This window comes from Equus quagga, chromosome 4 (assembly GCF_021613505.1).
Source record: "Equus quagga isolate Etosha38 chromosome 4, UCLA_HA_Equagga_1.0, whole genome shotgun sequence".
Lineage (NCBI taxonomy): Eukaryota > Metazoa > Chordata > Mammalia > Perissodactyla > Equidae > Equus > Equus quagga.
The window spans coordinates 80,384,474-80,456,562 of NC_060270.1; positions in this window are offsets into that span (position 1 = coordinate 80,384,474).

Sequence of the window (72,089 nt, forward strand, 5' to 3'; positions counted from 1 at the left end):
TCATTTAGTCTGTTACAGATCATAGCCTCTCATAAACGAGCCTGACTTCTCTGCACACACATTACCGATTTTGTGATAATGAGTGAGAACTGAGGCCATCACTCATCCCTATTGCCAGACCATGATTGATGCTCTTGCACACTTAGATTTACACTTGGCATGTAACAGGGGAAGGCCCGTTATAAAAGGCTGAAAAGTGGCATCAGAGTAGGAACAACACACCTCCAGAGTGGGAAGCTGGGGAACGGAGTGCAAAGGTGAGTGGGACAGATGAGCCCATGAGTTGGTGGGCACGGTCTCAGGCTGGAAGGATGCTCCCCTCCCCACTTCTGTACAATTGCATTACATACCAGCCTTGCTCACGCAGGTAGGAGCCCTGTTTGGGAGTCTGTAGGTGTGGTCCTGGGCCTGGGAGGGGACTAGAAAGGGGCTTGCCCAAAGGAGCTTGACTTCTCAGGGTTGCATCCCAGAAAGCCCCAGACCCAGGCTGAAGGAGGGTAATAGGAAGAAATCTGTAAATTCAAGAGTCTCACTCCTGGGGCCTCCCAACCCAGGAGGGGAAGTCAGGCCTTTTCTTGCCAGTAACTGTGGCAGCCAGAGCTTTCCCCCAACATGGTTTCCCTTCCCCACTTCATTTAACAACCAAAACTTGTTTTTTAGAGGGAACCTATTCCGTGTAGTTTGGGAAGAAAAGTGACCTCCCTCTCCCTTCTAGAAATAGGGCATATAACCAGCCCCCTCTAATCAGAGCCCCTGTTCTCCGGGCTTCAGTGATTAGGTCAGGGATGGACTTGTGACTCCAGCTGGTATAGTCTGGGCTCTTCCTGAGACTTGCGCTAAACTAAACAGAAAGCACCGTTCTCCTCTGTGAGTATTAGCTGTAAGAATGGTATAACCCAGAGCATCTTGCCACCATAAGGAAGAGTCTGTGAATGGAAAATTGAACTGATAGGTGCATTTAAATGGTCTTGAAGATCTTGATTGAGCCCCTGTATACAGTCCTACCTGAAGGTGTGCTTCATACCTGAACTGGTTCATATCCTGCTTCTTCCAGATACTGACTAAAAGACTTTGGGCAAATTACTTAATTTCTTTGAGTCTCAGTTTACTCATCTGTAAAATGTAAAATGGAATAATAATACCTTCCTTGAGAAGGCACAGAGCAGGCATTTTATTATCATTATTATCCATCCACAGGAATATGATGATAACATTGCTTGAGAAAAATCATCTCAGAGGAATTAGTGGTAACTGTTAATATTTTTATAAATAGCATTCAGAATCACCACCTAATCCAGTTCTCATACTTTTCACCAAAATACTTCTGGGAACAGAAGAGGGAAAATTATCCTGAGGGTGGGAGTCTGGAGGAGGGTAATGACCCAAAGTGGCCTCTTGCAAATGAGAAATCAATATGTCTAAACTTATAAAGTTTTTTGCATTCTAGTCTGTGGTAAATTCAGGACTATTTTAACGTGAAGATGTTTTGAATTACCTACAAGTTAAATTGCTTGCAGCCCTCTTCTCCTTACCCGACACACAACAGGCAACGGCTGGTTTATCGAGTGGCTTCATGTGCCCTGCTGCCACCCCATCATAGGCACCCCTCACTGTTGCCCCGTGGGAATATGTGCCCCCAGTTGGGCAAGCACAGCCTGAGGGCATTCTGAGTGGCAGTGGGCTTGGAAATGATGTCTTACTCAATGCTGTGTCACAAAGTGGGGGGGGTCCCAGGTTCCCCACAGCACAGGAGTGGGAATGGGGGTGATGTCACCGATGCATTCCCTAGGCAGCTAGAAGGAAGTTTAAAGGTGCTTAACACTCCCTTGAGGCTGTTTTTCAGAGCTGTGTCGGAAAGAGATGCCGGTATCAACCGGCCTGAATCAGATCGAGCCCCACTGCAAGGCAGTGCCTGTGCAGGTGACTGAAGATGACCAGAAAACGCCCTTTTCCTCATCTTAATGCTATACTCTCCATCCGAGGAGAAGGCTAGGCCTATTATGTGAGAGCGTGTTTTCAGATTGTGCCTGCGCCAGCTAATACCCCCTCTACATGTGATGGCAGAACTTCCCTTTTAAATATTCCTTCCCCATCCAAAATAAAAGACGCCTGCTTCCCTTTGTGCAGGGACAGCCATGACTTTAGAAATGATTCTGCGTGGTCTCCTATTTGCTGCAAATCTACTTTACTCTGTGTGACAACTGCTTCTGGTGGAGAGTCTGATTTTAACTAGCCAGGAAGCAAATTCACTTTGGTTCAGTACAGTGAGCGGACCCGGGGCAGCCTCCCCCTGCCTAACTTGGCAAACATGCGCTAGAGGCAACGTTTCTTACGTAATTCTGTCACCAAGATGAAGAAAAGGCAGGACAAAGATGTGGAGAAGTACATCAGTCAGGGTATGAAATCCCAAAAGAATGTTCTTCCCAATAGGCTGTCCCGGAACGATGCTGGCAGGGGGAGAACCAGATACAGTAGACCAAGCACAAGAGTCAACAGGCTGAGAAATGGGGACAACAGAGCAGGGAAGGAAGGTCCTTGGTCACTGAGAGTGAATTGCATGCATTTGGGGAGTAGGGCTGATGAAAAGCTTTAGAACTGGGCACCCTGTAGTCTTTGAATGCGACCAGGGTGAGATATATGAGCATCGAATCTGCTGGAGTTGACCTGGAGCCTGCTGCCTGGGCCATATGGTTTCCCTGACCCATAAAAGTCACTAAGTGAGGAAGTAATTTACTGCTAGAGATCACTGTCCACCCCAGAATATCCTGGCGTGTTCGCTTCATTGTTTCCTTAATAAGGGAATGGGAGAGGAGCGGGGCTGCGAGGGGGGAGGCAGGGCAGCGAACGGCTTGGGCTTATTTGTTCTCACAGACACGGAAGACTGGGAAGTGGCTGCTTCTGCTGCTTGTTCACAGGGCTTTTCCCTGCTCCGTAAATTGTGGGAGAGGGCGAGCTGGGAACATAAAGAGGAAAAAGAGGTCATGAACCTCAAATGGGTAACGTGGGATTTGCACATTTTGAAGAGAGGACATTTCATAAATGGCAAGTCATTCCGGAACCTGGGGAAGGAGGCCAACAAGTTCTAATGAATTGACGCCATGAAGGAGAGGACCATTTCCTCCGCTAAACATCGCAAGAAACGTGAAAACATCACCTGCTGCTGACCTTGCCATGGAAGCTGGAATTCCGACAGGGATTCCTCGGCTGGGGGAGCTGCCCTGTGGAACAATGAGCCCCAGACAAAGGCCCTGAGGCTGAGCTGGAAGACCAGGCAGCCCGGGGCCTTGAAAATTTGCTGGTGCAAGGGAGCATCTCTTCTTCTTTTGTAAATAGCCCCAGCCTTCACTTCAGCAATTATTTTAGTGATTGCATCCTGGGTTTCTTACCTCAGCCTTATCTGAAGATGTTATCTGTGTGAACTTGAAATGGGAACATTGCTCCAACATCTTGTCTGATCTGCTTCTGCTTTTAGAATAAAACCACATGTACCGACACTAAGAACATTTTTGACTTTCTGTTTTCCAGGCTGTGTGAAAACAGATTCTGCTGGATTGCTACCCAGACATTAAAAAAACTCCCTCAGAGTGTTCCTGACTAGCCCCGGCCATTTTAACCAGCCCATGGGCTAAATGAACCCTGGGGTCATTTGTCAGCCCTCTGGCAGGCAGTGCTTTAAGAAGTTAGGCCCACCTTCAAGTGCGTCCAAATACTTCCTCAGAACAAACATTTCACATGGGCCCACACAGCCCGCACAACCCGTAAGGCCTCTGTCTTCTCTCAGATTGAATTGCACTAGCCATGTCCTCTTAGGCCCCTGCCCATGGATCTTTCCAGCTTCGGGTAATTAAAGACCTGGGTACCACCTAGAGGGTTTGTATCTGGGAAGGAGGAGATAAAAATCTGGACGAGGATACAAGCTCCAGCCATTCCCTTAAATAGCGGTCATTTGACTTCTAGGGCGGTCTGGGGAGGAGGCAGGGCTAGGAGTCACATGTAGAACTCAGAGGAGACGGGTGTGGGTCTTAGTGCTCTATCTCGTGTGTCAGTTTTAGCACTTGCAATTGTGCATCCTTGACCTTTCCAATGAAACTGTTTCGCTTTATGAAAAGATCTGGGGCTGTGGAGCCAGGTGACCCAGGTTTAAATTCCAGCTATATCCTTACCTAGCTGTGTGACTTTGGGCAAGTTTCTTAACCTCTCTGTGTCTTAGTATCCTAAGCTGAAAAGCTAGGCTCATAGTGCTTACCTCAAATGGATTGTTAGGAGGATCAAAATCTGGGGCACGGCTGGGAAGAACCTGGGATGAATCCTTTGTGTGTGGTCCAGCAGGGCCTCCCTCTCTCTCTCCATAATACCAGAGGTGCCAAGGCCCCACTCACTTAGTCTATCATGTGTGGCCTTTAGCTCCATAAGAAGGGACCGCTCATCCTCTGAGACATGTGGGAAGGGAGAGAGCACTGCGGGGGTGAGAGAGAGAATCCAGGGAGAAGAGACGGAGACTGGCAGAACCAGTTCAGCAGGTTATAGGGTGAAAGGTGAGGCTTTGGAGCCATATGTTGCTTGTCTGGGACACTAGCCATCTGATCTTGGGTTATCTATGTATTTCCAATGATACGTCAGTTACCACATCTATAAATGGGGATGATATCTAATTGGAAGAGCTGACTCAATGAGATACTGCAAAGTGCCCAGAACGTGCAGGCTCTCAGTGGACTCACTGCATATCATTGTCATCTTCATCCTCATTTTATGCTCACGGGGGGCCTCTGGGTAGCCCAGGGACTTGAAGAGAGGGACCACTGTTTGGAGGAGCCACGTATAATGTAGTAGTAAGAGGCAGCAAGGGCTCAGTGGAAGTGAGACAGACAGGGTTCACAGTGGACCAAGTCCATGATGCTCAGTGATGTCCAGCAACATCGCTGCTTAGGATCAGAACTAGAGACCACAGAGCCAGGTGAGGGGATCCAGGACTGGGGCCTGGCCTTCAGACTTAGCGGAGGGCTAGAGGAGGACAGGGAACAGGTTGCTGCTGTGGTCTGCACTGCTGACAGCTGCATAAGGGGAAGGCAGAGAGGTTGAGTCCAAAGAGGTCTTGGTGACGGTGAATAGCTGACACCAAGGTGGAGTGGAAGGATGCTGTCAGGAGGGAGAGGCCCCAGGTGGGTGCTCAGCAGGGAAGCAGCCCAGAGATCCTAATTGGAAATGAGGCCATGATGCAGGGACTATGGGGTCAACAGGTCTGATGTGTTGTCAATAGGGATGTTGAAGTCTTGAGAATTCCTGGGTAGCCAGAAATAATATGGACTACAGTTAGCCAAGAATGAAGAACTGGGTCATGGTGGGTGGGGCGGTCAGCAGTTAAGAAAAGCCGTGATGTGAAGAGATGGCCTTGCTTGACCTAGCAAGTCCTCTAGGGAGAGGGCTATGCTGTGGTGGGGGCATGATGGGCAAGATCTTGAGCAGAGATGTGCATATTGTGTTTGGCTTACACATTACTTAAAAAAAAAACTGAGCCAACATTTACATATTTTTATGAAAAAAATAATCTTGAGTTCCATAAAAGCAGGATTAGCTGGCAATCCTGTATCTGTATTCCCATACATCAACACTCCACTGTCCCCATTAGAAGGGGATGTGATTTTTAGTTTGCCACACTCCTCACCATTCCATGTTGTCCCCAACACTGAGTTTAAGTGTCATTTGTTATTTATTTTTGAACTGTCCTTTGGTTTCTCTATGGTAGGGAAATATATGTGCATGTAGAAACATGCACCTGAAGGCATTTGAGTTTGTGACCTTGATTTGGAGCAAGGGCTGTATCAATGAAGCTAGGCCTTGATCCAGTGGCAGAAGAGAGGACCACAGTTGTCCCCAGGAGCACCTTGTGACCATAGTGCCAGGTAGAGGAGGGGCACAGGGAGACAGAGGTAGTGAGTCAAAAGGGACTGAAAGAGGGTTCAGGAAAGTTACAAAAATAAGGAAACCACTGTTTCTAGGGTTTCTTGCTTGCATCCCTTGAGAATCTTGTTTATTCAAAGTGGTTGTAATGAGCTCCCTTCTCTGTCATGAGCCTTGAGCCAATGGGACTTAGGGGCTTTGCGGCAGATCCTTCTGGTTGCCTGCCCAGTGCGGGGCTATGAGACCTCCCACTCCATCTACTTCTTTCTTGCTGGCAGAACCTACCCTCTACTATAGAAGCTGAAAAAGTCAGATTTTCCATTTTCCAGTCTTCCTTACAACTAAGACTTGGGCACTATTTTGGTTTCCTTACGCTGCTATAACAGAATAGACTGGGTGGTTTGTAAACAACAGACGTTTATTTCTCACAGTTCTGGAGGCTGGGAAGTCCAAGATCATGGCGCTGGCAGATCCAATGTCTTGGGAAGGCCAGCTTCCTCATGGACAGCGCCTTCTCATGGTGGAAGGGGCCAGGAGATTTCTTGGGCTTCTTTTATAAGAGCAATAATCCTGTTTATGAGGGCTCTGCTTGCATGATTTAGCTCCTGAAGGCCCCCTCTCCTAGTACTGTCACTTTGGGGGTTAGAATTTCAACGCATGAATTTTGAGGCGATACAAACATTCAATCTATAGCAGGCGTATAGTTCAATGATGGCCAGTAGGGCTTGAGGGAAAGTTTCCTGGGGGGATTTGGGGAAAGGTTTTCTTCCCTAATAAAGCATGGCTCATGAGAGAAGGCATCCGTTTTCTTCAGCCAGATGTGATTGTGTTCACATAGAATGACTTAACCATGACACTGGTCTTGTACCCGTGAGAGGACAAACTGAAGGATCTAGCCAGCACACTGAGACTGGCAGAATGGAAAGCTGCCAAGAGCCTGGGTCCTTGATGACATTTTTTTTCTGGTGAGGAAGATCGTCCCTGAGCTAACATCTGTGCCAATCTTCCTCTATCTTCTATGTGGGATGCCACTCAGCACGGCTTGATGAGTGGTGTTGTAGGTCCATGCCTGGGATCCAAATCTGTGATCCCTGGGCCACTGAAGTGGCGTGCATGAACTTAACCACCATACCACTGGGCTGGGCCCTGATGACATTTTTGAGTCACTGAAGAACCTTGTGCCATCCACCTCTGAAATTTTTTATGTGCAGTAATACATTTTTGTCATTGCTTAGGCTACTTTAAGTTGGATATACTGTTACTCGCAGCCAAAAGCATCCTAATGGATAAGGACTTCATCCAGAGTTGGGCTTATTAATGGAGCGTGTAAGCCAGTGAGCTTGGAACACTCTCAGCAACCGGATGAACACAGTGTGTTCTCTAGTGGATCCATCTAACTTGACGATAGCTTAAACAGTGCTTTCAAATGAAAACAAACGTGGATAATATTGGTGTAGCGTATAAAATTCACAAAATAAAACGGGAGTCTTGAGACTTCTTCCAGGCGAGGATCCCGGAAGCTTGGGATATTACACAATGTAAGGACATAGTATTTCTCTATCTATTGAGCACAAGACATAAGACAATTCAAATTTGTTAGACATTAGAGATTGTCGGACATAAGGAAGGATTGTGTCTATTGTGGTTATTAAAGGGAGTCTAAATTGGAAACACATAGGACAATGGAATGTGAGAGCTTTGGAAGCTTTAAAGAGAAGGGGATTGTGGTTTCACATGCGGTTTGCCTGGCCTTGTTTCCCCAGCTTTCTAGGTCCTTATCAATGTCTTGCCATTGTTTTGTATTTGTGAAGAATAATGATTTTTTTTTCTTAGATGTTGATTGCATTCCAGACTCTCCAATATTTCTTTGGTTATTTATCCTTTGTTTTAATTCAATGTGCTACTCAAAATGCCGCCCTGGAGCTTTCCTTTAAGCGGTTCATGTGAATGAAAGCAGAAAATTGCCAGGAGTCAGCCAAATGTTGAGACAGATTGTAAATACCTGTAGGGAGAGTGTTTAAGCATTTCCGATAGGAAGGATACTGTAAATTTTACGTGCAAGGGCTCCGCATCAAAGGCCAAACCCCAGCTTTTCTTCCCACTTTAAGACTTCTTAGACAAGGTCAGCACAAAGGATCTACTGTTTCTGCAGGCATTTACGTTACCACTCTATCTTGTTATTCCTGACTTCTTGCCAATCATATTGAGAATTTCTCAAGGGGAGTCAAAAAAGAATAACCAAACCAGCTTTGCCTCCTTGACAGCAAAGAATAGAAAGGAAAGGCCCTCTCCCAGAGACAGGCTTTTCTTTTCTTTTTCTTCTTTATTTTAGCTGCATGTTTTAACTTGACATGCTGCCTTTGACAACCCCAGGAGTCCAAGCTGATGAAAAGCTGAGTTAATTTTCTCTTCCACAGCTCAACCTCACATTAACTTTTTCTTTTTAAATAGGAATTTTGGAGAGGCATTGGTTTAGGAAATAGACCCATCAGACTTCTTTTCTGGGTTACAAACCCATACTCCAGGCCCCTAGACTGAGGACGTGGTTGCTACCTTTGTTCTGTCAGCAATGGCGGGTGTGATGGGTGACAAAGGAGGGTGGAAGGAGGAAGGGAATGTCTCTAACAAGCTGTGTTTCAGGGACATTTGTTCCCCCTTTTGAAGAAAGTTGATCTTGTGCTAGCTGGTTCTTCCAGGCGAGACCTGGTCTGCTCTGTTGTAGCAGTCTTCTGCTTTAGGCTTCAGCCTCTCAGCAAGCCGGAGTGAGTCCTTTTTCCCGCATGCACTCATTCAGTCAACAAATTCGTTAAGCACCTAATCATTGCTGCAATAGCTAGCAGTCTGGGAGGACTTTCTACGCCATTTCTCAGGAGGAGGAGCAGAGTGGAGTGGTTAAGAGCTTGGAGTCTGAAGCCTGATTGCTCGGGCTTGGATCCTGACTAGCTGAATGACCTTGGCCAAGTCACTAAACCTCTTTCGGCTCTGGATAGTAGCATCCCACCAGCTTCCTGTGAGGCCGGAATGAGGCATGGCATCCTCAGAGTCCAGCCCAGCACCCGGGAGGACAATACAAGCTGGTAGATGGTCATTGTTGGAACCCTTGTCGTCAATGTTCAGGAACTCACAAACATGGCGGCCCTTCTGGTGGAGTTCTTCTCCTCTGCTGAGCATTTTCTTACCTTTTCTCCATCTTGTGTCCTCTTCTGCCCACCTCAGTGACTCACCAAGTGAACATTCAATGTCTCCCAGGAGCTCTGCATTGTGCTCAGTGCTGTGGGGTGACAAAAATACGGGGTGAAGCTGAGCCTTCAAGGGGGTCTGCTGTCTGAATGGAACTGTATGCTGACACACACAGCACGAGGCAGGCCCTAATGTATGCTGATTTGTGTGCTAACCAGTGGGAGAGAGCCAGGGGGAGTTGGCATGTTAGGAAGGGGGTAGAGCAGGGCTGGATCCCATGCCTGGTCTCCACAGGACCCTGGGGAAGTCATTGTCCCTCTTGGGGCCTCACTTTCCCCATCTGTAAAACCAGAGGGTTGGCTAATAGTTTTCAAACTTTTTTAGATCAGGACTCATAGTAAGAAGTGTCCACAATTTTATACTGTGACCCTCAGAGCTACGTACATAAGTGAAACCAAAGTTTTATAAAACAATAATTACCCTTACTATGTGGAATTCTCTATGTTTTCTACTTTAAAAAAAATGCTGGTCATAACCCTTTATATTGACTTCCTGACCCCCTAATGCTTCAGTTGGAAAAACACTAGCTTGTCCCTTTGGGGCCTTTCAGCCTGAACTTCCTATAATTTTAGAGCTACATGGGCTGTATGGATTTAAGAGAAGAAGGAGCAATTAATCTCCTATGGTAATGACTGACTAAAGTCCAGTTAGATTAATTTCTTAAAAATTATATACATGGTTGGCTCTCATACCAGCATTCTGGAATTCGAGAACGTGGTCCAATGGAAAAGAAGAGGCTATTGTTGGGCCTCTGCTGGAGCACCATGAGGCTGTGAACGGTTACGGTGCGCACTGCTCATCTGAATTGGGTTTTCGTATGCGGAAAGAGAAGAAAGAATCCTGTCATCAAAGTTTGTTCGTGCTCTGTAGAGTATGAGAATTCTGGAAAACAGCCACTCTCCTCAGAAGGAAAAAAAAAAAAAAAGCCAGTTTATTTTAGTCCCTAAATGGATCCAGTCCTGTGAATTAGGGGCCTTGGGAGAACTCACTTCCCTGACTATGTAAATGTTTGTTTTTGCCCTAATGTGTTTGTCCATTTGCTTGACTGCTCAGGAGATAGTCATCTAGAAACACAAGCTTCAGGAGAAACTTAAAAAACAACCAGAACAAACAAAACCCACCATTTCATGGCCCCCCCCCCAACAGAAAACCCAACCTCCGACCTCCCCTTCCAACGTCTTTAAGCCGCACTTTAGTTCACTTTTCATAGAGAAAATTCACATCCCAATGGGCCCTTTGGGACTCTGCTCTGTGCTAGGGCTTCCCAACACCCAGGCGTTTCAGTGAAGCACCTTCATGTTATCCTGAATCAAATTGATTAGAAGACTTCTCTACTTCTTTTTTTTACAGATGGCTCTCTCTTGCTCTTTGAACCCTAAGGAAACTTCTGGAATTTTCAGTGACTTTCTGAGATCAAATGGCCTTTTAAACATCTTGAGCCTTTCAAAGTGCTCCCCTCAACCTGAAGCGAAGCCTGATCAACATCTGTAGAGACAGGCCCTTTGGGAAAATGTCAGCCAGAAGCTTCATGGAGGCAGACTTTGGCTTAAAGAAGTCAAGGCTGCTTTTCTGCCCTTCCTATCTGTTGTCTGTCTTAGATTTTGGTTCAGAACACAGGATTCTGAGTCAGTGGGTTGGGCAACTTTCTGAACTTCCCATGCCTCTGTAAAATGGATGAACAATGGTATTGAATTTATAGGATTAAATTATATAATGCACACACAGTGTTTAGAACCACATGGTAAGTTACTCAGTAAAGAGCCGCCACTAGTTTTACTGTTAACCTCCACAAAATTCCAGGAAGAAGGTGGAAAATTGAAAGATGGAGATGGAGAGAATGACGCTAAAGGAGGTACCACTTGCCTAAGACCATGTCGAAAATCCAGGTGGCTGGAACCAAGATGGCGTTTTGGCTCCTCTGATGCAGCCCATTCATTTAACCAGGGCACGGGAGGGAGGCGGCCAGGCAGTCTCTGTGGAAAGTGAGCAAGAGTGGGGTCTTTGGGAAATGGTGATAGAAACACCAACCCTGCAGGTTGCTAAAAAAGATGAGCAAACCATTGGATAAAGCATTTGATTGAAACGGCACACAGTAGGGGCTTGATCAATGATGACTATAATCATAGCCTTCTCTTACCACAGCTGGGCCCCTTGTCAGAGCCTCTCTGAATTTCTGAATTCAGAGCCTTCCTCAAGGTAAGGAAATGGCAGTTTGCTTGAATACAATGGTCTTTTTAAGGCAGTTCAGATGTTTATCTTATTCTAATATTTACCCTATTGAATAGGATTTGGGTGGCTTATTTTTCTATTCCTCTGGGGAGTGAGGTTTCACTGTGTTAAGTTGACTATCAACTTTTAAATGAAAAATGGATAAAACTGAGAGAAAACCCTCTTCTGATCCAGGGGAGAAAAAGGCTCTGATAAAATCTGGCCTGGATTCTTCTCCACCCACAACCTTGGGAGCAGGGAGCCCAGGGGGAAAAGCTGGGAGGAGTTCGGATTGGCTGAGACAACTGGAGAGGTTTAGCAGGAACGGTCCAGGCCTGTGGCCAGGAGTACCTGGGAGGTTCTAGTACCCGATTGCACATCAGCGGATGGCAACTTGTCCTGAGCTCGGAGGCCCACTGTTGACTGAGCTAGAACTCCCATCCCCGACCCCAGGTGTCCCAGGTCCCGCCAGCCTTCTTGTTTTAGCTGAGGTTAAGTCCTATACCATTTGTTTTTTTCCCAGTTTGGCTGAAATCAGCTCCAGGAAATGGGATCTATAACAGCTCCTTGAAGTAAGGAAGACAATGGCCGAATGAGCCTGTGGGTGTAGGTATGTGTTCAGCTATCAGTACCCCTTAGAGTGGAAGACTTTAACCTGCGGTATCCTTCAGAACCACCACCGAAAGTTTTCCCTTCAGATAAGACTCAACACAAGTGTGTATTCAGAATATCCCAAAGTTTTGAGTGTTTCTTCTTTGCCAGGACTGTCAAGAACTAGATAACAGTATTACTTAGTTAATCCTCTCAATAACTCTATAAAGTAGGGTTTTGCTAATGAAGAAACTGAGGCACAGTGAACTTAGGTCACTTTGGGATCAAACAGTGAGTGACAGAGCCAGGGTTGGAAAGCACGTCTGCACAGCTCTCAGCACGATACTCCTCTGGGAGCAGTTCTCCGAATCTGAACATGCGGTGGGTGTGTAGAGGTGGTGGGTTTTATTTCCCTCAGTAAGCTTTCATCAGGTTAAAGGGATAGGACTGGCCAGATAAAGTGAGAGGAGAACAATATTGCTTGTAAGATTAGGATTTAGGTCCCGGCATGTGTTGTCTGTGTGGTTCAAACTAAAATTCTTTCAATTTCCAAGATACTGGGAGGCAGAGAGGGCCCTTGGCCACTTTCACTCAACCTGAGCAATTTCATTTGTCTTTTTAGTTGACGTGGAAGCTGTGGGCAAGTGGTCCAGAGAGAAAAGACTGGAATTTTACCAGACAGCGGGCATCTTTCTAGTCTGCACCTTTCCTGGTGGCTGAGGCTTTCTGAAAAGAGAAAATAGACAGTTGCTGCCCTTGAGCTCATGAGAAAAAGTCTCAGAGCAATGCTTAGGTGTTATACTATCAAGGCCCCTCTTCCTCCAAACTTCTACCTCCAAACATGAGAATTTCTCAAGTGAAGTTTAGAAGTCTCCCCTTAGCACAGATTTGCTTACTCATTTTGGTCAATCCATAGGTGTCTACTGAGAACTATCTATGTGACAGGCACTGTTCTGGAAGCTGGATACAAGAATGAAAAGATGGACAGATTTGATGGCATTAACAACAACAACAACAAAAACTCTGATATAGTGAAAGATGATACAAACAACATTAAAATTAATCAAGAGTAGGAGACAATAGTACAATGTATGTCAATTAACAGGTCAATATCCGTAATATGTAAAGATAACCTATTAGTAAGAAAAAGACACACCCAATAGAAAAATGGGCCAAGAATAAGAACAGGTTATTCCCAGGAAAAAAAGTGGCCATTGCCTTGGATTCAGAATTTAGCAAGGGGGGGAAAATCATTCACAAGTGATAAGTGCTGTAAACAGAAACAGGTTCAGAGGAGCCACATCACCTGTGTGTCGGTTTCTGAAATTCGGTAACAAAAGTCAACTGAGTAAAAATTACCCTTAACAGATCCCTTAGATCCTCTGTGTACAGTATACATGATTTTGTGTATACAAGCCTTTACCTCTCGGTATTTGAGAAGCACTGGGACAGACTAAATGAAGGAACAGAGGGAATTCAGAGATCTGGAGATTCAATCAGTACTGCCCTTAAAGATGATGGAGGGATGTAGGCTGCTTTGAGGCCTGTTGGGTTTGAGGTGCCCTGGGGACCTCCAGTTGGAGCTGTCCAACACAGAGTTGTAAACAGGGACCTAGGCTTAGCTCAGCGGTGGAGAGAGAGAGGCTGGACCTTGCAGTAAGCATCAGCTGCTCCTGTGAGTAGAAGGGCCTAGACCGGGAGTAATGAGGCATGACTTGTTTTCTCAGTTATGTGGTGAGGTCTTCCTGTGAACTCACCTCTAAGGTGTGAATGAGCTTATCAACATCCTTCTGCCCCTGAAGGCAGAGCTGCTGGAGACCCCTAGGTGTCTGGCCCAAAGCAGGAGGCCCTGAAAGGGGCTGAGAGGGGACCCTGGAAGATACCGCTTGACTACTTTTCACTGAAGTGACCCTATCTCTACACAGGAATTGGTGGGAGGTGGGAGCGAAGGTAAGGACGGGGGAGACACACCATGGCTCGCTCTGGCTGCCCGTGTAGTGTGGCCTTCTTCAGGGTCCCCAGGAACCAAGGCGGAGGACTCAACTGTCCATAAAAATCATCTGGGGCGTTTATTAAACTGCGTAATCATGGACTTTATCCTCAAAGACTTTGAAGCTGCATTAGTTTAGCATAATATCTTGAAATCTGCATTTTGATAGGCACTCCAAGGGTTACTAATGCAGGATTCAAAATGGGTTGCAGATCCACACAATATAGACATATATTAAAAAATATGAAGAAGATAAAGGTCAGAAGATCCTTTGAGAAACATTGGCCCTAAAGACAGTCCAAAGGACTGAAGCCACAGTGTGCGGATGTTTAGTAATGGGCGTGGCTTTGTTGAAAGGTGCTTTGGCTCTTTGCCTTCAGCCTGCACTGAGAGACGTTAACAGAATCGTGTGTGAGACCCACTGTTGTATTAGCTGAAGGGCTGTGGGGAGGACCCAGCCCACCTCTGGAGCTTCCCTTCTGGAGAGCCACAGAGCAGTGTTCTTGGGTCCCAGTGCTGGGAGACTGTGCTGCTCCTCACTAACTCGTTTGCTCTTGTCTGGTGGGATATGGGAGTCTCCTAATTGGTCCTTTGGGTTTCTTGGTCTGCTCTCTCCTCTGGGAATCATGGCTATGTCGGTGGCCCACCCCTACAACTATGGTTTGCACTGTGTAACAATCACCTCCCCTCACCCCCAGGCTTCACGTCAATCTCTTACCTTTTGTTTTCCCTTCATGCTTTGTTACTACTTTTAAAAAATATTTTTTGAGGTAAAATTCACATAACATAAAATTCACTGTTTTAAAGTGTACAACTCAGTGGCTCTTAGTACATTCACAGTGTCGTGCAACCATCACCACTACCTAATTCCAGAATACTTTCATCACCTGAAAAAAGAGACCCCTTACCCATTAAGCAGTCTCTCCCCATTTCCTCTTCCCCATGGTCCCTGGCAAGCGCTGATCTGATGTCTCTATGGATTTTCCTATTCTGGATATTTTCTGGAATGGGATCATACAACATGTGGCTTTTATGCCTGGCTTCTTTCACTTAGCACAGAGCTTTCAACGTTCATCCGTGTTATAGCATGTATCAGTACTTCATCCCCTTTCATGGCTGAATAATATTCCATTTTAAAGGCTATATCACATTTTGTTTATCCACTCATCAGTTGATAGACATTTAGGTTTCATCACTCTTTTTTAAACTGTACTTTTGCCTTGTATATAGCTGTTAGCCACCTCAAATTCTTTTTATAATAGTGTGGAATACAGGCAAATAAAATTCCTCTATGTCTCTATATGTGTAGCTGCATATGATTCTGTGCAATAATCACTAAAAATAGAATACTGTCATCATTCCTGAGCTCAGACAATACAATGTGGTTTCTAACTGTTCAGCAAAGTATCAGTCTATTCATTGTACCCAGTCCTGAGTCTCTCCTGGGTTCCCACATCTCACTTCGAGGTCAAGGCAGCCTGGGGATGCGAGCCGCTTGTCCTGGCGGTAACTGCTTACCTGATCCACTGCTGCTCCCCAACAAGGACACCTCTTCCTTCTCAGAGGCAGGAACAAGAAAGAGGAGCGGGATTCGATGCTCTTCCCAAGTCCATCTTGCTCTTTACAGTAATGGTTGGGTTTCAGTTAAAATGAGGTCATGGGCTATTCAGATGACTGCGCAGTCTGTGGGGGAGGGTGAGTCACCTGTGTGCATGCAAAATGCCTGTGGCTGTTTGGTAGAACTTGGGCTCATGTCTTTGTTTGCTTCTGGGAGTGGGTTTAAGAGTGGGCAGCAGAGGCGTCACTGGGAATGAATGTGCTCCACACAGGATCCAAGATGACCTCCCTGCTTCCACTCTCTGTCTGGATTCATAGAAGAAAACCGTGTAAAAACAACACAGGAAAAAGTGAAGACCTCACTTATGTGCAGTGTCCCAAACCAGACGCTGGTGGTGGGATCCAGGCAAGGATGGGCAGCGGTGTCTTTAGGGCCATGCCCAGTTCAGCCACACTCTGCCTGGTCGGTAGTTCTGGTGGGCAGCTGAGGAGGCTGGGAGAGATTCTGTCTGGCTGTCCTCGGCTGCTGTTGATGGTTGTCCTACTGTCTCAGGAACAGCCAAAGGTGACAAGCTGGTCTCTGAAAAAACTGCAGTGTCGAGAATCAATTGAAGACATTCAAGGATGGGCCAATTCCTCATGGCTTTTTTTTATGGGGGGGTTGATGAGCCTGACTGGGGGCACAAATACCTAACCTTTGAACTCTTACCAGAAAGGGTCACTATGCAGTCCTGTGACAAGATCACTTAGAGCCACTCTGCAGATGTAAAATTCCAGGCAAGGTGAACTGAGCACTGGCTCCAGTGGACACATTTTATGGTCTGATGATCTCTGGGACTGTCCTGCCCAGTTGAATCCCCACCCCGCCTGCCCCCGCAACTCTGTGAACAAGGTGGTGGTGGAAGAGAGGGGCTACCCACCCTCTTGGGCCAGCTGGGCTCGTTAGGTTGGGTCTCTGACCAAACAGGAGCTGTCAGAATTGGGATTCTTTAGAGGCCTGAGCTCGAACACGGTTGTTTCAGATCAGGGTTGCAGATCTCAGGAGAAGAAAGGCAATTGAGTGAAAGATCATTAGGGACAGCCCATGTTCCAGTTCCAGAGGGCTCAAGAGGAAACGGTAAGTGTAAAGAGCTAGAAGCAGGCTTGAGGGTTGAAGTTCAGGGTTGTAGAGCCAAGACTTGGAGGGTTAGCAATCAGGTAGGGAACTGAGTCAGAGTGTGTGTGCATGTGCACGTAGACAATAGGGCGTTTGTGCGTGAGCACACGCGTAGGCTGAATGTGATGCATATGGGTGCATGTAGGGTTTTGGAAAGAGTATGCTGGAAGTGTTTATGTGTTTGAGACATGAATGTGAGTGGTGGGGCCCTGAGTACTTGTGTGAACTTTGGTGTGTGAATTTAGAGGCTGGCAGGTGTGTGATGATGTTTGGGTTGTGGGTTGGGCTGCTCGTGAACTTGTGCCTCACATGTGGTTGAGGCCAGCTGTGCTCAGTACCTTGCCTTCTGAGGGTTGCTGTTCTTAAAGGGCTGTTAGGAGTGGAGAAACTGGGGTTGCATTTAGACCTTTCTAGGGTTGCATTTATTAAAATTAATGGAGCAGTGAATGCACTGAGAGAGGTAAGGAGAATTACTGGAGCCTCAATAATAAACGTGTGCTGACAGTTCTCAGAAAAATTTCTCCCTCAAACCTCTGACTTCCTAGTTTCTAGTTCTAGCTTCTGAGTTCAGATGCCCTCCATAGGCTGTAAATTCAAAGGCGACTCATAGGTTTAAACTGCAAATTCATCAGTCAACACCTCTGATGGAACGCTCTTGGGGCAGAGGGAGGAGAATCATACTTGTCATGGGGTTGCGAGAGTTCCGTGGAGCTGCAGGTGAGCTCCAGGGAGGGAGTTGGGAGCTCTGAGTTCTGGATCGGGCTCTGCTGGGTGGCCATGGACAGACAGATGCTTCTAGTCCTAGTGTGTCATCTGCAAAACTAGAGTGTAGTTGGGAGTGGGTTCTCCAACCCCCCCCTCAAGTGTGGCAGTATCGGGATTGCAGGCCAACAGCCACCCGTGGTTTCAGGCTAGAAGGAAGATTGCCAGTAGTGTTGTGCTTCTTTTCCACCACTTTGAAAAGTGTAGCAATGCAGGTTTCTAGAAAAATGACCCATTGTTTCTAATGGACAAAGTCCTTTACTTTCCAGACCAATCGATACATGTTCACAAAATCAATATTTTTCCATAAAGGTTTGTGTTTTCTGGTGTTTCAGACTGGGTTAAAAGATGTAATAAAGTCCATTGGCTTCTTCCATACACTGAATAGCTGCTGAACTGCCTGCCCTTGGCAAACTTGACCTTGGGCAGACACTATTATCCCCCTCTTACAAATGAGAAACAGAGGCACTGAGAGGTCAAGTAATGGAAGATGGCGTGCTTCACCACTGTGCTAGTTTCTCTTCTCTTAGATTCCCAAGGTCTTGGTTACAGAGGATCCTTTTCTTGATCTAAGAATACACTGATGAAAAAAACATTGCGTTTCGAGGGAGAAGCAAAGTCCCATCAGATTCCATGTAGTGGCAGAGTCCGGTCCCTCTACCCAGCAGGAAAAACCCTAGGCACGAAGCAGCTCTGACAGCCAAATCTGGGAGCCTGCTTCCTGCAGCCAGTAGCGTCCTGGTGGCAGCAGGGGGAGAACCTTGGGCGGGCGCCATGTGGGACGAGCCCAGTGGGACCCTTCTAGTAATATTAGCACAGTGGTCTCAGGTTCCAGTGATGGGTGGTGGGGTTTCATCCTTCTAACAAAGACCCTTTCACACATTTATTAATGAATTATTAAACATGATGTTTAGAGACATTTTCGTGTTAAGGAAGAATCCCCAAGTGCATGAAAAAGAACCAGCACCCCTCCCAGACCCATTTCAGAATCCCTCCCCCCACCAGCGTGGCTGCCTGGTTTGGTGGTCGGAAACTGACTGAGGTGTCCTGCTTAGGCCACCGCTCTTTGTTTTCCCTCCACGCAAGTTAATTTTCCCAGGGTCATGCGGCAACAGTTCACTATGGACACAGCATTTTCCTGCAAGACATTTTCTGAAACCACCAACAGCCTTTGGTTTTCAGGATCCTTATTTAAAGAAATTTGCATTAATAGCTCTTTGGGCCCCCTCATTTACATACGTGTTTGAAAGGGCAGGAGCTTGAGGAATGCAGTGGAAAAAAACGTGAATGAGCTGGTGTTGTGTGCTCTGCAGAGATACCCATGGCTTTTAAAAAGTAGAAATTTAGCTTCTAGTTACCTCAAGATGTTCGTGCAGTTATAGAATCTGGGAAAAGAATAAATGCTGTTAATTTTTTCTTATCTTTGCTTCTGTGATAGAGAGCATTGTTATCAGCTTTTGGTTTTCTAGAAGAGAATAAAGTTTTTTGTGTAACGGTTTTTCCAGCGATGGGGGAAACACAGCCTTAATGAACACCCATTAGGGAAGGAAGTGGAATGTGTTCTAAGGAGCCAAAAATGTTTTGCAGTTAACCCTGATCTGATTTGGTGTAGTACCCCATAAGCAAGATTTCTTTGAGTTCATGATTCTGAAAAGATGGGGCTACGCGTCAAACACAATTTTTTTTAACCAATGATTTTTTTTATTCTGTAGAAGTTAGGTTAGATCTATGTAATTTGCTAAGTCCTGTTGAGACACGAATGTGGGTTTTGTGTTTCATATAGCAGATCCTAGGGTAATTACTGAACCACAAGTATAACGCATTCCAAGTTGTAAAAAGAAGAGAAAAGAAAAAAGGCAAGGAATCATGCTGCCATATTTTTTAAAGGAATATGAAAAATAAGATGAAAACATAAATTTGAGTGGCATGAAGATTTATTTAGATGTGTTGAATCTGAGTTAAACTAGGGTGCATGGACCCCCACCCCCTGCCGAGGAGTCCACATTTAGAATTCTGAATTTCTCTAATTGAAAATTGATATGTCCTTTAATTGCGAATGTAGGTGACAAACCACAAGAACATAACAGACCTATGACTGTCACCAATAGAAATCACGGCTATTACCATGGCACATTGAAATTGTTTCAGATATCTCAAAATACTATTTATCTCCCCACTTCAAAATTATGAGGCTAGCCCTAGATTTTAAGTGCTTTAATATACAGTAATATCTGTCATTGCTACATAAAATTTGCTTTTTAATATTTCGATAACAATAATTCAGTGTAGTTGGTTTCCTGTATATCCTGGGCATTTTATGTGAAGCACTGAAAATCGTTATTCTGAGAAGAGGTTTGGAGGCTTCTCCAGACTCCCAAAGGGACCACAGCCCAAGGACGCGAAGAACCTGCAGCTTCATCCCTTCTCTGCGCTCAGTGAAACTGGAGGGACTGTGGGGGTGAAGGCACAGGTTAGGGGGACACAGGAGTCCCCCCCACTCCGGTGCACACACTGCCTCATAGGCCAAGTGGTTTGGGGCAACTGACCCTCTCTGGGACTGTGTGTTCTGGTTCCTGAAAGTGATGACAATAATAATAACCTCATTGTTTCTAGGAGTCCAACTACATCCTGCACATGCAAATTACTCAAAATGATTCCCAACTTTCCTTTCTTCCTAAGTGAGGCTGAAGGCTGGCGAAATTTTGCCGTAGCTCCCAAATATGTGTTCAACCTGATGAAATGAAATTACCTTAGACGATTGTGAATTATTAAGACACGTACTGAAAACCATTGTAATTGTGTGGTTAGAAGGAACAGAACCTGTTTTCCTTCCTCTAATCTTCACGTAGACGCACTCACCTTCTCATCTGCTGGAATCCTCCTCCTTTTTTGCAGGTAACTTGAATCACCCAGGCCAGTGGTTCTCAAAATGTGGGTTCCGGGCCAGCAGCATAGGCATCACCTGGGAGCTTGGAACAAATGTACATTCTTTGGCCCCACCCCAGACCTACTGGGAATCAGAAACAACGGGTTGAGGCCCCATGATCTGTGTTTACTAATCCCGGCAGGTGATTCTAATGCTCCTTAAGGCATGGGACCCCATGCTTAAACCATCCCTTATCCCACTGCCAACTCGGATTGAATAAAATCGGAGTCAGCTGGTCTCCACTGCCTGATAGACTCCTCGCTACTTGCTCTTGGTTGAACCTAGGATGATCTCAGCTTTTGATCCATTTGGGCTTGCCTTGGCTTTTGGACCTGACAGCTTTTTGGGATCTATCTTTGGGACTGAAAAGACCTTACTCTTAGACTGGTTTTCTTTATCACGACTACTGGTAAAAGTGACTGGATTCCAACAGTGAAGGGGAAGCCAGGAGGCAGGGGTGGGGTTGGGGGTTGGGGGTGGGGGGTTGGATAATATGCTTAGAGTGAGCAACTCACCCTCAGCTCCTCCTAGCTTCGCCTCAGCCCTTGGTGTTCGTCCACCTCTCTCCTGCCCCAGTCCACCTGTGTGAGGCAGGCTGTTTGTAGCTTGAAATTGCTGCAGTGGGAGGATTTACACCATGGAATTTGCAAATGCTACAAATCAAGGTATTTTTTGTTTGTTGTATAGAGAGTCAGTTTCTGAACACACCTCTGAATTCCTGATTTAAAACAGCATTGGTACTTCCTAGCTCCTGTGAACTTGGGAGTATCACTCAACCTCTCATCTCTATGCAAAACTGAGAAAACATGAAAAGTCTAGATAAGAGAATGGAAATCATCCATAATTCTACCAAATGGAGCTATGATTAATGTTTTGATGCATTTCCTTCACACTTTGCATTTTGTTTAAATATTTGAGATTATACAATTGGGCATGGGGGGCATTCTTTTTTTAACCACCATCATATCATAAGCATTTTCCTGTGTTTTTGTTAAAATTATTTGAAAACATGTATTTTAATAGCTGTGCAATATATCCCACTCTTGGGATTAAACACTTTATCTGATCTGCATTATAAATAATGTTACAGTGTTTTTTTTCTGCTTTTTAATTTGTTTTCTTAGATTATATTCCCAGAAGAGGAATTAGTGGATAAGTTTTTGAGGTTTAAAAACATATTTCCAAATTGTTTTCCAAAATGTTTGTACTAGTTTATATTCCCCCCAATGGAGAGGCAGCACTCCCTTTGATCTCAGTTACTATGTTGACCAAATTAAGAGCTCTGTTTTAACTTAGAAACCAGCATTTTGGCTCATTGCATTTGGATGTCTGTTGCCTGATAGCTTTAGAAGGACATGACCAAATTTGGAGTGTTACTAAAAAAATGTTGGTATCAAGGCAATTTTTGAAGCTCTACTGATGGAAGGAGGTTGGCCAAGCTGAAGAAAAATGATAATATGCTTTAATGTGCCAATCTTTTGTAATTTGAATGTATTGCAATGAAATTTGAAATGTAGGTAGAGGTTTCATATATTGAGTGAGGGTGACAGTGACGCACAGTTCATCCCAGGGCCCTGGCAGCGGGGGAGGTTAAGCTCTACACTCTCTGTATCACTGCAGACTCGTAGGCCTCCCCTTCCGTGGAAGTGATGAGAGGGTGGGGAGTGAGAAGCAGGAGTGAGTGAGGTGGATGTATTCAAGATTGCACTATTCCTTTTATTAATTAAAAATGTAAAAGAGCCGCAGCACCTCTTATTTTATTCTTAATGCAAAAGGAATGTATGCTCAATATAGGTAATTTAAAAAATATAGACAATCTAAAATAAACAGGAATTATCGGTCATATTCTTCCAGTCTTTTTTCTATGCACATGTATATATAGAGATAGTTTTTATTTTTTGCATATGTAATTTTAAACCAAAACCACATGCTATAGGTGCTGTTGTATACTCTCCTTTCTTCTCCCTTTTATTCCCTTTAAACTGAATAGATTGTAAATAGCTTTCCATGTCGTTTAATAGCCTTCTAGGCATCCTTTTAAATGTCTGCCCAGTATTCTATAAATGGATATACTATTTTTGCTCAAGCCATCCCTTATGGTTGGACAGTTTTGCATCGTATGTTTTACATTATTGTCAATAACACTTTTTAACCACTGAACTCTGGTTTTTCTAGCTAGCCGCCTTGTTTGGGAACAGTTCAGAGAGAAGTTGACTCAATTGTAGAAGGCCCCAGCTCATCGACTCCAAGAAGGATGGATGATCGTGCCTGCCTTGTCCGTTTCTTCTTTCCTCTCTGATTGTTCCCCTCTCTTCCTTTCTCAGATGTGTACCAGAGGGAAATACAGGGCTCTCCGTCTTCCCCCAGCTCACGACGTCTTGCTCTTCATCTCAGGAGCCCACAGAGCCTGAGGCTGAGATAATTCTAACTATACCATGCTACCTTGTCTCCTTGTTTGTTTAAAGTAATTAAGGGCGCGGATAAAGAATAGGATAGTACTATGAGGATTAGGCAAGAAATGACAGTTGGCTGCCTGATCCCTGCCAACCTCCGATTATCTGTTATTCCTCAGAGGTAATCAGTTACAATATTTTCACTTGTTTCTTCAGATGTTTGTCTCCTTATTTTTATAAATCATGCTTATGTCGCAAATTTTTCCATATTACACTTTATCGTTTTTCTGCTATAGATTTAGAGAGTATTCCACTATTTTAGAGTCTACAATTCTCTTTACATTCTGTTGATAGTTATATAACAGTTTTAGTTAGATCAACATTCAGTGTTTACATCACTGTGACTATATAGACGTTCACAGCTGAGCTAAATAGTGTACTAGAATGCAATTCTATTTTTATGAAACATTTGATTAATAATTGCCTTTTTTGGGAGAGAGGGGGGCCGGCCCTGTGGTGTAGTGCTTAAGTTTGCATTCTCTGCTTTGGTCGCCTGGGGTTCGCAGGTTTGGATCTTGGGTGCAGATCTATGCACCGCTTGTCAAGCCGCGCTGTAGCAGCATCCTACTCACAAAATAGAGGAAGATTGGCACAGATGCTAGCTCAGGGACAATCTTCCTCAAGCAAAAGAGGAAGATTGGCAACAGATGTTAGCTCAGGGCCATTCTTCCTCACCAAAAGAATAAATTTAAAAAATTGCCTTTTGTTTTTATTTGCATTTGCACCTGTTATTAATATATCCCTAAGATCTCTACCAGCGTTTAAAAATACCACTCAACATGGTTGAAACTATTAGATAATTTATCAGTCTTTCTAGGCCCCTCTTTGGGAGACATTTTTCCCAGAACTCTCTATCCACTTTCTCCTCCGCTGTCCTGGGATTCCTCTTTATCATTTTCTTTGAAATTCACTTGGCTTTTCTCCTAAGTGAGATTCCTGTTTCCAGGATCCCCTTGTCTCTCTCTTTCTTGCTGTATTCTAGTGTTGTGCTGGTAAATGTTTAACAACCACTTGGGGGTGGGGGAGAGTTGAGGAGGAGAGGAAGCCCTCATTTGTAGTGTTGCCAGTTTCTGTGGTGTCCATATTCCCACCATGGCTGATTTTAAGTGACTGATGTGATGGCACTAAACTTGGTGTATTCATATGTATTATTCATATATATACACATACATGAAGAGATGAGGAATTGACTCTTGTGGTTATAGAGGCTGAGAATTCCCACAACCTGCTGTCTGCAAGCTGGAGACCCAGGGAAGGTGGTGGTGTAATTCTAGTCTGAGTCTGAAGGCCTGACAACCAGGGGAGCTGATGGTGTAAGACCCAACCTGAGGGCAGGAGAAGACCCAGGTCCCAGCTCAGCAGGCAGCCAGGAAGCAAAAGGGGCAAATTCCTCCCTCCTCTGCCTTTCTGTTCTCAGGCCCATAAGACTGGGTGGAGGGCAAGCTACTTTGCTGAGTCCACCAATTCAAATACTAATCTTATCCAGAAACACCCTCACAGACATACCCAGTAATAACTTTTAATCTGGGCTCCCCTTGGCCCAGTCAAGCTGACACATAAAATTCACCACCACACTTGGAATAGGGAAGAGACGCTCTTGTGAGCTGGCACAGTCAGCTGTAGCGCACTGCTGGGTTACTACCTTAATTTTGATGCTCATTTTCTAATAGCTTCCTGAGAAAGTGTACGTGGGAAGTAAGTGTTTTGAAAACTTTCATTTTTTGAAAATGACTATTTTACTCTCACACTTGATTGACATTGTCTTGAAATTCAAATATAGGTGGGAAAGTGTTTTCACTAAGAACTGTGTAGGTGTTGCCCCATTTTTTTTTTTCTTGTTTCCAGTGTTGCTGGTGAGAACTCCAGTGCCATCCTGGGTCCAATCCTTTGGTCCAAACCAACGTATCTTATTTTTCTTCTTTGGAAGGCTCTAGAATCTTCTTTTTATCCCTGACGATATGAAATTTCATGATATCCTCCCTCCCCGCATTGTGCTGTATTCTGAGCAGAACCTTTTCAATCAGGAAGCTCACATCTTTCACTTTTGGGAAACTTTCTTATATTGATTTCTTTTCTTCCATTCTCTTTTCCTAGAACTCTTGTTTGTTGGATATTAGGTCTCTTGTTTTGATCCTCTAATTATTCTTTTTCCTTTCTCTTTTTGATTGCTGGGAGCTTTTTCTTAATTATATTCCAGCCCTTGCATGTAATGTTAGATGTTCCTGTCAGAGCAGTGATGGCACCTTGGGTGTGGGGCCCTGTCCTATATCTGTGCCTCCTCAGGAACACTTGCCTGGCGCAAGGCTTGACAGGACGGAGAGGTAGAAACTGCAAAAGCTTTTGATCCAGATAGATGTTGTTTTGAATTGCACACCAGGCACAAATTATTTAACTTTTATGTTCTTCAGCTTTCTTGTTCAGAGCTGAGGGCAAGTCACCCAACAGGGAAGGAGGCAGAAAGCCTGAGATCTAGTGAAAGGGGGTCACGGCCCTCCCATTCTCCCACCCTCCCCTCAGCCTGCATTCTAAATAACACATCTTAATCTTAAAATGTAAAACCTCACAAGAGATTACTTTATATTTTATAGTACCCAATGTCATAGTTAAATAATTCCATCTTACTTACAAGGAACAATTTGATCCTTAAATAGGAGTATTGCTTTTCAGTGAGGAATTTAAATTATCTTCTTCCAGCTGCCTTCCACATTCTTGACCACATTAATGACAATAATAATGACCAAGATTTATTGAGCATTTACCATGTGCCAGGCCCTGTTCTAAGTGCTAAACACATATTTATTTAATACTCACAACCCAGTGAGGTAGGCAGTGTTGTTATTTCTATTTACAGTTGAGGAAGCAGAGGTTCAGACAGTCTTAGGGTTACACAGATAGTAAATCTAATATTGGAACTTAAACCCTGCAATAACTATGGATTGTATGCTACTATGAAATCTTCATGGAGCGGCTTCCGTATTGGGTCCCTCTCTTGAGGGAAGCCAGGGGCCCAGGGGAGGTTTCTTTAGTGGGGAGGCTGAGTACTTCAGGACCCTGCTCTGAAGCTGGGTAAGAATGAACAACAGGCTAGGCAGATATCCCAACCCACAGTGGAGGAGGCTCCTTGGGGCTGCACACCCTTTAGAGCTGTCCCTGAGAGCAGCTTCGACAGGTCCTGCCAGCCGCGAGGCCTCTCTTGCGTGAGCAGCCTCAACAACTAACACACAGTTTCGCCTCAGCGGCCATGCTCAACTCCCGGCAGGCCTTGTTTAAACAGACGGCTTGTAACAGCTGGGGCTGGCTCAGGGGAGCGTGCAAGTAGCCAAGGATGCTCCGAGTGCAGGTGCCTGTCTCTGAATGTGCAATCATGCAAATCCGAGGACCCAGACTGACGTGAATTGAAAGCCTAGTGTTCAGTTCCAATAAACTCAACTGTCTACTGCCAAAGCAACCCGGACAGGCAGTCTTCGACTCATCAATTCAAGTGAGCATTTCTGGTGATAGAGGAAAGAAGTGTGGAGTGAATCCCAATCAGAACTCGCTCCCTTTTGGGCAGGGAAAGGCTTCAGACGTCTTTCCGGGGTTGGGGGGAATAATTTTCATAGGAACTGGACCTGAGACAGGAGGTGTTGCTGGAGAAGGAGGTGAGGGAAATCACACCTTCTGGTCATAGGATCACGGTGATCACCCCGCACTCCCTCCTGTTTTTACAGGGGAGTTAAGTGAAAGCCAGTGAGGGTAAGGGACTTGCCCAAAGGCACACAGCTCACCAGGAGGCTGGATGTCCTGACCCTAAGTCCTGGTTTCCTTTTAGTCATTCCACCATTCAGGCTGTCTGTTCTAGCTCACTGCTTTGACCACCAGGTCACAAGTGAGCCTAACATCTACCAATAGCTCTCTCCCTAAAGCGGCTGAGGGAGACTAGTGAGAGCAAAGTTCACATGATGGTGAAGAACTGAAAGGGTTACTTGAAGCCTAGAAAACGGGAAGCTGAGGGCAGGTTGTGGCACAAATGTCTAGGCATTGTCTCAGTGACAGAGTGGCTCACGGGCCACAAGATTTGTCATCCTCTCTTCTGACACTCTGTTCTCATGGACTCTCAAGGAGCCTTCAGATTGGATCTTCACTATTAAAAGTCTGCTGTGTAAGTGAGGGCCCTTGGGTTGCGAGTAATATGAAGCAACTCCAGCTAATAAAAAGCAAACCTGGGGCACCCTTTCCCCACGAGTAGAACAACATTCTTTTCTTTGGCCACCTGGCCAACCATGACTACCCTACAGCTCAGGGGCCCTGTTACACAGACCTTTGACAACTCCTCACTGCCCAGCATAGCCCTGCCTTCCAAACTACATGTAAACGCTCCAGAGATGAGTCTCATTAGACTTCTGATTTGTAGTAAGTGCCAAGATCACATTATTCAAATGCCACAGAGCCCAGCACAAGGGGAGTGAATGAAATGGTATAGGTTTCCTAGCTCTGAATCACCAATTCAGGAAGTTACCTTCAATGCCATCTTTAAGTTCACCTGCCAAGCTGGTTTACATGCTCAAGCCCCCACCCCATCCCTCCGAGCCAGGCAAACCAGCGGAGAGGCTATTCTGGCACCAAATGGTCATTCCACAACTCCTATTTTTCACCCCACCCCCACCTTGTGTATCACGTCCCAGGAGAAATGGTAAAAGTTTTGATGGGCAGACACACCCAGGCAATTGTAGCTCTGTAAGAATGAATCCCTCAGATTGTCAAGTTCAGAGGCTAGAAAGAATGGATGGAAGATGAGCACACATCTTCTATCTGAACCCAGGATAGCCCACAAGTACGTTACCCTTCCAGTCTTAGGTGGAAATTGACTTGTAGCCTCAAAATCTCAATTCTGAATTCCTGGGAGAGAGAATCAGATTGGTTCTCCGTGGGTCAAGTGTCTATTGTTGGCCCAGTCATCAGAAGGGGCAGGGTCACAAAACTGCCCCTGGAAACCCGCCTGTTTGAACTGCTTGAGGGAATGCTCTCAAGAAAAAAGGAGTTTCTGGTGAACTGAGCAGACACCTAAGAGATGTCTACTCCCATTGCCTAATTAAATATTCAGTTTAAATGGCTTTTCTGTCACCAATTAGTCTATTTGAATTTTGGGACTGTTAGCCAGTTTTCTTAAGGCCAGACCACTGTGTGTTAAACCAGCCACTCAGGTGGATGGAATCTAGGCTGTTTGGAATGGTGAGAAGGAGCAGTGCCCTTGAAACCATCTCCTTATACAACTCAAACTTGTAGGCTTTGGTGTAATAACTTTGTTTTTGTAGATGAGGAAACTGAGATTCAGGGACGGGATGTGCCCTGCTCAAGGTCAGCCCACCCCCAACAGGTACTTTGTAAAGTGGGGAGGCTGGAGGAACCACCTTGCTAAATCCTTCACCAGACATCAGCATGCTGTGGAAATGCTGACTGGATAAATACTGTACCTCCATGGCAAGATTTGTGGCCCTTGGAAACCTTCCTGTAACAATGCCTAAGGATGTTGTAATGATCTGCCTACTGGGCATTTCTGAAGCATTCATTTTAGAGAAGGCCAAGGTGCTCAGATTATAATTCTGAAGCTAATTTCTCCCTGGACTCTCATGCCCTGGTAGCAAGAGAGCGCCAAGAAGAAGCATCACTAGGATCGCGCCAGCCCTTGATTCTTGCCCTTTTGACCTTGTGCTGCAGAAGGAAGAGGAGCTTGGTGTGACTTTTTACACCTGCTTCAACATATTGTTGCAGAGGGCATTGAAGGAGGGGATGAAGGAGACTGCCATAGCCCAGTGCCTCCGCCTGCAAAATATCTTCCTGCAGTGCTTTTGCTCTCAACCCTGAGATCAGACTACTGCTGGGAACCAGTGGAGCATAGGATGGAGCTGGGGGTGGAGTTGGGAGTAGGCTGATGTGAAGAGAGGGCATTGTCACAGCTTCTTTGAGCCCTCTGTATCCCAGATCATGGGAAGCAGAAGGATTAGGGAGGAGGAGATGAAAGGTAAGCCAGGGAAAATAGGGGAAGGAAGTAGGTATTACAATAAGAAGTGAAATTCATGGGAAGCAGATCCAATCTTTTGTCCATGCTCAACTGGATTGGGAACATATAATGAAAGCAAATAGATTTAATGGGGTGGGGATGATTAACGGTGTCTTGCGATACATCAGGAAATGACTTTGTTTAGGAGGAGTTCTGCAGGAGGAAATTGAACTTAATTCTTATCTCCTTATGATGTTTTAGTTGCTTAACTTCTTAGTACACACCTGTAAAACCAGAAAGAGAAGGCTGAGGTTTACTATGTTGTTTGCAAAGTAACTTGATATATGAATGTCTGGAGCATGTGCTTCAGCTTTATCAAAGGCTCAGTTTTTTCTAGTCAATTGTTGTAATAAGTGGGTATTGCCAGTGGTGCTGGTGACTGGTTAAAAGTAACCTTCCAATGAAATGAAAGTACAGCTTCTCTCCATCTACTCAGTTCAGCCATTTGTTGTCTTTCCAGGGCTCAGGTGAAGTTTTATCTGTACCATAAACCTTGCAACACATCCTCCCTACTTGGAGTCCTTATAACGCTCCATTTGCACTACTCATCTTTGTATTGCACCATGTGTGGTTTCGTATTGCTAGTGCACTGTAGTGGGATTTGAATTCTCAGACTGCTCTAGTATGGGGACTTATAGCCGAGAATGATAATTGTGCCCTCCTTACTTTTGATAGGACAGCCCTGCCCTCTTGGAGAAGGCAATAACTACCCAGCTAGAGTACACATTTCTCAGCCTCCCTTGCAGCTAGGTGTGGCTGATGATGGAGTGTGAATAGAAGTCCACAATTGTTCCCTACAAGGAAACTGCCTGCCCTCCCTCTTTCCTTTCTACCTGGCTAGAATATAGACCAGCACATACCTGTGGGATACTGGAAGAAGAGAAGGGACTTGAGTCCTGGGCTGGCTTTGTAGAACATAGTTGCCTACCTGATCTGGATGGCCCATCTACCTCTTGAAATGAAGTAAGAGAGAAAGAAATTGATGTCTTGTTTTAGCCTCTGTAGTATTGGTCTCATTGTAGCAGCTTATCCTGTATCTAAACTAAAAAAAAAGTTAAATGCTTTGCATTTCTTCCTTTTCCTTGTTGGTATACAGACGTTTCCCCCAACCTCCTGGGAGGATGTGAGGGTTCTGCCCTTGCTCCTCAGGAAAAAAGGGGAACTGATTTTTGTCTTATTGGAGTTCTGTTCTGTTGGGCATCATGTTTATCATGGAGGAACAAGAGAAGAGGATTGGAGGAAGCAGCAGAGGGTAGGAAGTGTCTCTGCAGGAAGAGGGATTTTATCAGTGCTAAAAATGATACTAGGGGGTGGAGAAGGAGGAGGAGGGAAACTCAGGTTGGCCCCAGGAGCTGGGACTGAGCTGGGAAGTTACTGAGGAGGGAGAGGGTCTGCTGTATGGTTAGATATGTGAGAGCAGAGCTGGCAAAAGACTAGCAAGAGGAGTATTGTTCAAGCACTGTGTGGAAACTGAGTCATGGCATTGGAGAGGAGCCCAAGTACTGTGCCAGCAGAATTTTCTGTAGGTATCTGGTGAGGCCTGCCCTGTATTAACATTTGGCACCTTGACCTGTCACTGCCTGGCCAGAGTGACATCCATCCATGCTCCAAGACTTTGCTCAGTCCCACTGATTACCCTCTGGGGCCCTTCTCTGCATCCTCTATCCTAGGATATTGCTGGGCTCAAGAAAAGGCCACTGGAAGTAGAAGTTCCCCCAACATCTGAACCTAGGAGTGGAATTGCCAGATTTAGGGAAAAAATATAGGATGCCTCATTAAATTTGAATTTTGGATAACAGCGTGTAATCTTTTTGTGTAAGTGTGCCCTATGCAATAATGCATGTATTTTATCTAGCAACCTTCCTTGGGGGGAGGAGGATTGCCAGACCTCTCTTGAGCTAGGCCAATGGTAATACAGCCCTGTTACATTACTCTTTCATAAGTATAGATGGTACATATCTAAAGTAAGAAGATTAATTTCAGTGCCACCCACAGCACGAGGATAGTCAGGGTCCCCAACCTGACCATAAACTTCTTGGGGGGCAGGCTCTTATCAGACACATCTGAGCATTCCATTCAGCAGGAGCACAGGGGCACGCACTTGGTATTCAGTGAAGCTTTGCTGCCGACTTGAATTGAAAGGCCCAAATGCAGGCTGACCTGGAGGGAACACTGGATTGAGAGTCAGGAGACTTGGGTGCTATTCCTGGTGTTGTCTTTGACTTGGCATATGCTCTTGAGCAATTTTCTCTACCTCCCTGGGCCCTGGTTCCTTTAGGTGTAAAATAAGGGGTTTGGATTAGAATTTATGGTTTTTGATTTGAGCCTTTTAGGAAAGTGGGACAGGTAAGAAGAGAGAGGGTCCAAATACGTAGGACCCCAGCTCTGCAATGCCTGCCTGAAGCAGGTCACCGGCAGCAGCTTGATGTGACACACAGTCATCTCTCTGTTAATAGTTAACATGACTGACCCTGTTTTCCCCTCGCCCCTAGTTGAATGGATTTGGGGAAGTCCGTTTTGCTGTGGTTCTTCTCCCAGGATGTTCTCGTGGACCTCCAGGTTGTTACGCTGTCCCAGGACATTAGTCTGATTACAGTGGTCAGGAGGTCTGCCCAAGGGCCCGCCGTCCACTGCCATCAGGCCGTCATGACGCCACTGCAGAAACCCTGGTTGTCTCTAGCTCAGCTGCAAGCTTCTGTGCTCATTGCTGCCCCTCCACCCTGGACTGGACCCCCAGGAAGAACCAGCCCCTCCCATTTGCTCCAAGCCCAGACGCAGGCGTCTCCCTCCCTTCCTGAAGTCTAATTAGGGGCGGACTCAGTGGTCCACAGCACATTTCCCATTTCTCAGTCATCTGTTCTTAAATAACCCCACTGGGGCTGAGGAACGGGGAGAGCTGAGGGTCCAGTGTGAATTTCTCTCTGGGAAAAGCCATCTGTCTTCTGCCTTCAGGAGCACGGTGTGGCTCCGGAGATCACCTTACATCTCTTTCTGTAGCACCTCCATGCGAGTATAAGGAAACCTCACGCTTTCCTCCAAGGACGATGGGTGGGGACTTGTCTTGCACGGATGGAACTGAAAGGCCTAGGAGCTTCCCCAAATAAAGTGAGTGGGCTCCAAAGGAAGTGACAACCTCTGCTTCTAGAAACCAGAACAACCACCCCCTTGAATAACAGTTCCCTCACTGAAATGAAAAAAAAAATCCAAACTCCGTTTTCAGCAGGTATTTTATAACCAAGGTCCTTCTGTGTTAGGTTTCTTTTGAACAACGTTTTTAAAAAGCTTGAAAAGCATTAGAGGCTTTAAATCTAGTAGAGGAGGGAAGAGTAATATGAAACAAAACCAGAGTGGGTAGGACAGGGCTCAACGGTTTGGTGTCAGAAACCAGCCCTGGGAAATGTGAGGGGTGGGGTACTGGGGGGGCTTGGGACATGCCAGAGTCTTCTTGGGAGGAGATGGAATTTGAGCCAGGCCTCGAGGATGATTCTGCTTTGCAAAAGCAGAAGGAAGAACATTTAAATACAAAGTCCTGATATGTGATGGCTTGGAGGTGCAAAGGAGCATGTTGTGTTTTTGGGAAGGTGAGGGGACCCAAAGAGCGGCCCCAGGTGTCTTCACTCCCTTTCACTAACTGGGATAGAAGGAGGGTTCATCTCACGGGGCAACTCTGGTCCACTGGGGGTGGCTGCCTGGAGTGCAGTGCTGAAAACAGAATTAAGGCCACAATGCTCAGCAGGTGAGAGTGCTGTCGTTGATTAGTGATGTCTGCCACAGGTGCAGGAAGGGAGACAAGCGAGATGTGTTTCAAGAATATGTCGCTTCTGCCCTAGAAACTGTTTGATGTATGTTCAAAAGAACCTCCAGTGTGGGGACTTTCTTCCTTTCCTCTCTCCAATTTAAGTCAAATGGATGCTGAGAGTGAAGTCTGTGACTTTGAACGACATCTTCTTACATTTCTGCCAAGCCTCACTCTACCAACTCCCCACTGTTGCTTTTCAAGTTGCTCAGAGAAGCCAGGGTCCTTGCCTCTGCTGCCTGGTTATAGGAGAGAGCGGTCTTTCCAACTGGGTACAAATAGCTTTGGTTCAGGAGAAGATGATGAAGGCACTGAAGGGTGGAAGACAACTGGGGAAATTCTGCCTGAGGACACTTGCTGATATTGTGTGAGTGTGTTATTACCTAACCGGTGGCCCTGGTCCTATTGCTTCATGTCCCCAAGACTTATCTGCCTATCAAGGTCATAAGTCCCTTGAGGTCAGCAGTGTGCTCTCTTTATCTTAGGGGTTAGAGAGACAGGAACTGGGTTTTGTATATAGTGGACACGGTGTCCTTCAGAACGTTAGATGCTTATAAGACAACAGTTGAACTGTTTTGAGAGTCTTGCTGTTGGCACATCTGCTTTAAAGAAAAAATAGAAAAGGAGAAGATTATGAAATTGAGCTGTGGTCCTTGAGTCTTAGCAGTTGGCAGAGAATAACAATGTGCCATTCATACCACCTCCTTTCTGGGCTTTTCCCTAGGGCTCAAACATCCTCTCCATTCACACAATCCTCCCCTGAGGGTGGAGGAGGATTGTGTGGGGACAAAGAGAGGACTGACTGGCTGGGGCACCTCCATCCATATTTTCCCTGGAGGCTGCAGAATGGCGTTTTTCTGTTTACGCTGAAGTTGTCCAACTGGTGTTTTCAAAGGGTGGATTTCTGGAAAATTGGAACCTGGAGGGTGACTTCTCAGGAAATAGTTTCTGATCTTTGATCCATTTTAAAAAACTGCACACTGGTGGGAAGATTGCGTCAATGCAGCAACAAAGTAACCTGGCACACATGATAAGAGCGGTGTGGGCGATTCTGTGTCATGGCGTTAATGATGAAGTTATGTGGTACATTCGTGGAAGGAGCAGGGGACTGCCATGGGCCACATGGGGTCACGGAGAGCAAGTCAATTAGACTTAAAGACCATAAGATGGAAAGCCAGGTTAGCCCAAGTGCAATTGCTTTGTAAAATTAGAAAATAGTTCTAAAAGTACAAGCAGCTTAAAATTAGATGGGATGTGGGGCTGGCCCCATGGCCAAGTGGTTAAGTTTGTGTGCTCTGCTGCAGGCGGCCCAGTGTTTCGTTGGTTCGAATCCTGGGCGTGGACATGGCACTGCTCATCAAACTACGCTGAGGCAGCGTCCCACATGCCACAACTAGAAGGACCCACAATGAAGAATATACAACTATGTACCGGGGGGCTTTGGGGAGAAAAAGGAAAAAAATGAAATCTTAAAAAAAAAATTAGATGGGATGTGACATCTTTAGAATATTTATAGATACTATTATGTGGAACTTTGAGTTTACCTGCAGCTTCTTAAACGATTAATATTTAAATCTTTGGGGAAGGAGCATTATAGCAAATAAGATTAGGAAAACTCTCTTTACTTTCAGATTTTGCATTAAAGCTGTTTTTCCCAGGAGGGATGTAAGTTGACTAGAGAGCTTAAGCAGGTCATCCTGCTGTAGGAATTTAGAGTTTAAAGAGGTCACTAGTGTACAAGCTACTCTGACCCCTTTTGGGTTACGGATGAGAGCCGTGAGACCTAAATGGCTTGTTCACTTGCTTTGTGAGCAGCCCGACTAGGCTCAGAACTCAGCGTTCCTTCTCCTGGGCCTGGGCACTGTCCATCACACCTCCCTGACCTCTCGGTGGACAGAAGCTCAGCTGGCTTTGGCTCCTCTGAAGCCTAGAATGGAGCCCTTGCCACCGGTCCGCTCTGAAATGTAATCCCGCTCAACTCTAGTTGCCACACCATCTACACAACAAGGACAGCATCAGGCAACCTGCTCACCTTGAAGGAGAGGTAAGCATGGAAAAAGGGAACGCACCTGAAATCACAGCCTTGGGCTTACTGCAGGAAAGGGCCACACAATGTGGAGCTGTAATAGTGTCAGTAGCAGTATGGAGGGTGAGCCTGTGGCCCCTGGGCAGGTCACTTAACCTTTTTATGCCTCAGTTTCCTCATCTGTAAAATGGTGCTAATAATAGTATCCACCCTATTGGTTTCTTGTAAGGATCAGAAGAGTTATACACACACACTTACACTTTATAGTCTTTCTAATGGTGCCCAGTATATAATAAGCACACATAAGGGCACTCGCTCATACTCATGTGAGTGTGTTATTACCTAACCCGTGGCCCTGGTCCTGTATTGCTTCATGTCCCCAAGCCTTATCTCCCTGTCGAGGTTGTAAGTCCCTTGAGGTCAGGAGTGTGCTCTCTTTATCTTAGGCATTAGAGAGACAGGAACTGGGTGGCTATTATCACATGAGAATATGTCTTTCCAACGGTTTTGGTTGTTGCAGGTATATGTTTATGACAGCAGTTGGGCAACTATCTTATATGCAGTAGCTTGTTGAAAGTCTTCGGTGTCCACATGGACAAGGCATGGTAACCACGCCCCATAGCAGGTGCCGTTGGCGCCCCAGGCCTTCCCCTCAGCCTGGGTCATCAGCTTACCTCATGAAGGCTTCCTGCCTCAAGTGCTTGCTGTCTCCCAGCTTTTCTTCCTCAGGGTTTTCTCCTAAGCCATGAGGTCTGTTCAGCCCAGAAATGCAGGAGAGTGAACACTTCCTTGACCAATGAGGGATAGGCGCCTCTCTTTCTGAGGCTTTGGAGTACCTTCTATACTAGGACCTCTCAGACTTGAATGTGTACCAGAATCACCTGGGGATCTCATTAAAATGCAAATTCTGTTTCAGAAGGTTTGGGGTGGGACAAGATTCTGCTTTTCTAACTTGTTCTCAGGTGATGCTAGTGCTCCTGGCCCGCAGACCACACTTACACTAAGAAGTCTCTACGGGGTTTCCTTTGAAAGTCCCTTAGGGGTTTGGACCAGAATTGCCCACAGTGGTACCCAGCCCAATAGCATGCTCTTACTGGTCTTCCCTCCTTACCTCTTTCACCAACGCTCTTTGGCTTCCTAGGATTACTTTCCAAATAAACCAAACCACCTGTTCTGTGCCAAGTTCTTGCTCAGACTTGGCTTTGGGAACACCCACAGTAAGATACCCCCCTTTATAGATGACCCTTATTGATGCAGGTCACACAGTTACTACAGCAGTGGGGCTCCAGTCTGAGTCTGATCCCCAAGCTCTTTGTGCTATAAACCTCACTGCCTCTCTAGTAGTCTATTGACTGCTTTGAGTTTTGAGTTCAGCTGTAGATAACTGAAAACCCAAATAACAGTGACTTAATCACAATAGGAATTCATTTTTCTCAAGTAAGGAAAATTCCTTGGTGGCATTGATTTGGTGGCTCAGGGATTTTTATGCTGAGAGTTCTATGAGTCTCTTGGCATTTCTCTCACAGTTGCAAAGGAGCTGCCATACCTCCTGCCACCATGTCTGCATTTCAGAAAGGAGGATGGGGCAGATTGAAGGGCAAATAGGTACATTCCAGCTGAGAATGCCCATTCCCCCCTTTTAGGAACTTTCTCTGGAGCCCTACCTAAAATCTTCCACGTATCTTTCAAAGGCCAGAACTTTCATGGGGTCACTGCAATTTACAAAAAACTTTGGAAAAGTGTGGTTTTTCTGAAAAACTGGTCATTACTGCTTCAACACAATCGACTCTAGCCAGTCAGTCCCCTAGGAGATTAATTGAGGGTTTCAGGAGTTCGTTTTGAAGGGCTTTATGTGATTTTTTCCAAAGCTGTCTTGGGTCAAGTCGGGGGCAGGGAGGGAGGTGGTGGTGACAGAGGAGGTAGGGCATTGTATCCCCTGGTCTAGGCACCTTACCACCTGGTACCACACACGGGTGAGATCTGGTCTGGAGGATTTTGGGTGGTGGGCACACAGTGGGGCTTTAACTACAGGCTGGTTTAGCTCTCTCCTAAAGTATACAGACTAAATACAACTTATGACTCCCGGCACGGATTCTTCCCAAGGACTGCCATCTGGTCAACAGGAGAAAGTCGTATTCTTCCTATCAGTGTAATCTTAACCCTGTTTCTAGTGCCAATAACCCTTATTTAACCCTGGCCTTAATATACCAAGAGGGCATCTGCCTCCCCCTGCCCTGGGTCTTGTATGAGTCAAAGCTTTCTAATATTGACTCCCTGAGAAGGACACAGAGTGCAAATAATTTCTCCCTGATGTGTAGTTTCTCATCTCCCCACTCCTCCCAGCACGTCCTTCTGCCATACTCCACACCTCAACCAGGCAGGTGTTAGGTTCTTTAAGCAGATATCTTTTCCCCTGGCTTGTGAGCATCTGCAGCACCATGTCTTAATTCTTATTCTTTCAGATGCCTAGAACAGTCAATTAATTGACTGGGGATATAGCAATGATATAACCCAGATCTCTTTTCTGCTGGAACTTGGAGTCTTTTTCTCAAAGTAGGGATTTAAATATGTTTGTTGAATCAAATTAGTTATTCAAAGAATGGTAAAAATTTAAACATAGAAACGTTCTGGAAAGTGTTTTTCCTTCAGGCTTTGAGATCAGGCAGCTCTGCTCTACCACTTATATTCACTGTGAATTTAGGTAAATCAACTTAGCTCTCTGTCTTCACCTATAAAATGGCACTAAAATAATAATGTGAGTGTTTTGAGTACTTACTATGTACCAGGTGCTGTTCTGAGTTATACATGTGTGAACTCGTTTAAGGTCTTATCATTGAGTTCTTACGACTTGTAAGTGAATTAATACATGGAAAATACTTAGCATGGTGTCTGGCATATGGCAGGCATCTGTAAAAGTTAACAATTGTTATTTAATCAGTTCTCAATTCTTTCCCCCTTGTTGGTTTTGAGATCTGTTTGCAGCATCTATTTTCTTCTTCTTTTAATTCAAGGCAGTATTTGACCATCCTCCAGGCTTCCAGCACCTCTGCCCATCTCTCTGCTTCAACGCCCACATGGACTCCTCTGGGCTACTTTCTTCCCATTGCCCCTTATTCTTCATCCCACTCCTTCTCTGGAAACATTACCTTCTCTTGGTTAGTGGTGGAGGCAAAAAAGGAGTGGATATGTCACGTTTTTTGATACTTTCTAAATTTCAAAGTCTATCTATATAGCCTTACTGACAGTTTCTTTTCTTTTCATACCACAATAAAAAAGAAAAAAAAAGAAATCAATAAGCAGTAAGAATTAGGTAGAAGGAAGAGATCATTAATTATATTACATCTATAAAGAGTTTTATAGTTTACAAAGCCCTTTCACCTACATCTTCTTACCTAATCCTCCCAGCAACTCCAGGTGGTCCTCACTGGAATCTTGTGATAAAATTGGCCAGTATGTTTCAAAGCAGGTTTCAAAGGATAGAGCAACTGCCTTATAGAGTCATCCGGTGGATTCTTAGTTTAGACCCTGTGACAAGCTTAAAAATGGCCACTGTGGGTAGCGAAGGCAGACTGTATCCTGAGTGATGAGCTTCCTGAGGGAAGGGATGACTTCTCTCAGGGAGCATCCTCAAAGTTCAGGTCAATAAATGCTTGTTCAACGAGTAAGTGAATAAATGGTGAGAAAGAACTTTAACATTTCATTATTTGAACGACCACAGCCAAAAGTATTCAAATTTTAAAAGTTTAAACCTGCTTCCTTCTCAATAAGTTGTCCATTGTAGTGATAATCAATTGCAGCCTGGGGACCCTTGAGTTTCCTTCACTGGGGGCTTGAGGTGTTTATGTTAGGGTGGGAAGAGATGATTTTAGGTGAGGGAAGTCCTTGGATGGGGTCTTTGAAAATCTGGATGCATTTAAAACTGTACTTACAAAGGACCTACCAAGAAGGAGTGCCTGACCATGAGACATTCGAATGGGGACCAGTGAAGCTACAGAGCCAAGAATCTCCACAGCTAGTGGTTGAAGGCAGGGGGTGGACCTCCTGGTTGTTTGGCTTTGGAATTCGTTTCTTGTGTATTGCTCCACATTTGACCTAGTTTCCTGGATAGCCTCCTAATGGTTCTTGCTTTTTTGGGGAGGGAGAAGATTCTGGGACTTTTGAGATTCTGGTGACAGTTATGCACGCCCTCTAGGAAAATGCACACATGCACTCATGCTACAACTCTGCTCCCCAAATCAGAGGACCCAGTTAAATAGCTCCTGTTTCTCACCACACTTCCCAGAAAAAGGGATTAATTGTCCTTGCTTATAAGTGTTCTTAACGTGCCCCATTGTTCTCAGCTTTGTCCTCTTTCTGAAAGCAATTATCACCCCACCATTCAAATCATTCTTTGTGCTATCTTGGGCTGTCTTCAGTTCACCACTTCTGCAGTGCTGAGCTCCAACAGCTGCTCAGGAAAGGAAGGATTATCCTATCTGCAGTCTCTCCACTATCTAGAAACCACCTATTGATTGCCTGCTATCCACAAAACTGAACATTGTCTTTAGCTTTGGCTATATCTCTGGAAGCATAAAGAAAGAATGTTGGGTTGATGCTGGGAGAATATGCTGAGGGAATCAAAAAGCCAGCTGCTGATCTTTGGTGGTGGGGCTGGAATGGGGCCAAAGGGAGGGGAAAGAGAGAAGAATTATATAATGATTGATGGCTGATGATGTCACGAATTGTCCTGGTAGGAGATGATTAATCAAAGGTACTTGAGTTCCACCAGACTGTTGTTCCCTTTCCTGGCCCTCATTTTGATTCTGCTGTAAAATAATCTGCCAGGTTATTTTGCTTCTATTGATTCCCAGGGTTGAGTATTTTTGACCAGTAGAGACAAGGCATGAAACAACTCTTATTACTTCCTTTCTGCTGGGTCTGTTGTATAAGTCTCCCCAGATGAGCTTTTTCCTTCCTGAGCTATTGATTGGCTGCCTTTGTCACAGGCTCAGTGATTTCGGATTTCCTGTCACCGAAAAAGAAAAAAAGAAAGAAAGAAGAGTTGTTGGTTGGGGCCTTCCTCAGAGACACTTGGGGCCGTCCCCCGAGTTCACTGTTCCTATTCTTTTGTTTACCTTAATAAAAATAACATGAAGACATATAGGACACATCAATAGACCCACCCACGTTTGCAACGAAAGCTTATTTTTAGCGAAAATAATCATACTAGAAGATTCACTCAGGCAGTGCTTACAAGTATCCGCCATTAGCAAGGCTCTGTGCTCACTTTAAGGAAACAAGCTGTTGAAAATGTTCACGACTAGCTTTTACGTTATTGCTATGTGAAGAACACTTGGAGGGCCCTGCAAATGCTCCCGTGGTTCTTTCTTCCTACTCATCTTCCAGATCATTGAGGATCCAGATCCCCTTTGATTTATGTATAACCTCTAAACTTGAACTGCCTCCTTGTGTTGGTGGATCTATTTAGAATCCAAACCTTAACTCTTTGCATCTCAGGAGGATTTTCCTTTTTCCACTATGTTTTTCAGTTTGCTTTCTTGACCCAAAGATAGCCATTGGTCAACCACTTTGAATTTTACTTTGCTATCAAACAGTAGTAGAAATATCACAGTTATAGTTCTTTTTTCTGTCACCTCAGTACCCAAAATGGTCTCTAACTTTTATTGAACCACCCAGGGTCAGAAATATGAGCTCGGCTTTTTGTTGGGCTTGACCTATTGACCCAGGGGAGCAGCTGGTGTGGTTCCTACAGCTGCCCTGGCTTGCGGAGCCTTTTCCCCAAAGGAGCTCCCTTTGATGGACTTCTCTGGGAGGAGGGCTATTCCTGAATGGCTTTCTCTCTGAAGGCTCTACTAGGCCTGGCAGAGAAAACAATGATAAGGAGAAGACAAACAGAGAGCTGAAGGATTACTTCACAAGAACAACGCAACAACAATGAGGAAAACTGCTTTGAAGTGAAGTGAACCCCTGAACTTTATTAGTTATTCTATCACAACTGGAGGGAAAAGATGGAAGAGCACAACCTCGTTTGGGTTGTAGGGGAGAAACTGTTTCACTAAACGTGGCACTACAGCACAGGAGAGGTTAGTGCATGTGGGCATGGCTGACTGCGGGCCTTTGGTAGGAACTAACCAGTGAATGCTACTTGTCCAGCAACTTGGACTCCCCCCAATACCCCCTTCTCTGAGCTTCTCTGAGCTCTGTTTAAATGTCCACTAAGACCCTTGTCTGCTGATCATATTATGCTGAGTTAATCTGCTTCCCCTGGCTAGAGAGCTCCTCCAAGATAAGGACTTCTTCCTATTCTTCCTGAATCCCCAGGGCCAGGCCTAATGTAGGATCCAATAAATGATGATTAAATGCTGCCACTGCACCCTGCACCCATCACCATCCAGTACTCTCAGGCGGTGTTGTTAATTCTCTCTACTTTTCTGCCTCCACTGCTCTGTGAGAATTTAGGTGACCAGAGACCATTTCTTAATGCCTCGGGCTTTCCAAGACCTACAGGTGTGCCCAGGGCTTAGGAGGCTAAACACCAAGTAATGTTTGCAGAGTATATATGGGGCATGGACTGAGCAGGGCGCTAGCCCTGGCTCTTCCACCCATCATGGCTCATCTGAGAGGAATCACTGTACCTCACTGGGCCTGTAAAACCACCTTTACTGCCCTAAAAGATCCTATAAAAAGCTGAAACTCAGGCAGCTTTGACAGATATCCCTGCTGGGGTGAACTGTACAACAGTTGAGTTAGAAGGCCTGAGTTCTAGTCCTCAACTAATGGGCTGTGTGGCCCTGGGGAAGCTATGGAATATAGTGGCAATAATACTCATGGTATTTACCTCATAGAGTTTTTATTTTTTATATTTGTATCGATGATTTTAAGGAAATATAACAGTAGTATGTGCTTGTGATAAGAAGGAATACATCTGAGAAGAAAATAGGGCGAAAGATCAAAGTTCCGTCCTGGTACCCACAATCGACTGTTTTACACTCGGTCTACCTGCCGCCCACTAGGATCTTTTGGGGATCTGGTAAGAACATGACTTAACATAGAAATAAAGTGGTGTGTAAATATACAGTACTCCAAACAGACGCCAAGTATTGCTATTATTACTACTACCGTTAGTAATAGTTAACAGTGGTAGTGTGAGACAGAATTTGTATTTGAGAATTCCAAGTGAACTAGTTGGGAGGTAGAGTAAGTGTTAGGCAGCAACACCACCTGCAACAGCAATAATGTTCTGCAAATCCCCAGGTAGCTTTAAAAATGTCCACCGCTAAACCCTTCCAGTTTAGGAGGCAGGAGGAGGGCATGGTGATTCCGAATGTGGAAGTCAGAATGCCCGCAGCAAACCCCACTCCTCCCCTTCGCACCGCAGGACCTCTGGAAAGTGCCGGCCGCTGACTCGAACTTTCCACTTCTGCAGAAGGGAGGTAATGAAAGTATCATCTTCGTAGGGCTGAGACAGGGATTAAACGAGTGAGCACGCCTAAAGCACTTAGCAGAAGGCCTGGTACACAAGGAGCGCTTAGTAAGTCTTAGCTTATGATTAGTGAATCCCTGAACAGACGGCCACAGAAGAGCTGCCCAGAAGACGTTTGCCAGCCACGGCTACTTTTAAACTGCTAGGATTCAGCGCCTTCTGATGGTTCAGCAAATATTCAGAAGAGATTCCAGGTTTTTTGCATTTAAAAGCAGCCCTCCCTGGATCAATGAGGATCCTCTTGGGGTTTCCCGTCATCAGTACTTGATCATCTCCCCCTCCTGCACAAGTTATCACCTTGTGTAATTGCAAGTCTGAAACCCAATGTATGAGTGTGAAACCCAATGAGAATTCACTCCGGCAAATGTACCCAGAACTTGTTCTGGGGAGAATCAATGGCCACCTTGCGAGATGGCTTCGTCTATTATTTTTTTTTTTTCATAAAAGGAGAAATTAAATTGACAAATGGATAATACTGTCTATCAGTGTGATGATATTCCTAATTAATTTCTTGGCTTTGGTGCACACAACACAAGTTTCCTCATTAAAATTGTTCAGTTGGAGGCATGTCTTCTGCCCTTGAATTTCCCGTTAGGTTTACAAATCAGACTGTTGCCCTGACTGATACTTTCTGGGGGAGCCTTTCCTCCTTTTACATGCTCTCTATCAATCTCCCTGCTATTTAAACTGAGTCTTAAAGTCTCTACTTTCCCCTCTGAACTTTAAAGAGGTTTCTTTCTCTTACAGGTTAGCTGTCAGGGAGCATGGCCTTTACCTAGAATGTGGGGGAAGAGGGAGTTCAGAAAGATGGCAGGGGAGGGGCAGGCTCTGTTCCCCTCAGCACTCCCTGGCAGGAGTGCTGGATGTGACATCACAAGGACACTGAGTGTTTGTTTATTTTTGGTCTCTAGGCTTCAGTGGGGGTTATTATCACATTGTTGTCTGCACACTTCCCTTGACTTCACGTCAATTCTGCCTGATGCCCACACCTTCCAGGTCTGTTTTGACACACAGTATATGTCTGGGAACCCCATGATGTCCTGAAAACGTTTGCTTGACCTGACAGGGCCATCCTTCTCTTTTTTGGTGAAAGCAGGGTCTGCCAGGACACAAGGGCTTGAGGCCTTTGGACCCGCTCTGCACTGTCAGTGTTTAGATTCTGAATGTAAATCTTGCTGCAGCTTCCTCCCCAGCTTCTCTTTCTGGAGAATCTGTGCTCTTTGGCTAACAGCTAAGGGCCAGTTGGTTGCCTGCCTTCACGGTATGATATATGGAAATTTGAAAGCAGCTGTGAAGTGTGTTCCTTATAAGGAACAGAGCCCAGAAACTCAGCTTTGCAACCACTGTGGCTTGTGGTGAAGTGTTTTGGGTGCATTGGACAGGGATGCAGGTGAGAATATGGAGAGGAGCCTGTTTAGGATGTTAATCTGCATTTCCTGGAAGGCCAAGCACAGAAGGCTTAGAAAACAGCCTGTGTTTGGCCTTGAATGCCAAACAGGTGCTGACTCCAAGCCTTCCCCACGGCTGCCCTCGGGCAACATCCAAAGGAATTGGCCACTAAAATAGATGGCTTAGGCAGTGCTCCCCATCTTTGGGGGGTCACAGCTCTCCTTTGGGAAATGGGTGAAAGCTGTGGACTGGGTTCCCCGGTACATGCATCAACATGCTCAACATTTGGCACTAGAGACTTATTTCCATTTCAGGGAGACCCCCTGGACTGAAGTGTCTAGGGCCATCACATCTTGCTCACAAAATGCATCACATGGGTCATTTCCTTCCCTCTGACACAGTATCCGCTCTCCTGTGGGCTGTGTTTGTGCACTTTGAGCAGTCTTAGTCAAATCCCGAAGCCAAATGGTCATCAGATGCAGGAAGCACCCGGTCACTTGGCAGCGAGGAAAACTCAATGTGCCCATAAACATTTTATGTGGGTCTTTACCACTGTTATTTAATTAAGTCTCACGTTACTGTGCACCAGGAGAGCTATACTGTGCAGCTGGGTGACAGATGGATGGACTAGGAACAGAAAGGGACCATGAGGACGTCAGTGCGTCTGAAAGAGCACCAGCTTTGAAATCGGACAGACTGAGGCTTGAATCTTGGCTCTGTCCCATAAGGGACCTGACGTCTCAGAGCCTTACTCATCTGCAAAATGGGATTAATACAATAGAAACTCCAGCAAGGTGAAGAGTCGTTAAGTAATGTGCATAAACCACCTTCTGGAGCTCACAACTAGGGTCTATACGAGAGCACCCGGCTTGTATTGGGCCCGTGACTTGTACATGTGTTCTCCGTTTGGATGTCAGTCCTGGCATGGGTCTGACACTTGTGCTTCATGTATCTCATTTGCAGGTTTGTTCTTCCTTATTTGAGTTTCCTAGTTTCATATTCATGGTTTGGCAATGCTGAGAAAAATGCTGTCTCACTATACGAAGAGGATTTTGTGGGTCCACTAGGGGCATGTGGGTTGGTAGACAAGAGATGTGGGGGTGTGGATCCATGCCCTATTTCTTTCCTGGAGGTTGTTGTGACCAGATCCCTTCTGTCTGAGGGAGGTGGCTGGCTGTGTTGAAAGGTTCTGCGTGACGGGAACTGGCGAAACCAACAGACCTGTGTAAGGATTGAACCCTGGCCTTGCTATTTTCGTGTGTTCGACAACTGATCTTGGGGTGTAATGGCACAATTCAGGAAATCCCCATTTCCAAGGACTTCTTCCTGTTCTGTGGATTCATAATCAAAGGTTGAAGGAAATTTGGAAGAGAAAATTAAATTCATGAAACAGATAAATTAAAGGGTTTTGATTTAGGGGCTGGCCCCGTGGCCGAGTGGTTAAGTTCATGCGCTCTACGGCAGGCGGCCCAGTGTTTCATTGGTTCGAATCCTGGGCACGGACATGGCACTGCTCATCAAACCACGCTGAGGCAGCGTCCCACATGCCACAACTAGAAGGACCCACAACGAAGAACATACAACTATGTACTGGGGGGCTTTGAACCACGCTGAGGCAGCATCCCACATGCCACAACTAGAAGGACCCACAACGAAGAACATACAACTATGTACTGGGGGGCTTTGGGGAGAAAAAGGAAAAAAATAAAATCTTTAAAGGGTTTTGATTTATATTCTTTCTCCACCTATTGTAGATAATAATAAAGGCTTTAGGTGTCTAAAAGGGTGTTTGTTTATATATATCTCTTATCATGGAGAGAAAACCTACTCTTTATCGAGTCATCTTCAAATTGAGAGCTGAAGCTCCTTTGTCTCCATCCATTCGTTGTTCGTCTGTTCCTTGTGTTTGTCCGTCCATCCATCCAGCCGTCCGTCTGCACCTATTATACTCAAGGTGCTGTGAGGACTGAAAGGTTCTAAGTCCCATAGTTGTCTTGTGTATGGAGCCAGGGTAGGGTAGTGCTTAATTCTTTGTTTTTGGATTCTCACAGACAGCCTTGGGTTTATAGTCCTACTCTTCATTCATTAACTGAGGAAACTTCAGTAGATTGTTTACCTATCAGAAAAATGAGGATAAGAATATTGTGTTGTGTGGAGCAAATGGATTGGGCGTGTACTAAATCCTCTTAAAAGAGTAAGTGGCACAATACATGGCTGTAGTAAATGCTCCCTAAATAGAATACAATTGCAAAATTGGTCTCGTAGCAAAGACAAAGCAGCTCTGAAATGCTTAAATATTATGTAGTTTGCAAAAATTCAGCACAGTTGCAAGTTTCAGGCACATACCCCATGTGCGTGCATGTGTGCTTCCATGCTTTATGAGTGTGTGTATGTACGTGTAAATCAAAGAATACATACTCTATGGGACAAACTTCCCCTACATGCTTATGTGATTAATTCTATATCCATTTAGATTCTCTAGTGGGAAATTTAGAAGGTATTGTCTTCCTCCCCAACACCAGTTTTATAATATATAAGGCCTTTGGGAACATATAGTTCAGTTATGGGCCTTATATGGTCTTTGCTAGTGGTGGTTCCTTATGTTGTCCTGGTTGATACCATTCTTTATAAAGGGCCTTGTTTTCTGTGCATAAATGTCAATGATTATAGCTATTAACAATTCATTGCTCTTAGTTATTGTTTGAGTATTCTTTCTCAATATCTTTATTTCTCAAATATCCTTATTCCTATCACAGTTTTATTCAGATTCTCCACGTGCATCTTATACAGTAATTTTTAAAAAAACCTCAGTATTCAGGCAAATAAGAAAAAGGAGATTTGAGTTTCAGGAAGTAAGGGGAAGACTTTAATGCCTTGATAAAGCAGACTCTGGAAGAGGCTCTGTCTGCAGTCGGAAACCGATTTGTCTTGGTGTAATCGTCGCTGGAGGGAAGGTCCTGGCTCTCATCCGAAATATTTCTCATTTGTTTTTATCAGGTTGGTTCTGACAGATATTTTATCTCAAGTGTCTTTATAGCAAATCCTAAAGGCATATCTAGAGGATTATTTAAGAATGTCTAGAAGCACAGACAAAAGAGATGATACAGGAAACGAAGGAAAAGAATGGCACAAGCCTGGGACATGGCGCCTCAATCCCCTGACAGGACTGGATAATGGTGCTTCCAGCCCAACTGTGGGGAAAGGGATTAGGAAAAAGAAGCTAGGGAAACAGACCACCCAGGCTGAGATGTGTTCATTCTTGTTTTACAATTTGAAGTGTAATGGAAATCCAAATTAATTTCTCAGGAGAGCATCAATTCCTTTGTGTAAGGCGGCAAACAGTGGGTTAGATGTCTCATATAAAACCCAATAGCAATGACTTGATTCTACGCCGGGTTCACAGCATGGGAATGCCACCCCCCTGGCTCCACAGCATGTTGACGAGTGGCAGAGCCAAAGACCAGGGAGCCTGGGGGTGGCATCTACTGGAGACTGTCTTTTAGGCCTCACTGATCAAAGTAGCCTGGCCGTGTCCTTTTAAGTCATGGATGAGATGGAAAAGGGCCAGAGTTCAGGCTGAGGCAAACAAGGCTGTGTCGGAAGGAGTTTCATTGGCAACTTAAGGAATAGCAATTCCTCTGTATTCAATGTTCAGGCGAAGATAAAGAGGACATTGGGAATTTGTGCAAGGAGCCATATGCAAGAATGTTGACAGCGGCACTGTTCGTAATAACAAAAACATTGGAATTAACGTAAGTGTCTATCAAGAGGAGACTGGATAAATGAATTGGGCTGCATTTATGCAAGGGAATAACAGACAGTGATGACAAGGGAGTAAACTAGAACTAAGGTATTAGCATGAATGATTTTCAACTACACAATGCTGAGCAAAAGAGCATACTGAAGAAAATATGTGGTACAAAACCATGTATATAAAGTTCCAGAAAACGTAAAACAATACTATATATTGTGTTTGGATATAAACGCATGCAGTAAAAATGTTTAAAAATGCATGAGAATAGTAAAACCAAGCTTAGTTTAGTGATTATCTCTGGGGAATTGGGGAAGGGGATGTCACTGGGGGTGGCGGGGGCACACACGGAGTACCAGTTGTGTTGATGCTTTACCGTTTAAGGTGGGCAGCAGGTACACAAGAGTTTTATGTTACTCCTTATCATTTTTTGTGTCTGAAATATTTCACAGTGACTTAGGCACCTTTTTCCTAGGCACATAGAATGTATTGAGAATCACAAGGCAAGCTTTGCTTGGTGGGGAGACGAGTATTGGAAGGTTGCAAATAGAGATAAAGTGATGCTGTGTTTTGCAAGAGTAGGTGCTTAATGTATATTTGTTGAATTAATGAAGGGTGGGAAGAAAAGAAAACAGAGTCAGAAAGTAATAGAGAAGGTGAATGAGATGAAAGGACTCTGGGGAGAAGAAAGTTTGGAGCCAGTGATGTGTGGAAAATAGCAGCACATGCAATAAAGCAAAGTAGGAACATCAGCGAGTCGGATGGATGCTGTGAAAACTCCAAATGCCCCCCTTCCTCGGCTCCAGAAGTTGGAAGTTGGAAGTTGGAAACTATTGGGAATTCCTGCTGCCAGAAGGTCATCCTGTAGGTGCTGCCCAGCATAATGCCTTAAAGGGTTTCTTAAGAAATTACTCTCTTTTTTTTTTTTTTTGAGGAAGGTTAACCCTGAGCTAACTACTGCCAGTCCTCCTCTTTTTTGCTGAGAAAGACTGGCCCTGAGCTAACATCCATGCCCATCTTCCTCTACTTTATATGTGGGATGCCTACCACAGCATGGCTTGCCAAACGGTGCCATGTCCACACCTGGGATCTGAACCGGCGAAGCCCAGGCCACCAAAGGGGAATGTGCAAACTTAACTGCTGCGCCACCGGGCGGGCCCAAGAAATTACTCTTGCAAAGAGAAAGGGAGAAAGAAAAGGCGTTTGAGTTCTTCCCTACAAGAAAGTAATGAAAAGATGGTGAGCGGTGTTATGATTAATGACGTGCTGTATATTAATGACTGGCACATGATGTGTTTTTGGGAGTCACACCATATGTCTTCATTATTATTATTTCTTTGCTTGAATGATTTATTCTCCTGGACTCTGAGAACACAAGGTGGGTGCTTAGAGTTAGCAGGCAGGAAAATGTTCATTCTTTATCCTCCTTAGAACCGGTTACTCAACAAAGTCCCCTGTGCTCTGAGCTCCTTTGATGTTGCTCAGTAGACGTTGCAAATGTATCAGACAAATTCATTTTTAACTGCTCACTGAGGGCTTTGTGATTACCATCTAGTTGTTGTTCTAACCATTTGGACCGACCTTTACTGAACAATGTTGAATTAATCAGGCGGAACAGAGCCCAGCTCTCTCCCTGCCTTTTGTCAGGATGGAGTGAGCCCTGGACCCAAAGCTCATAGAATTCCAGGGCTGAGGAGGTCTCTGCCTGTGCTTACTTTGGTTATTTTATTTAATTTAAAAATTAATTTTAGTTTGCCTTCTTCCTCCTCTGTTGCCTTGAGCCTCCATGGCTCAAACTATTAAAGGTAGTTTCGAGGAAGGAAATGCAAAATAGCAAGAAATAGTTCTGCTTGAGAATGGCCCAGGCCCTTTTGCTTTCTAGGTTAAAAGGACGATTTGGGGGAAATGAAGGTCTGTCTCCCTAATGACATTGTTTAGTTTTGCATGCTATTTCAGTTGGGGGGTGAAGTGGACCAGATCTGTTTCCAGCCACTCTGACTCTTTGATTCCAAACTGGGGCACTCTCACCAGGGTTTTATATCCTGCTGGAATGCAAGGCTATTTTAGGAAATACCTGTTGGATTGAGAAAACGCATGTGGTATAATTGTGGTGACCAAACCATGTGCCCCAGGTTTTCCAGGATGGTCTCCAAATTGTGTAGTCTAGGGATTTTCCATAAAGGCAGTTTATTTTCTGTGTATCAGCACAGAGTCTGATAAAGGGTATATTTATGTGTGTGTGTGTGAAAAAAATCTATATCCATACGCACATGCACACACATTATTTGTGGCTTTATTTGCATGAAATCTTCTTTAGGATCTTGTGGCTTCAGAACGTGATGTGCAGTAAATACTTTAGAAATAGCTAGCTAGCTGAGTGACCTTGAACAAGTCACTTCCTGTCGTTGGATTTTCTTGGTTTCCCACCACCCTGGTACAGAGCACGATCTCAGTAACTGTGTTGGAGGGAACCAAATGCCAGGCCCTTTCAGAGTTCTCTCTCGGTCTTCATACCTTTCTCCTCTCTCTGTGTGGAAAGTTCCATGGCCTTGTTCTTTATACTTGCCTCAGTTTTCATATTGTACGACATTTCACTGTTATCCTGCATGTCTTCCTCACTCAAGGGCTGGGGTGGGACTTTACATTTATCTCCCTTGTTTAGCACAGTGCCAGAGAAACATACAATAAAAAAAATGACTGGAAGGAAATATACCAAAAAAGATAACAATGGCGAGATAATGGGTGATATGTTATTCTTTATACTTTTTCGTATTTCCCTTTTTTTTAAAAAAATCATGAATAGGTATTACTCAAAGAATCAGAAAAATAACAACAATAAATGGTATTTTTTTTCTTTGAGCACTTGGGGTCAGAGAGCATCTGAGGAGTGTGTCGAACAGATTTCCATGATGAAGCCCTATTGCAGCATCATCTGCCTCAGCCTCTGACACGCGGGAGCAGCTGACTCTTCCTCAAGCTCTCCCACAAATTGGGCCACGCTGCCGTGACAGGGAGCCACGAGGCTGTCAGAGCTGAGGATTGAGTCTATTGTGGGCCGTTCCCTTCCAGGGATTCATTTGAGCTGTGTCATGGTAATCAAGCACAAACCAACATGTACATTGACTGTTTCATATACCAAGTGTCCCAGTAGCTAGAAGACACTCAAGAATCTTGACCCCAGCCTGTGCCTTCACTGGGGGCTGAGCTGAGCGATGGGCCAGGCCCTGTGCTGGGTGCGGAGGTGAATCAAAGCAGCCAGGACATGGTTTGTCCCCTCTGGGAGGTTGACCTAATTGGGCTAATAATTTGTGTGCATTAGGAGCTAACTAAACATCACAAGGCCGTATTGAAGTTTCAAATGAATGGTAAAGAAGGCCAAATGGATCATGGGGATTGCTAGGAGGGAAACATAGTAGAAAGGCTGTGTAAGAATGTGATGTTTTGAGTTGGGACTTGGAGTGTCTCCAATGGTGGAGAAGAGAGGAAGGCACCCCGGGGAAGGAAACAGCTTACAGGAAGGCATGGTGGTGGGAGTACGGCCGGCCTGCGTGCTTAGTTTTAGGGGGTGGAGGAGAAGTGAGTGATGGGTGGGAACAGAGAAGAAAATGTGCAGTCTAGAATGAGAGGTACTAAATTCGAGAGACTGGGCAATTAGAATGGAGAGCCAGAGATGGGCCAGGGCTGGGAGGATAGGACAAAGGCAAAGCTTTGAACTGGGAGGTGGTGGGGAACTGTTGTGTGGCTCTCAGAAGAGGGGGTTATGTCATCTAACTGCCCAGGGCCACAGATTCCCCACGGATTGGAATGCCGTGTGAAAATGGTTAAGAACGTGGGCTCTGGGGAACCCTGCCTGGGTTTGCTTCCTGGTTCCAAGTTGTGTTACCTGTTTGACACTCAGTTTTCCCATCTGCCACATGGGGATGATGATAACCCTTTCTCACAGAATTGCTCTCAGGATAAAGGAGACAGTCCATGCAGAATATTTAGCACAATGCCTGGCACATTGCAGGGGCCTACTAAATAGTTGTTATATATGCAAATTAATAATGAATACTCATGTAATCAGTATGGTAAAATGGTAATGAGTGTGACAAGCCAAACAGTAAAAACAAGTAGAAATTATTCCATTAAGAGGTTGAGCTTGAGAATACTTCAGGGAGATCTTTGGTGGAAAGTCCCCCTCCAGTTTCACACTTTGGCTCCATATACTGTCACTTAGCTTTCGTGAAATATTTTTATTGGCAGGTTCCTCAAGTATGATTTTTGTTCGTTATCCCCCTGAGCTTGGGGAGGAAGATGAGTTTGTTTATCTTATGTTGCAGAAGACACAGATATAAACATAATGACATTTAGTTAGAACATCTCTTCCGTTAGCAGTTACCACAGTTATCAGTCAGAGCCTGTCTGTGGGAGTGAGGGCGGTCAGGTTAGACTATACCAGGAAGGAGAAAGTAGTGAAAAATTAGAAGGGACCAGGGTGATTTCTCCTTGGCCAAACTTAGGACCCAGTCTTTGAAGAAGGTTAGGAATGACCAGAATTGCTAAGTCAGGATTAGCAAAGCCAATCAAATACCTCTCACTCGTTAGAACCTTAGATATTCCTTTGGATGGTGTCATTTAAATTATCCCTAATTAAAATGTACCTACCTTTGGGAGGGATACAATTTTTGTGCCATTATCAGTGGTCTTCTTGGTGGAGAATTATATTCCAAGCCAAAGGACAACATCCTCCAATTCGGCTGCCACTCTGACATTCATACAGGCCGGACATACGTGACTCTTTTTAGTTGGTAACAATGGCGAGCTGAGAAGGTCCCTGGGGGATATGACTCAGAGTGAGTCAGGTGCACATGGAGGCTTGATCCAGCCCTATTGTCTTTTGTCAACAGGTCTTCACTGTGCTCCAGCTGCAGTATCAGTGGAATTGTGTGATGTGGATGTGATGGAAGGAAAGGCATTCAACACCAACATCTTTCCGGATGCCTGGCAGCACCAGTTACCACTGCAGTGGCTGGGCCTGGGTCCAGGTATGCTGGCTAACCAGACAGATGACAATGGCAGCTCAGGTGGGCTGTGATCTGGGGTTTTTATTTAGTTTGTGGGTCCCAGAGAAGAAGATGTGGAAGACAGGCCTAAGAAAGAAGGAAGAGGGTATCAAACAAGTCCTTGTACCCATCACTGTTTTGCCCAGGGCACAGCCCTAACAGCTGCCTCCCAGGTCCTTCCCATACATGATGGCTGATCCTTTCCACAGACGGGCTAGGTGCCTGTGCTGAGCTTCAAACCCTGGCCGGTGGAACTGCTCTCCTGGATCCCCTCCCCTGCCCCATGCTGCCCTCCTTGCAGGAAAGAGGCCCTCTGTAGGGGGAAAGAATGACTACCTCTCCTTTTACTTCTAGAAACATGTTGTACCCCAGGATCGGGCCTTTTGCCTTTGGCTCCAAAGCTGGGCAGTGCCTGTCTGTTGTTTTCCCTGCCATGCATCCTTTCACCTTCATCTAAAAATAGCCATCTACTTTTCCTTTGTGTCAGCATTCCTCCCAAAGTCTTAGCCCATGTGGCGCAGATGGGGCTGACTCCACCTCCTGAACCCCCCATGCTTGTTTGTGCGCATGTGTGTGTGACCCAGGCCTGGCCAGTTGGCATCATAGTGCTTGTTTCAGATGGACATATAAGTCAAGCTGGAGTGATGGGTATTAACTCTGGGATTTTTAACATTGCTATTGGCAAAGAGATGTTTTCTTTCTCTTGGAGTTGCTAACTTGTTAAATGGATGTAAACTTGGAACTACTGGTAGAAATCTAAGGAAACAGGTAAGAAGAGCTTGCCCAGAGAATAAAATAAAACTAAGAGATAGAGACATATTCCTGTATTCTTCATTGAGGGCCTTGATCCAACTGTGCCTGAAGATGTGATATGGACTTTTTCTTTCAGTTACATGAGCCAATAAATTATCTTTTTTGGTTTGAGATATTTTGAGCTAGTGTGTCTATCACTTACAGTCTAAATAATTTGGAAAATAAAGGCCACATTCTAGATCATCAAAAAGTTGTACAATTAAATTTATGAGCTTGTCTTTTCCTTGTGACTGTACCTTCACGTATTGTTGCTGGTTTACCGGTAGCCTACCATCCATCCAGGGACCACAGCATCTCGGGTGGCAGAGAAGGGTGGTACTTTCACATCTCCAAACCCTTTGGCTGTTGGCCACCTGGACGGAGAGGAGAGAGTCCAAGAGAATGTTTAATTGAAGAACTTTCCTGAACCAAGGAAATTTCCAAATAACTTACCTTTTTTTCTATTTGTATTCTGAAACATTGAAAAATCCCTGGGCAAATATTCACCCTCTGGGCTACGTAGAAAAGATGTAGAAATTGTCTCCTGAGGGGAAAAGTCAAGTGTACCCTGAATAGTGCCTTCAGGGATCTGAAACATTGCAGACGAATATTACCAAGTTCTGGAATCACAATTTTAGCACTTGCCTGGACCCTGGAGTGCTCCTAGTCCAACCAGCTCCTTTCAGAGGAGGACAGATTCAGCGAGACAAAGAAGCTTTGTTAAGGTCCCATAGCTTATGGGTTGCAGACTGCTGTCACTAAGAGAGAGGGTCCCATGGAATATCATGTAGAGACAAGAGTCTAGATCCTCTGCTTACTGGATCAGGACTCTTCAGTTGCAAATGACAGATCTCAACTATAACAAGCAAAGGAGGACTTTCTGCTTATTGCTGTCACAGCTGAAAAGTCCAGGATCACAATCTAACTTCAGGTTAAGGATAGATCCGGGTGTTTAGAATTATGTCATAAAGACAAAGTCATTTTTTTCTCTCTGAATTAATGGCACTGCTTTCCTTTGTGTTGACTTTAATTCTCCAGCAGATTCTATCCACATAGTGGCTTCTGGCAGCAGTAAGATTTTATCTTATCAGATTAGTAATTCCAGTTGATGAAGAGCTTCTGTTTTCTAATAGTTGCAGCAGAATCCCAGGGCTCCAGTTCATGGGCTCAAAGACAGTCACCCTGGATCAGGCAGTGTGTCCAGGGGTTGGCAGTGCTGTCAGCATTATGGGGCCACCCCAGACTACAGCAGCTCAGAGAGGGGTGGGCTCCTTTGAAACCAGCTGAACGAGACCGAGTGGGGGAGGGGGGGTGAAGTGAATGTGCTGTGGTTACCTGGAGGAGGAATGATAGTTTCCAGAAACAATAGACCCCACGACTCTTACCTTTAGCTAGGAGCGGGTGTGGGAGAGGCCAGAGGTTACACTCTGGGAGCTAAGTTCCAGGGCTTAGTAATGGTTTCTGGTCCTACGTCAGCAAGTTGCACCCTCAACCCAGCAACATAACCTCTGAAGTTTTACTCCACGGCAGAGATGAGGTTTTGCAGGAGGGGTATCAGTGTGGCCATATCTAGTGCCCTTACGTCTGATAAATATCCTCATTTTGGCTGTGCTCCTCCATTTTCTGGTCGTGATAGGGCACCACGTCAAGCATATCTCAGACAAATATCTGTATTGTTTGTGGTGTGATTGTGACTTCCTGTCTTCCAATTTAGTTTTCTGCGTCGCTTTTCACTGTCTGGGTCATTTGATATTACATCTGGCGCTTCCTGTTTTTAAGTCTCTGACTCTAGTCATCCGACTGTAGAAAGCAGGGGTCAACTTCTTCATAAGCAAAGCCGGCTTTAGTCACTTGTTTTGGTATACTAATTGAGATTTGCGTAAGGAAAGCTGTCAGGTGTCCGTTGGTTTTCTCAGCTTCAGATACTTCCCTATTTACGAGTTTTTGTTTTTCAGACGTGGGGACTTTCTCTGCCTGGTGTGGACGTGGTGTGTGTCGGGTGACCACTCCCGCCCCACCCCCAACAATTCAACCGCACTTCTCTCTCCCTGACCCAGAGTTCCTGAGTCCCATGGGTTCAGCTCTCAGAAAGAGGCTGCTTTAGGCGTGACAGGCTAGCCACCCTCCTGCTCCTTCCCCTCTCTCCTTTCCCAATCCTGGGATTCATTGGTCTCCCTTTTTCCCTCTGCTTGAAAGGGGTCAGCTCCCATGACATGAAAAGCTCGTAAATGCAGATATGCTTATTTTTGCCAAAGAAAGAAAATTGTTTTCATCACTAAAATTTTCAGTTCACTTAACCTTTCTTTCTGCAGAGTCACCTGACTTAGGAGGAAGGGGATAAAGCCCTAAGACATTTATCTCAAGGTATAGAATATTTATGATGTCACTTGCACAGCTTCCTGGCCCTCTGGGGAGAAGAGCTTTGCTGGCCTGAGCTGGACCAGACTTACCTTATTTCTTTTTTGGTCTAGGTAGGGGGATGCATTCAGGGAATTTTCTAAGATAATGGCAAGGGAGGAGATTTATTCCACCCTCAAGGCGATGGAAGCTGTTGGGGGGTTGGGGGGACCAACAAAAACATGGAATCCAGCCCTTGAGACTTGACATTCTGCTCCTTCTCTGGGTGAAGCCTTTGCTAAACAAGGGGGCTGGGGGACGTGGCGGCTGTGAAGGACCGGAACATCGCTGAGGGCAGTTCAGCGGCATCTCCTGAGGCCGTAGTTGGACTTCACAAAGGCTCAACTCCCAGAGGAAGGGCCTTCCACCCACTGCTCTGCTTCCCAGGGGTATAGGGGACAGAGGCCAAATATTCCCTCATGCTGCCTCACCTAGGCCAAGGGACCACTGAGGGGGGAGCTGGGAAGATGTCTGGGCCTCAGGTGTTTGTGCCAACATCGGCACGAGAGTGAGACAAATCCCCTCCTGTCTCTGAATCCTCCCTGGGTGGCAATAGAGGTGCGTGTTGGAGCTCCGTCTGGCCGGTTGTGTAATTCTGTGTGTCTGAGACGTGCATGCTCAACAACGCAGTGAACTCAGCCCTTTATATTCCTCAATCAAAACCATGTGCTTCCATGAGCTCATGGAAAGAGAGGCAATACTGCTCGGTGTCATGACTTAATGCAAGAAAAAAACTAGCAAAATCCCAAACCAAAAACCCCTTGTTTCTATAGAATGCTTTAAATGACCTCATTTCTTCTTTGAAGCCACTTCCTAAGGTCGGGAGGACAGGTGACATTGGTGGATGGGAGAGTTCAGATGGAGAGAGAAGGGACCCACCCCACTTCAGTGGGCTTCCAAGTCCTGAGTGGGTTTGGAATGCTCGTGATTTTGGTTGACAAAAGAGTCAAAACCAAACCATAAAAAATAGCCTTTCAGCCAGACAGACAAAAGATTCAGATGAGAGTGAAGTGGCTGGGGAAGCCATCCAAAGCAGATGGGGCCATCACAAAGGTATTAATGCCACTAGAAAGGGGCAGGCAGACATCTGGGAGGTACCTGGAGATTTCTGGAGCCTCCCTAATTCCTGCTTCGTGGCGGGAAGGGGTCCTGCCGCACCCTGGCCCTGCAGCTCTGACAGATGTCCTTCAGAGGGAGGTGCTTCCCCAGTGCCTGGAAGGACGGCAGCAGCTCACTCTGGGCTGGACTCTGCCTCTGTCCCCCTCTGCTCCTTCCTTCTCCCCCCACGCTCAAACCGGGTCTGAGTCCAATCTCAGGGGGATGTCCCCTGAGAAGTACCTCATGTGTCCAAGAAGCCCTGTCTTCTGGATGTTGTGCTGTCTTGTGGGGATCCTAGTGCAGCAGAGTCGTGAAGGGCTTCAGGACTCAGAGCCTTGGCTTCAAATCTTGGCTCAGCCTTTCTTACTTACTGAATGACCTCAGGCGAGGCACTTCATCCTTCTAGGTCCCATTTGGTTTATCTATAAAACAGGTGTTTTGTATGGATTTCTAAGAATGCTTTGTACACTGTCTGGTTGCTAGTGAGTACTCAATACAAGGAAACTATATTAACATCCTGCTGGATAAATACTGTCTGATTTTCCTAACCCTACGTAAAATTGCAGTGAACTGCTACTTTTGATTATTATGATAGTCACAGAAACTATGATTTTTAAACATCTTCCTTTTAAAATTATATTTGCATATAGCCTGGTATTACAGCGAAGCCTCTGGAATGAGTCAGACCTGGGTTCCTGTTCTGGCTGCACCATTTATCTGCTGTGTGACACATCACTTCTGTGAGTCTGTTTCCTCGTCTGAAAGCTGGGGCTGAGAGCAGCTCCTTCAGATGGTATTGTATTCATGAGAAGTGTATGAAAAGGGCCTGATTAGTGGTCATCCTTATTATGTTTTATTAGGGACCTACTGTGTGCTCGGTGTTCTCACACCTGATTTCTCATTTTGTTAACACAATAATCTTGTGAGAGAAGGCATTATTATTATTATTTCCATTTTATGGATAAGGAAACTGAGGCTCAGAGAGGGTAAGTAACTTGTCTAAGGTCACACAGCTAGCAAGTGGTAGAAATTGGATCCATATTGCTCCTCCCCTAAACCCTATATAACATGTTTTACCCTAGCCCTGGGGGCCCTATTTTCTCTTTAGCATTTGGCAGTTCCAGGACTCATTCTTCTCTGCGTGTGTAGCTCTGTCCTCAGCCAGGATGTCCAGAGGCTTCCTGTCCACGTCTCCATCCCCTCTGTCTCTCTCCATGCTTGTCTCCCCCACCGGCCTCAGGCATCCTTGAGGCCAGGGGCTGGCTCGTCCCTCCTTTCTCAGTCCCAGTGGCTTGCCTGGCCCATGGCAGACCTCCGCCAGTGTGTGTAAAATTAGTAACTGATGAATGCACAGTGGTGACAGTGGGGGTTTCAGGGTGCAGGGCCGCCCCACGCTGTCTGCCTGCTTCTCTCTCTGTATTACCTGGCACAGATGCACTGCCTGACATGTCCCGACCTGTCTGTGGCCTGTGGACTCCACTTCCCCCTGAGTCATCAGCACTCTTCGCACCCTTGGCTCGTCTGCCTCTCACTGGCAGGATGGCCCAGGCCCAGCGTCTGGCATGGGGTCCCACATCATGCCTCCATCCTACACACCCTTCGTGTGGGACTAACTCCCCCAGAGATCCCAGGCCACACCAGTGCCCCAGACCTCCAGGCCTGGGCCCCGACGGCCGACTACAGCCAAGCTTACAAACATGCTTGCTTTTGTTCATTCATTCATTCATTCATTCATTCCCCCACTGATCTAGATTCTACAGAAACCCAGAGAAATGAGAAACTCATAATGAAGGGTAGGGGTCTCTCAAACATGGATTTGCCTTAGAATCACCTAGAACAATCTCTACAAATACAGACGCCTAGCTCCCACCTGAGACCTGCAGAAGCAGAACAGCTGGGAGCAGGTCTGTAGGAATCTGCATGTTGAAGATGCTCTCAGCGTGGCTCGGAGGCACAGCCACTTTGGAGAACCTCCAGCCTGGGAATTCACCGGGTAGCAAATGCCCTGAGAAAGCACAGAAACCACAACAGAGGGCCGGAGAGGGGGATGTTGCCCTGTCTCTTCCCTCATCCTTTGCATTTGCATCCACGGCCTCTAACAGTCCTGCAGTGCTTGCTTCTTCCCGGGGGCTTTGTATACAAAGTGCTATCAAACGGTCTGCTCCTGGGGACAGGGACGATGTCTGTTTTCCTCATTGCTGTGTCCCCAGTGCTGACAGTGGGGCCTGGTATCTAGTAGGGGTCCAGTAAGCGTCTATGAGTGAATGAATAAGTGAAGTCCCGATTCCCTTTAGGTGCTGCTGGGCCCCTCGGCTTGTCATTTCTGTGATGCTGTGTGTACCTGTGTCCTGGAGGAGGACGAGAGAACACCGTGCTAAGCCGAGAGGCCCTGGCACCTCTGCAGGCCCGCCGGCCTCCCTCCAGGCCCTGGCTTCTGAGGAGGATGGGGCTCGCAGCTGAGTCTGTGATGCCGCCTGGACAAAGCAGGGAGCGGGGACAGCAGTGCGCCAAGCCCTCTGGGAAGTGTGGAGTTTGCCAAAGACAGAGATTGGCCTGGGCTGAGCTTTGGAGAAAGTGAGAGGCTGGCCCGGGCTAGTCATTAAAACAGCAGTTGACCTCCTGGCAGCTCGCGTGAGGCCCCGCAGACCTCAGCCCTCCCCAGAGAGAAGCCCATCCATCACGGGGGTCCTCGGGGAAGGCTGCGGGTGTTTTTCTGTGAGTCAGTTATGGGGCTCTGTTTTCAGCACAGATCTTGTCAAATTCAAGCTGTCAACAGCACAGACCCTGAAAGCCTGTCACAGACCCCTGGGGACACGTGTGTGGCGGGTGACCTTGAGGGGGATCTGCTGAGTGTGGGACTGTGGTGATAAGAGGGACAAACGAGAAGAAGCCACCTGGGCCGATAGCTCATTGTGCTGGTCCATGCCACCCGCTCGGTGTTTGTCCTTGAGGGACGTCTGCGCAGCTGCACTGAATGTGGCTTCCCCATCCCACACCCCCCCCCCCCCAACCCCGGGTTGCCTCTCTCCCTCTGTGCCATCTTTTTCTCACAGGGAACATGGAAGGAGGTAGCACATGGAGGGGGTTAAGGATGTTGACTGGCTCTGCCACCTAGAAGCTGTGTGACCTTGGGTAAATTACTTAATCTCTCTGAATCTGTTTCCTCAATTGTGGTGAAGATTACATGAGATGATACAGCACTCAGCATAGGGCCCCCACAAGCTGTAATTGCTCAATGATTAGCAGCTATTATTAGCATTTTTATGGAGGTGAAGCACAAAGCAGCTTGGATTCCTTACTGGTTTTCCCTCATTTCAGTAGCATTTTAGCTCCACTTGGCCTCATACCATTCTCTTGCAAAGATGAGTAAATGGAGGCTGAGCTGGGACTGGAGGCCAGGTCTCCCCCCTGCGCTGTTTCCTATCTTGGTGTTCGGATGGTCTGATGAGAGACCGGGTGGTCCCGCCAGCCCTATGTGGGCACAGCCACCCGGGCTCTCTTCAGAGGGGCACAGCTGGCCTCTGTGTGGGGCTTTCTCCTGTCCTGGGCAGAGGGCAGGAGCTGGTGTCATGGGTGGGCTGTCCTTGGGTCAGCTCTGGGGCAGGGGATGTCTCATCCAAGGCCATGGGGGCTCAGAAGCTGGACAAGTGAGGTGAAAGTTGAAATCACATTAGCTAAAAAGAGCCTTGTGAACAGGCTGTGAAATGTGAAGGCCAAGGGCAGATGTGGACTTTGAGGAATCTGGATGATAGAGAGGTGAGAGGAACAGCAGGAAGACGGAGGAAAAGGAAAGCTGCCTGACGCCGGGCCCTGGCATACATTGATGTCTGTGAGGCGGTTGCTTCAGACTTCCTGCGGTGGCATGTTTAAAGGGCCCAGAATGTTCTAGAAGGCTCCTCTGAGGGGATGCCAGAGTTCCCTCACCTTACATCTGTGGTGAGTGTTGACTGCTGGGGCTGATCCGAAACCTCGTCCTCCTCAGGAGCAAATATTCCTGGTTGGAGGATTCTAGATAGAAACGGCAGGACTCACACCCACAGGCTGGCTCTTCATCAGCATTTATTAAGCACCTGCTGGGTTAGAGTGAGATATAAAAAGTTTCAGGACAAGGGCTGTTAGCCTGGCCTCTTTTCACTGGAGGGTCCCTACCTCTTGACAAGATGAGGGGCTTGCAAATGCCCTTCTGGAGGGTGCTTGTCCTTTGATCCTCCCCTGAGGTCAGACAGGGCAACTGGGTGGAGGGCAGCCAGAGCCAGGCTGTGACCCTGAGGGGTCCCCCAGAGGGTCCTTGAATTGTGGGCAACGGCAACTGCACCCAGAAGCAGGGCTGGCCGGTGGACGTGTGCAGGGAGAGGCCAGTGGTGGCCAGGCAGTCAGCAGGGTTGGCCTGGGTTATCTCAGGGCGCCGTCTGCCTCCACAATCACTCAAAGACACAAGCTGCATTTCCTACCGGCCTTTTAAGATAGGCACCCACCTTGTGAAACACCAGGGCAGAATGGAAACTCAGAGAGTGTGACCAGACGCCCCTCCTTCTGTGCCGATGGTCACACAATCTCCAGTCCAGGCACTGAGTGATGTGGGGACTTACTTGTGTGGATGCCCCAGGTTACCCCAACCCCACCCCCACACACAGCTTCATAAACAGCACTGGGCTGGCTCTGTCTCTGATCACGTTAGCGACTGTGGATTGCTCATTTTCTCTCTCTTTCGGTGTCAAAGGACTTTGGACTAGAGTTGTGTTTCCCAGAATGTGGTTTTGTGTACCACTGGTTTTATGTGTGGATGAGCTATTTTACATATATATATATATATATAATTTTTCTTTTTTTTGGTGAGGAAGATTGCCCCTGAGCTACCATCTGTTGCCAATCTTCCTCTTTTTGCTTGAGAAAGATTATCGCTGAGCTAACATCTGTGCTGATCTTCCTCTATTTTGTATGTGGGATGCTGCCACAGCATGGCTTGGTGAGCAGCATGTAGGTACATGCCTGGCATCCAAACCCACAAACCCCAGGCAGCAGAAGTGGTGTGCATGAACTTAACCAACACGCCACCTGGCCTGCCTGGGTATTTTATATATTTATTTCAATGCTTATTAGAAAAAATTTAACGGGCATATCAAACTTGAGATTTCATGCTTATTATTGCCTGAGATAAAGCTAAGTTTATTTAAGTAAAAGAAGATGAGTCAAATGTAAAGAAAAAATTGGATAATAGTATAGGTTAATGTTGTCCCCTAGAACTACAATGGGAGCCAAAAATATGGACCACATATGTAAGTTAAAATTTTATATTGGTTACATTGGAAAAAAAGAAACAGATGAAAGTAATTTTAATAATAGATATTTTATTTAACCTGATATATCTAAAACATCATTTTGACATATAATGGGTAGAAAAATCATTGAGAGATTTTATATTCTTTTTTTGGTAATACGTCTTCAAAATGTGATGTGCGTCTTACACTTTTGTGCCGTCCCAGTTTGACCTAGCCACGTTTCGAGGGCTCAGTGGCCCCATGTGGCTTGTGCCTACTGTGCTGAAAGCGTAGGTCTAGCCATACGCTGGCAACCTTAGAAAGGTGGGATGTGGATTTCTGCAATCTAGAGCCTTCCAGCTCAGCTCTTACATCTTTGCCTCTCCCACTCACTCATTCTCTGCCCCACCCGGAATTGCTCTGCCCCACTCTCCAAACTGAAGCCACTTTCTTGCCTATATTCACCCTGACTTTCCTCCCTTACCTGGCATCATGCTTCATCAGTTGCCCACCAGAAATTTCATGTGTGGGAAATTTGTATTATATGTGTCCGGTGAATGTTTTACAAGAAATAAATCAGAGAGAAGCCCTTTGAAAGCCAGATAGAAATGCCTTTTGGGTCATCCTAGCTGCTGTCTCTTAATCATTGGCCAGTGGCAACTTGCACGCGTGTGTTCTCCGTGATGGGTCGACCTTCTCTAATTCATTTGGCAAATGGCCCGAGGGGATTCAGCAAGCTCTCTGAAGGCCCTCAACATCACTTGTTATCAATGTTTTATATCCATCTGAGTCATCTGGGGGACTTCTTAAGAATGCAAAGATGACTTCGACACTATTGGTTGGGGCATATAATTACGATTCTGGGCACGTGATTCTGATACACATGGAAGTTTGAGAACCACTGCCTGAAATCTACTCCTACCATAGGTAAGCTGGTAATGGCTTGTTGGAGAACTCCAAATTGGAATTTTGTAGGCCTCATCATTTCAGACATAAACACTAGAAGAAGCATGAACTCTTTCTACCACACGGTCATGACTAAACTGATTGGAAATGCTCCTGAATATGCCACAAAGGACTGAGCGTCAACCCAAAATTGCCTTAAGAAGAAATCCCTACTGAACTCTAACCAAGCCAGGCATCAGTTCCCTGGGCCCTTGACAACTGTTATTTTCAAAAAGGGTTCTCACTCTCATCGCCCATTTGTTATCCCTGCCATTTTATCTCCTGCAATGCTCTCCAAGGACCAATTAATTTCATCTGAATGGAAGCATGAGTCAGAAGTGGGAATGAGCTTGTCCTGGATCAGATGTCAGTGTGTGTGTGTGTGTACAACCGCATGTGCACGTACATGTGCGTACAGCGTTACTCAGAAGGAGTCTGAGCTAGAATCTCAGGTCTCATCAAGAAAGCCATCCTTCCATCCCAATCTAGAAATAAAGCTCTTGTGACTCACGGAGTCCATATGGAGAGGTAAAGTGAACTCAACTCAAGTGAAGAGGGAAACAGAAAAAGGATTCTGAGGCCCAAATGCGATGGAGTTAAGACAAGGACCCAAGAGAAAACAGTAGAATCCTTAAAGTAAGGGGGGATAGAATTTAGGTTCATTAAAGGTATACTCTGTATATATTTAATGACCCTGTAGGGTAGATATTGTTAGTCTCGTTTGTTAAATAACAAAAACTCAGCTGAGTAAGTTTGAAGATCAACTTGGCTTTATTCATTGACTTGTGAATCCAACAGCATCCCATCTAGCAAGTAGAAAGCATCTCCACTGAGCTGTAGAAAAGGAAGGGTTTTTAAAGGCAGAAAGGGGGTGGAAAAAGGAAATGCATTTTTTCCTGCAAGGTTGCCCTCCTAAGCGGAGTGGAAGGGGCCTATTGGGCAGATTACTTCACTAGTGCTGACCAGGTAATTCTGGGTTGACTGGTTAAAAGTTAGATTCCTGGGAGAGGTTGAGACTGTAGTTAGTTTAGGCATTAAGGCTTGACTTGGTGACATGAGGCTTAGCATAAGTGACTCCATTTTGGGCCAGTTGTCTCCTCTTTAACAATTTCCTCCTTTTGATCAGACTTGCAACTGAGAGATGTCATTAAAATTTAAGGCATTAGCACCAGTCTGAGCTACCACTTGCAGCTTTTCTTGTTTCTTTGTGTGGCATCCATAGGACAAGACATTTTTGCTTGATCCCTGTGACATTCAGAAGTCACGGCTCCAGGTTCACAATCCCTAAGTTGATCGTTCTCTTCGTTCTTTGCTTGGTGGTTAGTGCCTGCAAACATGGATTTAAAGCTTTTGGGAGAATATAATGCACTGGGGAGATTGTGATTATAATATACAATTATACATATAATATATAATTATAATAAGCGGGATATTTCTCAATGTTTGGAGTGCATTTAGGAGCCATGGCCCCAAAGACTGAAACTAGTCAAAATCAAATAAGACAAAGAAAGACCCCATGGAAGAAGTCAGCTTTTTAAGCCAAGTGGCTTGCTCAGTGACCTTTTGTAGCTGAGTGTGAACCTTCCCCAGAAGTGTTAATCCAGGTGTTTTTGGTGGTTAGCAGGTGGTTTTGGCCACAGCACAGACACCTCCTTGCTAGCTAGAAGACAACCAAGCGTTATCCTGTTTTCAAGAACAACTTTGGCCAGAGAGTCTAAGGATCTTTTTTGGGCAGCTATTGTGTTAGCAATGGAATCTGCAATATTTTCAAGAGTTAAGGAGAGGTTTCTGATCATGTTCTCAATTACATTTACTCCTAACCAGGAAAGTGTGGCCCTGCCAAAGGAGGGGAGTTCTGAGTCACAATGCCTCTCGGTAGGTCCTTTAACTCAATGATGTAAATTCAGGGGCATTGGCTAATGAGGTGTCTCAGTTTGTTTGTGAAAAGTTAGGGGTACAGTTAGATGACCTGAGGAACTGCCTCTTATGCACCAGCCATCTAGATATTCATAAGCCCAAGGAAAACGATAATTGCCAAAGACAGAGATAAACCTGTCGAGGCACAAAGCACTTTCACTAAGGTGGTACTGTTAATGGATTCATTCACAAGGATTGTTACTTTTGTCCGTTGAAGCCAGGGGTCAGTTAGGTTTTAAATTTCGTGGCCTGGAATAAAAAGTTATTCCAAATTCCAGCAATTACCCCACTTAGCAATGGCTTGGAAAATATGGATGATGGCTTTATCTTTCCAGGCCAGTACCAATGTAAAGGAAAGAAAGAGCCGAAGAGAGGGATTCATGTTTAGTTAAAGTAGAAAGTTTTGATCTGGTGTCTTGGGAGGAAGCAGTCTACCTTGATTTCAGCTACTTCTCTTCCTAGTCAGTTTGATTTGGAGGGCTCCAGCACTCGTACAGCACCAGACGTTGGCTGGAGTCTTCTTGAACTATGAGATGTGTACCCAAGGCTTGAGTCCCTGAAGTTTGGCTGTCATCTGGGTGGTGAGGACGACCTGGTATAGTCCTTTCCAAAGAGATTCAAGGGCAGTCTTTATTCTTCGTGATTCCAAATCAGAAGGGTGGGATAAAATTGGAAACATTGCATTGGAGAGTTGTAGCCAGACATTTGACAAAAGGGGAAGAATTCAGGACCGGTCCAGTTACAGATATAGAACAAAACATCAAAGACAATTAACAGCACTAGAATCTAATATTTACCAAGGTGCAAACGTAATTTTTCTCTCTGTAATTACCCCCTTCTTTTCCCCAAGGGTAATCATAGTAAAACTAATTTCTCTGCGTTAGATTTGGCCTGATTATTTACATAAGTGCAGCAAGAACAGTGATTGACCTTACAAGCTCTTTTTAAGACTGCTTTGTTGGAACCCTTTAAAAGGAATCTCAGATTGAACTCTGAAAAATATCTCAAGGCCAGGTAGCCAAGCCAAGTTCAAGCAGTCCCTTATCCTTATTGGTTCTGGGCATATCTGAATCTAGGCATATCTCTCTCAACTATGACATTCCAGTCAAAGTTTTGGTAATATAGGCCATGTTTCTAATTGCATCCTGTTCCAAGCAGAACAGATTTTTATTGAACTTATGTAAATGACTAACTATATTGCTCTGAAAAGAATGCTCAAGAGTTTCCAGATTTTGGAGGGATCAGGTAGGGAGAAAAAGTAAATGCTTCATCTTTGTTTACAAAGGTGCATTTCACCAAATTGCCGTCAGTTGTAGATAGCCTAAGAGAAAAAGTTTCCTTAAATCTGGAAAAGCAAAACATTAGAGAACCAGCAGTGTTTCAAATGAGAAATCATAAAAATTATAATCCTACTCAGTTTATTCAGTCTCGTATTATTGATTCTTGTTCTGCTTGAATTCAGTTTTTCCATTAGTTCTGGGAGTTCTTACCCATTTCAGTTTTACTATCTTAAAGTTATCAGAAAACTATATTTGTCAAAAGTCCTTTCCTTGAATCTCCTTGAAGACGAAGTGTTTTTGCAGGAACACTTTTGTAAAGCATCCGAGTCAAATAATAACTGTCTGTAAATGATAAAAGACTTAAAAATGCCCATTATTAAAGATCTGATGAGAGTTCATTATAATAAAATTGACAAGGAAATTTGGTTATTTCTGTGACATACGACATGTTAAGATAATAACGAATTATGACTGATAACATTATACCAGGACTCATCAGATTTTCAGGAATTTCACACAATTTCTGGGACACATAACATATACCTATAGTAGACACAACGTAAAGAGGGCTTAGTATTTCTTCTTATTTGACAATGTCTCCCAGGTAATTTAACCTATCAAATAAGCTTAATTAATTTGGGATCTCCCTTTTTATAAGGAGATAGAACAAATCCTTGGAGATCTTCCATTGTTTCTCTGAAACATTTCAGGGTCAGTTCGAGGTCAAAAAGACTTCATATAGAATTAGGATTTTGGAAAGTTTGTCAAAAATATCGAAAAGGTTTTAAAGCACTTAGTTGAATAGGATCGTAGTTCACTGTGAAACAATACTTCGTTATCTATTTAACTATAGTGACAAATATTTCACCAGCAAATATAGAAAGTTAAATAGTTGTAAGTAAAACTTAAGTCTTTTAATAGAGAAGACTCAGTTTTCTTAATAATGGAAGACCTGATAAACACAATATGGAATATAGGTGGTTATTTTGACAAGACACAAATTCTTTGTTTGCTGGGTATACTTCTTAAAAGGTAAAGAAAAACCATTTACAATCTCTTATTAAGAGCAGACCAAAAGGCCTTCTCAGCAAATGAAAAAAAATTGTTCCAGTTTTCCATAAGTACACTATTGATATTGAAGCTTATTTTTAAAATGCTTATAAACATTTATTCAATCTTATCCAGCTTGGTCACACATAAAATTCCTTTCCCAGGATTCCTTTCCCACGAACTTTTTACAACTTTTTTTTTATTTGAGGAAGGTTCACCCTGAGTTAACAGCTGCTGCCAATCTTCCTCTTTTTTTCCTCTTTTTTTTTTTTGCTTGAGGAAGACTCACCATGAGCTAACATCTGTGCCGATCTTCCTCTATTTTGCATGTGGATCTCCACCACGGCACGGCTGCCAATGAGCAGTGTAGGTCCGCCCTCAGGAACTGAATCTGGGCTGACGAAGTGGAGCGCACCAAACTTAACTACTAGGCCATGGGGCTGGCCTCTATAGCTTTTTTCTCATTAAAATTTTGTCTTATGTTTTTGTCTCCTTCCTATTTTGAAATAACTAGAAATAACTAGGGCAAAATTACTCTCTTTAGGGCAAAATTGCGTTCTTTTCTCTCAACAAAATTCATTTCCATTCTTCATACATTTGTTTACTGAAAACTTCCGTCCTCTTTCCTTACATATGGAAATGTTTTCCTTTATTATCTCTAGTATTTTTAGTTACATATATTAGAATTCTTAACCCTTAAAACCTTTAATCTCTACTGAAAACTAGGAAGTAAGCAATTATGAACTATCTTTTACATTAGCATTTTGTGGATTGGCAGAGTTATACATAATTTTTATGATTTCTAGCAATGTTCAATCTCATAGAAAATTTTTTAGCATGGCATAAAACATGGTCATTAATTGACCCAGATGGCTTTAATTCCTCCGTAAAAGGAAGCAAAAAGTGGATAAACATATGTTGAGTAATTAACTTTTCAATATTTTGTCTCATTTGGAAATGATCTGGATATTCAATGAAATTAACTTAGCTCATCATTTAACTTAGCACAACTTTAAGATTCCAGGTTACTAAAAGATTTGGGAAAACTTTATAAAGTTCATCTAAAAATTTTTTGTCTTACGTCTATTTAATTTATTTCTTCTTAACAACTATGTTTAGATTATCTACTTCAACTAGCTTTTATTTACCGAAGATTATCCGAGATGATATGAACTTAAAAACTACCCTAGATGATACGAACTTAAAAAACATTTAGGTTAAGTTTCTGTATTTCTGAAAGTATGCTTAATTATAGCACTTGTTTGTTTTTAAGCCAATTAAATTCAACTCTTTACAAATTAATTTTAGCAATACCATCTACAAGTAGAAAATACCACAAAGCTACATAAACATATAGACAGATACAAACAGAGACCTTATAGCTATTGCTTTAAAAATACAGTCATGTGTTAGTTGACAGGAATACATTCTGAGAAATGCATTGTTAGACAATTTTGTTGTTCTGTGAACAGCATAGAATGTACTTACACAAACCTAGATGGTACAGCCCACTACACAGCTAGGCTGTATGGGATAGCCTGTTGCTCCTAGGCTACAACCCTGTACAGCATGTTTCTGTACTGAGTACTGTGCGCAGTTGTAACACAGTGGTAAGTATTGGTGTATCTAAACGTATCTACACATAGAAAAGGTACAGTAAAAATATGATATAAAAGATAAAAAGTGGTACATCTGGAGAGGGCACTTGACATTAATGGAGCCTGCAGGACCGGAAGCTGCGCTGTGAGAGTCAGTGAGTGAGTGGGAGTGAATGAGAAGGCCTAGGTCGTCCCTGTGCACTGCTGTAGACTCTGTAAACACTGTACACCTAGGCTACAGTAAATTTATAAAAAGGGTTTTTCTCCAATAATAAATTAACCGTAGATTACTGTAACTTTATAAACTTTTAAATCATTTTTAACTTTTTGACTCTTTTGTAATAATGCTTAGCTTAAAACACAAACATATTGTACCGCTGTACAAAAAGATTTTCTTTCTTTCTATCCTTATTCTATAAGCTCCTCTATTTTTAAAATTTTTTATTTTTGACTTCTTAAATTTTTTCTTAAAAACTAAGACACAAACACACACATTAGCCTAGGCCTACACAGGGTCAGGATCATCAATATCACTGTCTTCCACCTCCACATCTTGTCCCACTGGAAGGTCTTCATGGGCAATAATGTGCTTGGAACTGTCATCTCCTATGATAACAGTGCCTTATTCTGGAATACCTCCTAAAGGACCTCACCTGCCTGAGGCTCTTGCGGAGGTGTCACTCTTTTTCAGAAATATGTCCATGGTGGTTTGCTTGGTTTGTTTCTTTTTTTCATCACAGATTTGCTTGTAAGTAGATAACGTGCCATGAACATTCCTCTCTATTAATGAAAACCTTTTGGTGTCACGGTTCATGTTTTCAAATTTTTTAAGGAGCTTGCTGAGGTCTGCCAAACCTTCTGCTAAACCCTTCACTATGAATTTTTTTGGAGGTTCTTCTTCCTCTGCTCCTGCAGTTTCCTTTTCTCTTGCCTCTTCTTCAGCTATGCATTCCTGTTCCAGTTCCAACAACTTCTCATTAGTCAATTCCTCAGGAACCACGTTAGGAGCTCCTGCATGCCATCCTCATCCACATTCAGGGTAAGTTGTTTGCCATCTCAGTCACAGCCTTGTTGATTTTTACAACCTCCTCATCCTTGGCAAACCCTTTGAAGTCATGAGAGAACCTCTTGAGTGTTTTCTTTCAGATGCAATTCATACACTTTTTGGTGACATGACCCCAAGCCCAAGGTCCTTGATGCAGTCATGGATGTCGTAATCCTTCCAGAGTTGCATCAGTGTCTTCTCAATGTCTTCCTCAGTTGCAGCAATAGCCTGGGCAAATGTCCTCCTCAGGGAGTAGGCCTTAAAAACTGCTACAAATCCTTGATCCATTGGTTGGATCAAAGAGGTGGTGTTTGGAGGGAGAAACACGGCTTTGATGTTGGGTTGAAGGTCAGCATTAAAACATGGATGTCCAGGAGCATTATCAACAATAAGCAAAATCTTGAAAGGCATGTTATTCTCCAAACAGTACTTCTCCATTTCACTGGGATAGCAATTCAGGAGGTCCTCTTGAAAGAGGAGCTGGGTCATCCATGATTTCTTATTGCTTCTGTAATAGACTGGCAGTGTGTGCTTATTGATACACTTGAAGGCCCTGGGGTTCTCACTGTGCCAGATCACAAAGAGTTTTAATTTGTAGCCTGCAATACTGCCCCCAGGTAAGACTGTTTTCCTGTCCTTAAAAGCCTTGAAACCTGCCATTGACTTGGCCTCCTTATGGATGAAAGTTCTTTCAGGCGTCTATTTCCAGAATAGGGAAGTCTCATCTCTACCGAATATTTGCTCTGGCAAGTAATTTCCCTCCACAATCAGCTCGACTAGAGTTGCCAAAAATTTTTCAGCTACCTTCATATCAGCACATGCAGAATCACCACTCACGTTCACATTATGTATTGAATAACGATTCTTGAATCGTTTAAACCACCCAGAGCTAGCAGTAAATTCAACATTGTAGTTAGGTCCAGCCTTTTCTTTCAGCATTGTAAACTTTTTGCTTTGACCATGATTGTCATGGTACTGAGAGGGATACACTTTTGTGTCTGGTCTTCAATCCTGGTCATTAGAAGTTTCTCCATGTCTGACATAGGCTCTTCTCAAATTTTTGTTGGGCTTGTTGCCTTCAATAAAGCAGATCCTTTAACAGCTTACATCACTTTGTTTTTATTCTTTAAGATCATAGCTTTGGTGGAATGGAGTATGCTTGACTGCTGAGCAATAACCATCACTGATTTTTCACCTTTGAAGTCCTAAATCACTTTTAGTTTCATTTCCAGTCAATAATTCGACATGGCTTCTTACTGACAGCATTAGCAGTGGATTTTGTACATTTAGGGGCCATGATGAACAAAACAGCGTGAGATTAAAGCAAGCACAAGAGAAAATAATGCAATCCAGAGATGCAGTAAAAACAAGGTGTAGGAAGCTGCTGCCAGAGTATCATGGCATATTGTTTTGTAGTAAACATTTTTTTAATAAGTAGAAAGAATACACTCTAAAATAATGATAAAAACTATAGTATAGTAAATACATAAACCAGTAACAAAGTTGTTTATTATTATTGTCAAATATTATGTACTGTTCATAATTGTATGTGCTATACTTTTATATGACCGGCAGTGCAATAGTTTTTTTTACACCAGCATCACCACAAACACGTGAATAGTGCATTGCACTATGATAGTACAAAGCCTATGATGTCATTAGGTGATAGGAATTTTTCAGATCCATTGTAATCTTATGAGACCACCATTGTATATGCCGTGTATATGCAGTCCATTGTTGACCAAAAGGTCACTATGCGGCACATGACTGTAGAATAACCTCCTGAAGTTGGTATTTTAAAGAGATGACCTAGGTAGCTATTTATGTTTATATCTCAGAGGCATAGGGGAAGAATGCAAGTTCCTCCAAGAAGGACTTTGGTTTCCTAAGGCCAATAATTTACAAGTCTTTTGAGATAAATGGGGAAGATTGTGAGATTGGTAAAAGGAATGGGTGAACTTTGAATTGCCTCTAGAGCTGCATTTCTGGTTTTGCAAGGATTTGTGAAATCAAGGCAATTGCTCTCAATTCCTCAAAGAATTGGTTTGCAGCCTAAATGACATCATAGATTGACCCACGCATCCAGTTACATTATCTCCAATTTCCTTAGGGGAGAAGACCTAAAATAAAAGTTCCTTTTAGGCTCTGAGCATCAGCTTCCAATTTGGCCAACTTTTGACTATGGAGGTACTTAAAAATTTCTTTTAAATATCTTGTGAGTTTTCAGCTGGGACAAATAGTAAATATTTCTGGCAGTATTAGATGACCCCCTTGGACTCAAGAGGCATCCCCAAAGAGGATGCAAAAGAAGTTTTATTTTTCTCTCTAGTGGGTACTGCAGACAGATACCTGAGAGGACTGTTCTGGTAAGAACTCCCACCCTTAGCCGGCTTCTGCC